This window comes from Trachurus japonicus, unplaced genomic scaffold, assembly GCF_045865225.1.
Source record: "Trachurus japonicus isolate A0001 unplaced genomic scaffold, Traja_1.0 AP030635.1".
Classification (NCBI taxonomy): Eukaryota; Metazoa; Chordata; class Actinopteri; order Carangiformes; family Carangidae; genus Trachurus; species Trachurus japonicus.
In genome coordinates this window covers 38,450-110,538 of record NW_028220768.1, presented here as the reverse complement: position 1 = coordinate 110,538, position 72,089 = coordinate 38,450, and the positions used below count along the sequence as shown (strand labels likewise).

General features: G+C 42.3%; 3 protein-coding genes across 3 annotated transcripts in view; 2 read left to right on the top strand and 1 right to left on the bottom strand.

Annotated features, from left to right (window-relative positions):
• The window catches only part of LOC146960178 (cleavage and polyadenylation specificity factor subunit 3-like), a 32,425-nt gene extending 10,580 nt beyond the window's left edge, over nucleotides 1-21,845 (top strand). The window contains exons 7-15 of the mRNA XM_085772558.1: nucleotides 751-897; nucleotides 1,852-2,004; nucleotides 2,120-2,228; nucleotides 11,310-11,408; nucleotides 14,715-14,809; nucleotides 15,337-15,424; nucleotides 15,524-15,590; nucleotides 15,789-15,885; nucleotides 21,696-21,845. Coding sequence (XP_085628684.1) covers nucleotides 751-897; nucleotides 1,852-2,004; nucleotides 2,120-2,228; nucleotides 11,310-11,408; nucleotides 14,715-14,809; nucleotides 15,337-15,424; nucleotides 15,524-15,590; nucleotides 15,789-15,885; nucleotides 21,696-21,845 — 1,005 coding nt within the window. The remainder of the gene's footprint in view (nucleotides 1-750; nucleotides 898-1,851; nucleotides 2,005-2,119; nucleotides 2,229-11,309; nucleotides 11,409-14,714; nucleotides 14,810-15,336; nucleotides 15,425-15,523; nucleotides 15,591-15,788; nucleotides 15,886-21,695) is intronic.
• A 3,745-nt stretch (nucleotides 21,846-25,590) lies between these two features.
• LOC146960177 (disintegrin and metalloproteinase domain-containing protein 17-like) lies at nucleotides 25,591-34,740 on the bottom strand. The gene is made up of 3 exons (XM_085772557.1): nucleotides 34,579-34,740; nucleotides 34,210-34,266; nucleotides 25,591-26,064 (listed from the first exon to the last, which is right to left on the bottom strand). The coding sequence occupies exons 1-3, from the start codon at nucleotides 34,735-34,737 to the stop codon at nucleotides 25,591-25,593; spliced, it is 690 nt and encodes a 229-aa protein (XP_085628683.1). The 5' UTR covers nucleotides 34,738-34,740.
• Nucleotides 34,741-36,123: 1,383 nt separating this feature from the next.
• LOC146960176 (cleavage and polyadenylation specificity factor subunit 3-like) lies at nucleotides 36,124-62,843 on the top strand (the record flags this gene model as incomplete). The annotated part of the gene is made up of 13 exons (XM_085772556.1): nucleotides 36,124-36,309; nucleotides 42,076-42,165; nucleotides 42,326-42,476; nucleotides 52,021-52,196; nucleotides 53,278-53,436; nucleotides 54,225-54,371; nucleotides 55,366-55,518; nucleotides 55,620-55,728; nucleotides 58,807-58,901; nucleotides 60,006-60,093; nucleotides 60,216-60,282; nucleotides 60,470-60,566; nucleotides 62,697-62,843. Coding segments are annotated over 13 exons (1,665 nt in total), but the record flags the coding sequence as incomplete, so codon positions are not given.
• Between the last annotated feature and the right edge of the window lie 9,246 nt (nucleotides 62,844-72,089).

The window sequence follows — 72,089 nt, the reverse complement described above, 5'->3', positions numbered from 1 at the left end:
GAGGAAAAACTCCATGGAAAACCCTTTTAACAGGGAAAAGTCGGAGAAACCTCAGGGTGAGCAACAGAGGAGGGATCCCTCACCCAGGACGGACAGACGTGCAATAGATGTTGTTACAGACAAGAAAACAGTTTACAGTTTGTCACAGAATGTGCGAAATATGGAAATGTTAGCAGAGAGAGTGAAATAAAATAAACAATCACAGCAATAAATAAAAATAGACAATAACAGCTGTAAAATTAGTTTGTCTGCCCCAAATGCATCTTTCTTTATTCATAACTTCTCCTTTAATCGGTATCTTACAGTTTGGTGATAATAACTGCGATGGCAAGAACAACAACACAAATAACTCTGACTGAGAACAGTGTAATTGCTGAAACAAAATCTTTTACAGTGTGTGTATCTGAATAAAATAAGACTCTTATTTAAATTATATTATTGATCGGCATCAATAGATATTCCCAGTATTGGATCAGTCCGGTCAGTTTTATTGATAATGTTGAGTTTAATGTGGCTACGTAACAAGAATCTGAATCTGTGACAGACTCCTGTGTTAACGACGTAGGATCGATCAGAAGAGTGTGTCGTGTTGCGTTCAAGTGCCGCTGGGATTTAATGAACTTTTAATAATATTTTTATATTATTTTAAATGATGAAACTTTTCACACAGGTTATTTAATGTACTGTGTGTGTGTGTGTGTGTGTGTGTGTGTGTGTGTGTGTGTGTGTGTGTGTGTGTGTGTGTTGCAGCACATCATGACGGAGCCTGATGAGATCGCCACCATGTCGGGACAGAAGCTTCCTCTCAAGATGTCGGTCGACTACATCTCCTTCTCCGCTCACACCGACTACCAGCAGACCAGCGAGTTCATCCGGGCGCTCAAACCGCCGCACGTGGTAAAAACATCACACACACACACACACACACACTATTTAAATCCACACTATTTAATTAAATCCACAAACCTTTGGGTTTAATGCGACACACTAACAGGCAAAAACACTGTTTTTTCATGCACTGATCAATTTTGAGATTTTGGGATATTTTTCTCTCAGAAAAGTGGAAAGAAATGGTAGAAAATCCACATTAAGGTTTTTTATTTTACTTCATTTTGTCTCTTTCATCAGTAGATTTCTCCTAAATTCACCAAAAGTTATGTCAGGTATCACTGTAAAGCTCCCTCTCTCTCCTGAACAATTATGTGGATCCAAAAACTGTCGTTTCCTCCGTATCCGCAACCAATCGTAAAAGTGCGATTCACATTAATGATCTATGGAATTTTACAGTACAAATCTTTAAAGGCCGTTTTCTCAAAATGAGTTTTTCCTCAGACTCTTGAGCTAACCTTCCAGTTTTATTCCTGTCTATATTCTGAAGGTTTTGACAGAGGGGATTGTTGATATATCATTCACAGCCTGATTTATACAACATTTTATTCCTAAAAACATGGAGAAATTTGAGTTTTTAGGGCTGGTGACAGTATTTTCTCATTTACAGAGTGATAAAAAGACATATCCAAAATCCTCCTCTGTAAAAACTTCTGACTCTAATATGTCAACAGAATAAAACAAGAATTTTGAAAGGTTCTTTATCCATTGTTCAGATTTCGGTTCTGGAAATGTATGCAAATTAGCGCATATTTCATTAGATATTGCCTCATTTACATATTTAAACATAAAACTTGACAAAACTTGTAATACAAAAAATATTTGTCTTAATGTGAGTGATAAACTTGGGAAGTTTCATGGTGATGTCTGTTAGTTTAAATTTCTACCCTATTCACCTGTAGTGTCCCACCTTAATGCAGTTTGTGTGTGTCTGTGTGTGTGTGTGTGTGTGTGCGTGTGCAGATCCTGGTGCACGGCGAGCAGAACGAGATGGCCCGGCTGAAGGCGGCTCTGATCCGAGAGTACGAAGACAACGACGAGGTTCACATCGAAGTCCACAACCCGCGAAACACTGAAGCCGTGACGCTGAACTTCAGAGGAGAGAAACTGGCCAAGGTGTGTGTGTCTGTGTGTGTGTGTGTGTGTGTGTGTGTTGTTGTTGTGTTGTTGTATTGGTGTGGGCCGTGTTGTTAACTCCCAGCATGCTTTGCTCCGCTGTGCTGTGCTGCAGGTGATGGGCGTGCTGGCGGATGAGAAGTGCTCTCAGGGTCAGAGAGTCTCCGGGATCCTGGTGAAGAGAAACTTCAGTTACCACATCCTGACGCCGTCCGACCTCTCCAGTCAGTCTGCGTGTGTGTGTGTGTGTGTGTGAGGTTGTGTGTGTGTGTGTGTGTGTGTGTGTGTGTGTATTGTCAAACACTTATTATAATTGATGAATGTTTAATGTTTTTGATCCGTCATCAAATGTTTCAAGCTGCTTCTGTCACAGAAAGTAAACCTCAACATCTGGACTGATTGGTTGGTTGGTTGGTTGATAGAAAGAAAGAAAGAAAGAAAGAAAGAAAGAAAGAAAGAAAGAAAGAAAGAAAGAAAGAAAGAAAGAAAGAAAGAAAGAAAGAAAGAAAGAAAGAAAGAAAGAAAGAAAGAAGTAAGGAAGGAAAGAAAGAAAGAGTGAAGGAAAGAAAGAAAGAGTGAAGGAAAGAAAGAAAAAGAGAGAAAGAGGTGGAAAGAAAGACAATAGCTGGGTTTCCATCCAAGTCGTATCGAATTTAAAAGAGGATTTTGTGAAAATGCGCAAAAAGCAAAGCGAATTTATGCCCGTTTCCATTCATTAGTGTTTTGCGATTAGGAGGAGTGCACCGTGAGATTACGTCATAAGAGAGCGTGAATGTATCCAACAGTTGACACTCAGCTGACACTCAACATCATGGACAATTTACGTACTTTCCGGACTATAGACGCACCTGTATAATCCGCACCAGCTACATTTTAAAAGAAAATACATATATAGGCCGCACTTGAATATAAGCTGCAGGTTTTCATGTTGTAACATGAGATATTTACACAGAAAGACAGTAGGAACTGTGACAGTCCGCTCGCTTTTCCGCTGTTTTGGTTATGCTCCTCTCCTCCATGTGCATCTGTTTACATACGAAGCCGGTGAAAAATCAATAAGTTACATAACGATGTTACGGCGTGTGTTTGTGTCGTCTTAACCGTCATAAACAAAAGATTATGGGTTACGGAGCGCGTTTGTGTTGCGGTGCAGAGAGGAGAGCTGGGAGACCAAAAACTCGCATTTCCTTTATTTGATACGTTGACAAATCCCCCCCCCCCCTCCACGCGTATAAACTTTTATGCGCATTTACTGCCTTTATTCGAATTTCTGGCGTTTCCATTCAAGTATTTATGCGCATTTTCACAAAATGCGCATAAGAAAAGGTGGATGGAAACCCAACTAATGAAAGATTGAAAGAAAATGCAAGAAAGGAAGACCAAGAAAATAATAATCAGAAGGAAAGAAACGAAGAAAAAAGAAAGAGGGAAGAGAAAGAAAGAGAGAAAGAAAAGAAACAGGAAAAAAGGAAGATCAAGAAAGAAATAATCAAAAGGAAAGAAAATAGAGAGAAAGAAAAGAAACAAAAAGGGCAAAGAAAGAAAAAGATAGTAGGAAGAAAAAAGAAAGAAGAAATACTTAAGAAAAAAAGAGGGAAGGAAATGAAGAAAAAGAGAGAAAGAGGAGGAAAGAAAGACAATGAAAGATTGAAAGAAAACACAAGAAAAATAATCAGAAGGAAAGAAACAAAGAAAAAAGAGAGAAAGAAAAAAAACAAAAAAGGCAAAGAAAGAAAAACATAGTAGGAAGAAAAAAGACGAGCAGAAAGAGAGAAGAAATACTTAGAAATACAGAAGAGAGAGAAGTGACAAAAAAGTAAAGAAAAAGAAAGACAGAGTGAAGAAAAGGATGAAGACAGAAAGAGAAGTAGAGACATGAACGATGGAGTGACTAACAGAGTTCAAGGTCAAGGTCAAGTTTATTTATATAGCACCTTGAACCAAAGTGCTTTACAGTTAAAACAATTTCAATTACAGTTTAAACATCAGATAAAAACACAATAATAAAAGCACAATAAATAAAATAAACATTGGATAAAACATTGGATAAAAGCACAACATACAATAAAACTGTAATGATAAAACAATCGGTCAAGGGTTAAAAGCCCGGGAGAAGAGGTGGGTTTTCAATAGAGATTTAAAATGTACTAAGTTTGGAGCTGTTCTGATTGGGAATGGCAGGCTATTCCAGAGTTTAGGAGCGGCGACTGCAAAAGCTCGATCGCCTCTTGTTTTTAATCTTGACTTTGGTGTGCTGAGGAGGAATTGGTCAGCTGACCGTGATGTTCTGCTTAGAGTGTGGGGAACAAGCAGGTCACTTAAATAAAGGGGAGCCAAGCCATTCATGGCTTTAAAGGTCAACAATAAAATTTTAAAATTTATCCTCTGGCAAACAGGAAGCCAGTGGAGAGACCTCAACACTGGGGTTATATGCTCGGTTTTCCTAGTACTTGTTAAAAGGCGAGCGGCCGCATTTTGGACTAGCTGGAGACGCTGGATAGAGGACTGGTCTAGGCCCACATACAGAGCATTGCAGTAGTCCAGCCGGTTGGTAATAAAAGCATGCACCACTTTTTCTAAGTCGCCCGGGGAATGTAGGCTTTTATTTTGCTTATTAATCTCAATTGAAAGAAGCTTGAGCTGACCACAGATGAAATTTGTTTTCTAAATTTAAAAGAGTTATCGAGGTGCACTCCAAGACTTTTCACAGAGTTACGTGTATTTGAGGAGATTGGCCCGAGGATGGGTTCATCCCCCAATGACAGCGGGGAGCCAAACACAATGAATTCAGTCTTGCTCTCATTTAGTTTTAAAAAGTTTGATGACAGCCACAACTTGACTTCATTCAGACAATCAAGCAGAGGTTGCAATGCACCTTTGCTTTTAATTTTAACGGGCATGTATATCTGAACATCATCAGCAAAGCAATGGAACGAGACATTATGCTTTTTAAATATAGAACCTAGGGGCAACATATATAATGAAAATAGGGTGGGGCCCAGAACCGAACCCTGGGGGACACCACATACGAGCGGGGCATGTCCAGATGAGTAATCTCCCAGGCGAATTGAAAAAGTCCTGTCCGTCAGGTAGGAGTTGAACCATTTCAGAGCAGAGCCCCTGATCCCAACATAACTCTCCAGGCGGGACAGGAGGATATTGTGGTCGACTGTGTCGAAAGCAGCCGTTAAGTCGAGAAGAACAAGGACTGCCGAGTGACCAGAGTCGACTGCTAAGATCAGGTCATTAAAAATCTTTAAAAGAGCTGTCTCAGTACTATGAAGCTGTTTAAAACCAGATTGAAATTTTTCATGGATACCATGTTGATCTAAAAAATCTTGAAGCTGTGATAAAACAACTTTCTCTAGGACTTTGGACAGAAAGGGCAGTTTGGAAATGGGCCTAAAGTTAGAGAGTACAGTGGGATTGAGATTTTTGTTTTTTAACAGTGGTTCTACAACAGCATGTTTAAAGTGAGCAGGAACACAACCAGATACAAGACACGTATTTATCAATGAGAGGATTGATGTCCCCACTGTGTCGAAAACCTCCTTCAACAGGCGAGAGGGAATGTTATCAGAAGGGCAGTTAGTAGGGCGGAGATGGTGGACAACTTCTTGTAGAGCTGCCAGTGAGATTGGCTCAAAATGATCCAACACTGCTGGGCACATAGATACAATATGAGGGTCAAGATACTTTACTTTACTTACTTTATTTGTTTATTTGACTGGGACATCGCACATCAATGTACATATAAGAAACATGTAAATGTGCCGGATTATAGCATCGATGCTAATTTCCATCCGGAGTCCCAGGACATAAATACAATACAGTAACAGGGGAACACAGTTACACAACATGACAAGTAGACAACAAAGTAAAAAGCAGGTCAGATACTCAAGCCAGTAATGGAACCTGGACAGTTTGGGGAATAAAGTGCAAAGTGCTGGGCCAAAGTGACAGGTGCTAAAGTGCAGGAGTACATGGGTACCAAGTTGTATTGCACGGTGCCCTAAAGTGCACTCAGTTTAAAGTGCCAGGTGTATTGCATAGTATAGCGCATCGGATTAAAGTAAAAAGTAAAAGAGAGAATTAGAGAATGACATGGTATATATACATATACATTCGCACATAATAACTATACCTCTATTAATTCAGACATGCCGGTCACAAACATTCGCACATAAGATCTACAATGCTGTACCATTGCACACGCAACGGCCATAGCCATACAACTGCAAACATGTTTAACTCGAGTTACACATGTTTACAGGTGCTCACAAGTTTGTTTGTCTAATATCCAGTCTGTGAGTTGTGCTTTAAAGGTCCTAAAAGTCGGACACTCTCTAATATTGATGGGTAACTTGTTCCATTCTAAACATCCTTGGACTGATAACACGTTTTGAGAGAATGTTGTGCGTCTGAATTGTACCTCACAGTCCCCTCTTGTGGTAGCTCTGGTTCCTATATTCCTTTCTGGTTGTTTTTTTATATACTCATTTAGGGGCGGTGGGTACAGGCCGTTTAGAGATTTGTAGATCGCACATACATGTTTAAAGAATTTAAGATTGTTGAAACTAAAAAAATTATATTTTGTCAGGATGTTGCAGTGATGATACGAATGTGTTCTTTTGTCGAGTACCTTAAGGGCTCTCTTGTACACTTGTTCGATTGGTCTAAGAGTCGTGGCTCCTGCGAAAGACCAATTTGTGAAACAATAGTTAATATGGGAAAATATCATACAATGTAGGTAGGCTTTAGCAGCACCAGTTGTTAGGAAAGGTCTAATTTGTTTGTAATTTTGGAGGTTGAATTTAATGGTGTTTACAACCTTTTTAATGTGAGTTTTAAATGTAAGGGTTGGGTCCAATGTCACCCCGAGGTACTTAAACTGTTGTACGAGTTCAAGCTCCTCACTCCCTAAGAACACATTCGATCTCTCTGCATTGACTGGTTTCTTGGAAAAGAACATACACACTGTCTTTTTGGTGTTCACAAGCAGACATGAATCCTGCAACCAGCCTTGGATCCTGGTTAATACAGTTGACAATACTTGTGCAGCCTCTTTTGGAGTTTTACCGTGAGTTATAATAACAACATCGTCTGCATACATCTGTGAATATACAGTACCACACACATCTGGCAGGTCATTTATGTAGAGGGAGAACAACAGCGGCGCTAAAGTGGACCCTTGTGGTATTCCGACATGGCAATTACGACAGGCAGATTTAACACCAGCAACACTCACACACTGTTTCCTGTCCTGCAGGTAAGATTTAAACCACTGCAGAGTTGCGGGTGAGAAATTAAAATGACTTAGTTTGGACAGGAGGACTTGGTGACTGACCGTGTCAAACGCCTTTCTTAGATCTAAGAAGACTGCGGCAACACAAGAACTCCTGTCCAACACACTCTTTACCCTCTCAATAAAAAAACAGTTAGCCGACTCTGTAGAGTGACGAGCACGGAACCCGAACTGCATTGGATGCAGGGGGGTGTGGCTTTTGTCTAGATATTTGATGGTTAAGTCAGCTATCCATTTTTCTGCCACTTTTGAGATCACAGGCAGAATGCTGATTGGCCTGTAATTGGTCATGTCAGATCTAGAGCCGGATTTAAAAACTGGTGTCACTGTTGCCATTTTCCATGCTGATGGGACTGTGCTTTGTTCTATTGACATGTTTACCAGATGTGTGATAGGTTCGACTATAGATTGTAAGTTAGTTTTTAAAAAGTTTGTATCCAGTCCAAACACATCCTTGGCTTTGGAGCTTTTTAACGCTCTGATAATTCTTGCTACATCAGCCTCTGTGATTTTTTCTAGTTTAAAAATGGGCTGTGTATTATTAATAAAATTAGTTAAACATTTAGGTTTAAAGGATTTTGTTAATTCGTATACTGAGTTTATAAAAAAATCATTCAGTTTACTGGCTAGGGTAAAGGGGTCCTTCACCAGTGTTCCATCAATTTTTAATTCCAGCTCTTTATCATTTTTGTTGCTTTGTTTTCCCATTAGTTTATTCATGTATTGCCAAACTTTCTTGCCATTTCCTTTTGCATTTTCAATTATTTTAATAAAGAAATTTGCTTTGGCCTTCCTTAGTTCGTATGTAACCTTATTTCTAATGTGCGTGAATTTCTGTCTGTCTGTTGTTAGACCAGAGTTTATTGAATGTTTCAGTAACTGATCTCTTTGTTTCATTAGTTTTCTACATGTATTATCAATCCAGGGTAGTGAAACTCCTTTCCTTTTCTTGTAAGTCCCTCTAGTGGCAAAGGAGTTCACTACCTCATTTATTTTTGTTTGAAATAAGTCACAGCTAGTCTCAAGGTCCCTGCATTGCGTGATGTTGCTCCAGTCGACCCTTTTTAGGGTTTCGACAAAGTTCTGTTCCTGATTTTTAGGTATGGTAGATATACATGTTTTGGGCCTGGGAGGTTTACCGAGACGCTGTTTTGTTAATTTTCTGGTAAAGAATATCATGTTGTGGTCTGATATCCCAGTTAGGAAGTTGTAGGTTTTGATAACTCTTTCAACTTTATTCGTAAACAGCAGATCTATTCTAGTTTTAGAATGATTTGTGATTCTGGTGGCCTCTTGTACAATCTGGGAGAGATTATATTGGTCTGTTAATTGTTTAAGGTTTTTTCTACATTTTTTGTCATCCCAGTTAATATTCAGGTCCCCAAAAACAATGACTTCTTTGTTAAAATTACAGACGTTAAAAACCAATTTTAGCTGATCATAAAAATCGATCTTAGCCGACGGATGGCGATACAGACAGATCAGGATAAAGGACATCTCAGATGATAATGTAACCTTTACCCCCACACACTCTAGTTGTACTTCCTCTGGCCATTTAATCTGTTCACATTGCAAGGTGTCTCTGATATACAGTAGGGCCCCCCCACCCTTACCTTTGACTCTGTCCTGCCTGAAGACATTATAGCCTGGCATTTTTACCAGGGCTTCTGGGGAGGAGTGTTTGAGCCAAGTCTCTGTTAGTCCCAAGCAGTCAATGTTTGAGTTAATTAGGAGGTTTTCTAACTGTTCGCGTTTGTTGGCCATACTTCTAATGTTTAAATGACCGCAGAGCAGTCCTCTTACTTTGTGTTGCGGGTCCCACACTATTTTGGCTTGGTTGAGGGTCTGGAAACATTTGGTGGAGCGATGCCTTTTGAACACAGGGTTTCTGTGTCGGGGTGACTGCCGACTGTGAGCTGCTGGGCAAAAAGCCTTCGGCGCGGCTCCGCTGACAGCCGGGGTCCGGTCGCTCTGTTTGGAGGCGATCGGGCCCACTGTGCGGGCGACGGCCTCCGTGGCGATGGTGTTGCTCCAGGGCGGTTGCTGGCCACAGGCCGCCAGGCGCTGCACCATCGGCGCGGGATCGCCGGTGGTCGAGGTCCGGTCGCTGTGCTTGGAGGCCCCCTGCCTGGAGGTGGGCTGGTTGGTCGCTGATGAGGGCACTGGTGTTGCCTGCTCTCCGGCCGGTACCGGTGCTGTTGTTGTTATTCGTCCGGCTGGCGTTGTTGGACCCACTCCTGTTGGTGCTGGGCCCCCGGTGAGCGCTGGCGGCGGCCTCACAGCTGCTAGGCTAGGAGCCGTCGGCGCGACCCCGCTGGAGACCGCCGCTGGGGCCGGTTCCGTGGCCTGCGTCGGTAATGAAGTTGCTGCTGCTACCGGTGCTAGCCGTCCGGCTAGCGTTGTTGGTGCTGATCCCCAGGTGAGCGCTGGCGGCGGCCTCACAGCTGCTAGGCTGGGGGCCGTCAGCGCGACCCCGCTGGAGGCCGCCGCTGGGCCCGGCTCCCCGGTCCACGTCGGTGTTGCCACTCCCAGCGCTCGCCCCCCGGCCAGCGCTGTTGGTCCCGCTCCCGGCGTTCTCCCTCTGGCTAGTGCTGTTGGTGCTGGGCCCGGTTTCCCGGCCCGCGTCGATATTGGTGTTGCTGCTGCTCCCAGAGCTAGCCGTCCGGCTAGCTCTGTTGGTGCTGGTCCCCAGGTGAGCGCTGGCGGCGGCCTCACAGCTGCTAGGCTGGGGGCCGTCAGCGCGACCCCGCTGGAGGCCGCCGCTGGGCCCGGCTCCCTGGCCCGCGTCGGTGTTGCCGCTGCTCCCGGTGCTAGCCGTCCGGCTAACGCTGTTGATGCTGAGCCCCAGGTGAGCGCTGACGTCGGCCTCCCAGCTCCGGCGGCGAAAGATGTGGAAGCCGGAGCCATGCTGAGGACCCGTCGAAACACCGGGGGGGGCAGGTGAAGTAGGTCCACCAGAGCTTTTGCATTTGGTTGCGTTAGCTGCATTGACGCTAGCTGGAATGCTAGGTTCGCTAGCACGCTGGTAGCTTCACTGGCATGCGGGGCTAGCTGATGTTGTGTGGATGTTGTGAGGCTAGTGTTGTTGTCCGTGTTGGCGGACAGCCAGGAATGCGGCCCCGGGTTCAGTTCGATGTCTCCGGCCAGCAGCAACATTACTGCTAGTTGGACGAGCCCCTGGTTGGTTGGGTGTCTCTTGCCTTTGTCTGACGAGGAGGAGGAGGAAGTGCTGGCGTACCCGTTAGTCAGCATCTTTGAGTAGAGCAGGTGTTGGCTTCTTGCTGCGGGGATATATAGACTGTCCACCGCTCCCGCTGATATTACTGCATGACGTGTTTGCATAATAATCACCAAAGTTGCGATTATTGCCGCAGTTACCAGCCTTCCAATCGACTGTATTGTAGATGGAGGTGGTGCGGTGGGCCCCGAAGACTTACTAGATTTCTGTTTAAGCAGCAGACACTCACGCCGTGGCAGCTGCGTGGCGGCCATCTTGTTCTCCAGTGAGATCACTGGAACTGGTCAACAAAGATCTGAGGACAGATATTTTCTCAGCAAAAAATCTTAAAAATCTATCACAGAGGATGGGCGAAGGTGTGACTATGACTGCGTCGCACGGATTGGCCAAAGAATTAAAGGCACTGAACAATACCTGTGGCCTATGACAGTTTTTTGAGATTAATTGAGATTAATTGAGACTCCTCCTCTCCTTCCTCCTCCTCCTCCCTCCTCTTCCTCCCTCCTCCTCCTCCTCTTCCTCCTCCTCCTCCTCTCCTTCCTCCCCCTTCCTCTTCCTCCCTCCTCCTCTCCTCCTCCTCCTCCTCCCTCCTCCTCCCCCTTCCTCTTCCTCCCTCCTCCTCTCCTCCTCCTCCTCCTCCTCCTCCTCCTCCTCCTCCTCCTCCTCCTCCTCTCCTCCTCCTCCTCCTCCTCCTCCTCCTCCTCCCCCTTCCTCCTCCTCCTCTTCCTCCTCCTCCTCTTCCTCCTCCTCCTCCCTCCTCAGACTACACCGACCTCGCCATGGGAACGGTGAAACAGACTCAGGCGATCCCGTTCACTGGACCGATCTCTCTGCTCGTCACGCAGCTGCGCAGCCTCGCGGGTGAGTTGGCTCCGCCCCCTTCGTCCTCTAACTCCTCCTCCTCCTCTTCCTCCTCTTCCTCTTCCTCCTTCCTCCTCCTCCTCCTCCTCCTCCTCCTGCAGTAGCATAGATATACAGTATATATACTGACTAGATGCCGCGTTCTGCTTCTCAGCGTACGTCAACACGGCCGCCATCTTGGTCCGGGGTTCTGACCATAGACATAATATACGTCTGACCAGCAGTCAGACCGGTCAGACCCTTGTAGAACTAAGTTCAGTGTGTTTATGCATGTGGGTGTGTGTCTGAGTATGTAAGTTGAAGAGTTCCAGTCCTTGAACTCGCGTGTTCGTTTGATGAAGTACGCAGGAGACGTTCAGTTACAACATTTTAGATATTTATTTATAAAAGAATCAACTAGGAAAAGAGATTGTGTACAGAGCTCCGGACCAGACTAAGTTTCCCTGACCAACATGCCGCAGCAGCATCAGTTCACGAAGTCTGATGCTGTCTACTGTCCCTGTCCGGTTTTATAGTTACTGATTACACAAATGCAAGATATGATGTAATTGATGTAATGTGCATCCTCATTGGCTGGAGTCCGTACGCCATGACCTCGTGTCTGACCCCAATCTCATGCTTGGTGCTGATTAGGGATGGGAATCGAAAACCGGTTCCTCTTCGGAACCGGTTCCAACTTGGATCAATTCCTGGAATCGTGTGCGTGTCTGCTTTAACGATTCCCTTATCGATTCCGTTTGGTTCAGAAACTCGCGCATTAATTGATTAATGACGTTACGTGACGTTCCGTTAAAATCAATCTTCATTATAAATGAGGGTGCTTAGTGTTTATATCCACGTGTCACCGTTTGTTCTCCCAAAATAAAGTTAGTGGCGTGTCTGTGTGGAGCGGAGCTGCTGACAGATGCAGCTGACAGTGACGTTTCTTCATCACTAACCTGTGAGCCAGAGCCACCCTCCGGTCCTCCCTCCCTCACGCCGTGAGGACAGGTCAACGTCTCCTGAACAGGCTACATGTCTATTCTTTCTGTTTTTCTCTCTTCATTCTAATCACTTCCTTTCAGGTTTTGCTCGTAGCCAGGTGAAACGGTAGCTGCGCCCTGTGTCTTTTCTCTTGCGCGCTCTCTCTTTCGCTCGCTCACTCGCTCCGCATAAAAACGAACGTTATGAAAACAATAACTAGTGAGAAGATACAGATGCATAAAAACTATGTAATGGAAACATTGTTAAATTCCTCCTGTGAGCACAGCTGCCCCACAGCCACAGTGGTCTAGTGTTAACCTGTCCAGGCAGGTCGGTCCTGTCAACTTTTTTAATGTCAGAGCCATTAATGCAGTGTTTTCAACCTTGGGGTTGGGACCCCATGTGGGGTCGCCTGGAATTCAAATGGGATCGCCTTAAATGTCTAGTAATTGATTAAAAATAAATAAATAAATAAATAAACTAATTATTTTTCACAATCTTAAACAACTATATTCTTGATAATTATAGATTATTGTGATGTTATATATCAAAGTGCCCATAAATCAGACCTTGCCTCACTCAACATAGCCTATAACAGACTCTGTAGATTTGTCCTTGGATGTCCTTTTCTTACTCATCACTGCACAATGTACACTAGACTCAACTGGCCAACATTGAACATGAGAAGACACATGCACTGGTTACAGCTGATATACAAATGTATTTATTTTAATTACCCATCCTATCTACAGCAGTATCTTATACCATATACAACAAGTTATCATATCAGACATTCATCGCAGCCCTTTTTTTCTGTTCCCAATGTCATTAAATCATTTGGTAGAAGAGCTTTTATGTTTAAAGCACCTGCAGATTGGAACAACCTTCCTGCTAATATCAGATCCAGTTCCTCTCTTGGTATTTTCAAGCATGCTTTGTCTTCTCATCTCATGGTGACCTGTTCCTGTTCTCACTGAAGACGCATTTCTGATTTGTTGATCTGTTACTTATCATTATATACTGTCTTTTTAGTCCCAGTGTTGACCTTTGTGGCCCTACTATGGTTGTTTTGTTTTGTCCCAATGTAGTTACAATAACTGTGGTTTGTCCTTGTTTGTACTATTGTTCTTGTCTTTTGGTTTGCTTGTTTTGTTTGTTTATTTGTCTGTTTGTTTTTCTATATTGTTGAGAACATGTTTGTCTGTTGAATCTATGTTTGTCTATATGTTTGGACCCCCTCGAAAACGAGATGATACATCTCAAGGGGTTTTATCCAAATAAACAAATTTCAATATATTCACTTTCTTGAATAAATCAAGATAAAATAAAATGCAGCATATACAAATATCTGAGCTTGCTCATCTTGAATGAGGGTCACCAGAAATTTGTGATGTCAAAAGGGGTCATGAGCCAAAAAAGGTTGGGAACCACTGCATTAATGCAAACAAACCCATTTCTCTTTTATTCCCTCACCCAATGAGAATCGATAAGAGAATCGATAAGGAATCGAATCGATAAGCAATATCGATAATGGAATCGGAATCGCTAAATTCTTATCAATACCCATCCCTAGTGCTGATCAGCTGTTGATAGCTCCTATTAAACAAGGGACAAGAGAAAGAGAAAAGGACAAGACACGCAACCCCCTGCATTTGTCAGCCTTCCCCTGTGTCAGCTGACTATCACAGTTACACTAGGTACGAAGACCAGATATCCCAATTGTTTATCAAACAACCAGTACACTCAGTCCCTGTGTGTAACTGCTACTTCCCCTGTCATGTGTAGGCTATGTCATTCTCTGGGCTGTAAGAGCAAAACACAGTAATTACACCAATTATAGAAAAGTTGATTACATGCTTCATTATTAAACTGATTGTCACAAGCTTATCATATGTCTAAGGCAAATGTCAATATCCCAAACATAATAGCAATATACGATTTTGGGGTAAATATCACAACAAAGTGTATGTTTAATACATAAAAAAAAAATTATAAAGATTTTTTGTTGTTGTTGTATCATAAACATATGTCTGACATTTATAATAAACCAAACGGCTTGAAAATCGGTTGAATATTTGGTGAGTTATGGCGATTTTAATGGTTGATAGACGTCTGCCTCTGTTGACTAGTGCAGGAAGTAGACACGGCTTCCCCCTGACCAAGATGGCCGCCGCGTTGACGCATTCCACTCAATAGAGTTGCCTAGGAACGCGGCATCTAGTCAGTATATATATATATATATATGCTGCAGTAGAAGCTGTAACTTCCTGTTTCCTCTGTGTGTGTGTGTGTGTGTGTGTGTGTGTGTGTGTGTGTGTGTGTGTGTGTGTGTGTGTGTTTCAGGCGACGTGGAGCAGGTCGAGGGGACGGAGAAAATCACGGTGAAGATCTTTAAGAGCATCACGCTGGTTCACGAGGCCGGGATGGTCGTACTGGAGGTCGGACACTCGAACGCAACACGACACTTTTTACACTCATCATCCACCACATGTCGCCTGAAGTGGCTAAAACTCACCTGTTTATCAAAACTTTATTAACTCTGAGCACACGAACACGTCCGTTTTTATTTAAACCAGTTTAGAAACATTAAATATACAGTTTATGACATGGTTATGTAGCTGCAGTCAGGTTTTTATTAAAGCTCAGTATTTGTTCTACATGTTTATTTCAAACTATTTTGTATATTTTATCATTTTATTTATGTTTTTAGACACAGATCTCACTCAGACCTGGTTACAGATACATTATTAGCCAGTTAATACATTCATTATACAGATATATACAATAATTATGACAATTTTTTATTTTTATCACACTTTTTCAAACACTTCAAAAATCTCAACACCAATAAACTCAAAGAGAAAAATGTAAAAACAACAGACAATTGAAGTAAAAAAACTCTATGAACTAATTGATGCAGCAATATAAATCAATAATGATAATAATGAAAATGTTCTCGTCTCAGTGGGTCGCCAACCCGCTCAACGACATGTACGCAGACGCCGTCACCACGGTGATCCTGGAGGTCCAGTCCAACCCCACCGCCCAGAAATGTCAGTGAACACATCACGAGGGAATTTATTTTAATTTCACTGATGAACAGAAACTTTACTGACGTTTGTTTGTTTGTTTTTTTTGTTTGTTTGTTTCAGTCCACGAGGGCAGGAAGGAAACGTTCGACATGGAGCTGTTCGTCGAGCGACTGGAGCTGATGCTGCAGTGAGTCTGAACACCTGTAGCTACACCTCGAAAATGGTTTTAATGGTTAAAATATCGGACAAAACTGTAGAATCTGACACTTTTTAAGTTAAAATTAAACCTAATTGATCCAAATATAAGAGAATAAAACTTTTAAATGAAGGTAGAGATTAAATATTTTCTGTTTTCACCTGGTAAAATGTTTTTTTTCTGTTTCAGCGACATGTTCGGGGACGACTGCGTGAATTTCAAAGACAGTAAAAGCCTGAGTGTGACGGTGGACGGAGTCACGGCGTGCATCGACCCAGAGACCAGAGTGAGTCCAGCTTCTGACATCTATTCTATACACAAACATTAAAGGGATAGTTCAATATTTTGGCAAATTCGCCTACAGTATAGGGTTGTCACGATACCAGAATTTCAGTAGTCGATAACCAATATCTGTGAATTTCCACGATTCTCGATACTAATTCGATACCACGATTAAAAAAACAAAAACAAAACAGAACCCATGTACTTTTAAATTCACTACTTTATTGAAAACTGTTTCAACATCTTTTTGCACAGAATTTAATAGGGCTGCCCCCAAATAGTCGACCAAGCACTGGTTGACTAGAGCACTGGAAAAGAGAGTAACGACACCACCATTGACTCCCGTGGTAAGGGGTTTTGCGCCCCGAGTGGCAGGATATGGGTATTGCAAAAGCGCCCAGAAAACTCATTCACTCCAATGTATGTGTGTTGCCTATGTGTTAATATTTATCTGTAAAGGGTCCTCAATGATGCTATTAACGTGGGTGATCTATAAATGTCCTTAAATTATTGAAAATACCACACTTACTCATTCACCAACAATGCAGAGATGTCAGTTCTTGGGCGCTTTTGCAACACCCATATTCCGCCATCAGGAGGTGCTTCCATTGGACCAATGCGTGTCGTTACTCTCTTTTCCAGTGCTCTATGGTTGACCAAAAAAATCATTAGCCAACCAAAATTTCAATGGTCGATTGGTCGCAGGAAAAAAAACAAAAACATTTGGAGCCGTGTCTTGTCAAAAGTTATCATTGAGTCAGTCCACAGGTTCACTTGGCTCTTTTTCATGTCAAGATGTGTAATGACATAGTTACTAAGTCTAGCACCAATGAGCGCGCCCAGTAACTCAAGTCTGGGTAATGTAACTTTTTTAAGGGGAGCTACTCTTGTTTTAGAAGTAATAAGTGTTACAAGGCACTCACCATCTTCTGGGATGATGCGGAGATAGGCAGCTGCACAATAAGCACTTTCACTAGCGTCACTGAAGACGTGCACTTCTAGAGTGACAGGTGCATCCTGCTTCACAAGCGCTGCATGGTAACATCTGGCGATCTTAATATTCGTGATGTCAGGCAGTTCGTCACACCACTGATGCCACAGATGTGACAGATCTTCAGGCAGCTCATTGTCCCATTCAAGTCCACGTTCCCACATTTTTTGGAAAAGACATTTCACTCTGATGGTAAAAGGGGAAAGAAATCCCACAGGATCAAATATGCGGGACGCAGCTTGTAACACTCCTCTTTTTGTATCACTCTTATCCTTTAAAAAGTCAATTCAGTTTAAGATAATTGCCTTAACAGAAACTTGGTTGACAAAAGAGAAAGTATCCCAGTTTAACATCCAGGGCTATAATCATATTCCTTGTCACAGACATGACAGGATTGGTGGTGGTGTATCTTTGTTTCTGCAGGAGGAACTTAAATTCTCTCTTCGCCCTGACCTTACAATTCCCCTTGAAAAGGAAGCTGAAGCCATATTTATTGAACTTACTGTGCACAAGAACAAGGTTATTATTGGCTGCATTTATAGGCCTCCAGATTCCAACCATAATTCATTTATTCATTGTTTAACTGTTTCGTTGAGTAAAATATTATCAGAGAAGAAATTATGTTATTTGTTGGGTGATTTTAATATAAATCTGATGCAACCCCAATCCTGTACTTTTGTTGACCATTTGAATACCTCTGCTTTTTATCCTCTCATTACCAAACCTACAAGAATTACAGCTACAAATAGAACTCTTATTGATAACATACTAACTAATTCAGTTGAGGGCCCGGGGATATCCGGTGTTCTCCTTGCTGATCTTTCTGACCACCTCCCCCTATTCCACTTAACACACACTGTTGCTCCTTTCAAAAAAGGCAAGCCAGCAACCTCTCATAGAAACTTCTGTCAGGCTAACATAGCTAAGTTCATTCTGTCCCTCTATGAAAATTCATGGCATTCGGTGGAGATGGAAGACGATGCCCAGAAAGCATATGATATATTTTTTAAATTATTTTCTAAATTATTTGATATTGCTTTCCCCTACCAGAATACAAAAAGGTGCCCCCAAAAATCTAAATCTTGGCTCACCAAGGGTCTAAAGAAATCAATAAGAAAAAAGCATAAACTTTATAAAACATACCTAACCAGCCCATCTCCACTGAATTTTAAGTCTTATTCCTCTTATAGGAACAAACTTCATCATCTCCTCCGAATTGCTAAGAGACAACATTATGAAACTAAATTTACTGAGTCTGGTAATAATATGAAGTCAACTTGGTCAATTATCAATGAGATCATGAAAAAGACTCCTCCCAATAAAATATCATGTGACGAATTTCAAGTGGGACTGGAAAGTAAGTTAGTAACTGACCCTGTAGAAATTGCTGATGGATTTAATGATTTTTTTGTTAACATTGGACCCTCACTTGCTGCCAGTATACCTCATAGTTCTATAACACTTCCTGAAATACAGGCTCCTCCTAAACCTTTCAGGTTCAGGATGATTGGGAAGGCTGAGCTTGAGGACATTGTGACCAAACTCAAACCTAAAGGAGCTGGTCATGATGGACTGAAGCCTAGTCTTCTCAAGAAATGCTTGCCTGCCATTACAAAACCTCTTCTTCACATATTGAATTGCTCACTTGCTACAGGTCGTTGTCCTGACCAGTTCAAATGGGCCAGAGTCATCCCAGTACACAAATCTGATGAAAAGTATAAGTACTCAAATTATAGACCAATATCCATTTTGCCCTGTTTGGCCAAAGTACTTGAAAGAATGGTGTACAATAGACTAATAGAGTATTTAAATGAATCCAATCTCCTCTATTCTCATCAATATGGATTTAGAGAAAAACACTCCACTGCGATGGCTCTGGTTCAACTAATTGATAGATTTTCATCGGCATTGGATAATAATGAATTTACTATTGGGGTTTTTATAGACCTGTCCAAAGCCTTCGATACCGTTGATCATAGTCTTCTGGTTAAAAAATTGCAGATGTATGGTATTGGGGAAGTTGAGCTTCAATGGTTCTGTGACTATCTGAACAACCGTAAACAGTTTGTTTCTTGGAATGGTTTTGATTCTAGCTATAGGAAGTTAACATGTGGTTTGCCGCAAGGATCCATTCTTGGTCCTTTGCTTTTTATTATTTATGTAAATGATTTATATCTGGTTTCAAAAAGCATGTTTTTTGTCAATTTTGCTGATGATACGAATATGTTTATGTCGAATCGAAGTTATGAAGACCTAATTACTCAAACAAATGTTGAACTTACAAAAGTTAATCTTTGGTTCCAAAAAAATAAATGATCTCTAAATATTAAAAAAACTTCATACATGTTAGTCATACCAAAAAATAAGAAAAAGATTCCTTATGATAAAGATGTCTACATATTCAATCATTCTCTTATTAGAGTGCAATATGCCAAGTTTCTGGGTATTTATATTGATGAAAAATTAAATTGGAAAAAACATGTATCATTCATCTGTAACAAAGTTGCCAAGAATATTGGTGTCATCAGCAGGATAAGACATGTTTTACCCAGAAAAATCCTTATATCACTTTATTATACTTTAATATATCCTTTTCTCACTTATTGCAATCTTGTATGGGCAAGCACTTACAAAACAAACCTCAAACACCTTGTTACTTTACAGAAACGATTTGTTAGAATGGTTACATACTCTGAGCCGCTTGCAAGTTCAGGTCCACTGTTTCAAGAACTTAATTTCATGAATGTTTATGATATCAATGTGTATCAGATTTGTTTATTTGTGTTTCAGCATAGAATGAATATTTTACCTTGTAGTTTCTCTCACATATTTATGTCCAACAACCAAATCCATAGCTACCAGACACGAAACTCTTCCAACCTCCACACTGCCTTCTTTAGAACTGCTCTTGGTCAATTTTCAATTCGTTATCAAGGTCCACGTCTCTGGAATCAACTACCTGACTATCTGAAAAAAATTATTAACTTAACATCATTTAAAAAGGCTCTCAAAAAGTACCTCATCAGTCAAACCATGTATCATCAAACATAAGATAATTATTGTTGTGTTTTTCCTCTCTCTCTCTCTCTCTCTCTCTCTCTCGCCCCTCTCTCTCTCTCTCTCCTTATGAGCTTATTCATTATTTTTGTTTTGTATTATTCATTTATGTACGTATTCTTATTTTTTTTTTTCCTTATATTTTACTGTTTAATCTCTACACTTTTCTACTTATTTTTCATTATTGTTCAATTATTTTCCTATGTTGTTTTTAAACTGTAACAAATTTGATATTTGAATATGTTGGGTGAGGTTTTCATATAAGCCCTCTTGGGTTTCATACCTCCCCTTTGCACATCCCAGTAATGTTGATTGTTCATGTTGTTTATTTATATGATATTGTTTGTGCTAAATAAATAAAAAAAAAAAAAAAAAAAAGTCAAAATCAATATAACTGAACTATATATAAAGGCTATAGGGCTTTTAATTTGAAGGGCCAGATACAGGAAGTCGTGACATGATGAGTCGACTAATGACGACTATTGGTCGACCAAGGGAATTATGGTGATAGGAGAATTTGCCAAAATGTTGAACTATCCCTTTAACGTCTGGTTCATCATAATGGTATTTACAGGGTTCCTACGCAAGTATGGAAAGTATGGGAAAGTATGGAATTTGATTTTATACATTTCCAGGTCTGGAAAAGTATGGAAAATGGAAATTATTGTATGGAAATGATCTGGCTTAATACTTAATACTTATCTGGGTTTGGTCTTATTATAAAAGTTATCTGGGTTAATTATTTTTGTATGTGCTACCTATAGCTACAATCTCCTGGAAATTATTTGGTAACATAATGGCATACACATTCAGAATAATGAAAACAAATGATTAATTGCATGATTTGTTTATATAATGCACAACTATGGTGCGTTCATTACAACTCGGAAGTCGGAAAAAAAAACAAGTTCCTCTTCTGAAAAACTCTGACATGTCAAACTTTAGGATGTGTTAGGGACTAATTCATCTGTCTAACCATCAGAACTATTGACACTTGAAACGGTAAACACAGCTGATCCATCGAAAAAAAAATCACCGCTGGAGTTAATTTATTTTCCGTGATTGAAAGCAGGTTCTTGAATGTAACTCGGTCAAAGTCAGATGTATCCTCACAATGTTTTGCTGTTCTGTCAGGTCATGCATGATAAATGCTGACAAAGTTAGACTGTCAGACTTCCTTGATTTTAAACTTTGGCGGCTCTGCCTCTTCGTCTTTTTGCCACTCCGTGAGTGTTCTGCAGTGACTTCTGAGTACCGTGACTTTGACGGTCCTACTGCTCACCTCCGCTCATTTGAGAAAAAAAAAAAAAAAAAAACCTCCGCTCATTTGATTGTGCAACTGCAGTGGGTGATTTATTAATACGTAGTAAGAAGCTAAGACTACCGTTTAAACGCACACATCATTTTGAACTCTTTATTAACAGAAAGTGTGCAGCTTTTGTATCAAAATAGTCTTTTTATAACGAAAAAAGACATTCTATGTAGGCTAACAATTTATGCTCAGCAGCCGTGGGCACCCCCATATAGTCAGAATGGTATGGTCTTGGTTAGATTCGACTACGAGGTTCATAGTCGAATCAGACCCCTCCGAATCGAATCGTCGAATAGTCGACTTTTGGAGGTCAGCCCTACCGAGAAGTCTGGAAATTAGGGTCTGGAAAAAGTATGGAATTTGGAGATTTCAAATGTGTAGGAACCCTGGGTATAAATCAATACTCAATAATCAGCTGATAACACCATGATGACCTCTGACCTCTGACCCTCAGGCCGTGACCTGCGCGGACGACGACTCTCTGAGGGAGATGGTGGAAGTGGCCGTCCACCGTCTCTACGACGCCCTGAGCCCCGCCTTCACGCCACGCCCCCTCTGTGATGTCATCAGCAGCAGCAGCAGCGCGTTGCCGTCGGTGATGTAGCGGTGGACGATGAACTGACGTTTCTCTGTCACACTCTCTTCAGTCCTCGTAGTATCGATCGATCGGCAATAATCGGTCGATAACGGACCGATGCAGATGTTCGTTCGTTCATTTCTTTGACTCGAGGACTTTTGAGTTTTTCCAGCTTCTTCGTTGGAAACTTGGTTCCAAAGGAATCGGCTTCAGGAGACGGACCACCAATACCTTTATTGATTGATTGTTTTTGTACTTGATTTGTCTATAAAACAAAAGTTTGAGTTCTTCACAAGGAAAATAAACATTTGTCCAGAGAGAGAGAGAGAGAGAGAGGGTCACTGAGTTTTTGTCCTCGAAGATAAAAAGTGAGTTAGATTTAATGTGAGTGAAACAACAATGACATCATCAATACTGCAGATAATTTATCAATCATCTTGTTTTCTATGAAACAAAATTAAGGTTAAAATCATCAAAAATGTACGTATTGTTAAATAAAAGCAGAAAATTGTTGCATTTTAGAAACTGGAGGCAGAATTTTTTTTTTTTTTTTTCATTAATTTAGATTTTCTACAAGAATTTATCTGCAAAATATTTTAATTATTGATAAATAATTTAGAGTATTTTCTTTTTTACACTAACTTTAATATTTTTTGGCTACAGGTTTTATGTTTTTATGATGCAAGTCGATCTCATCTTGGTCTGAATATTGATATTTTTAGATTAAAATATAAAAATAAAATCACCAGAGATTAAAATAGTCAATAAATTACATTAAAGCAGAATATTTAAAAATGTTCTCCTACACTCAGGAAGAAACGTGAGTTGATAAAATATCAGAATATCAATAAAAACTCTTTATCGATCAGCACTTTAAATCAGACAGTAGAACGTTTTATTGTGAAAGGGCAGACTGAGCGGACGCCTCAGTCCGACGACGACACAGTGACGTTAACAACATGACTCTCAACCGACCTTTAATTGGATCAATACAGACGATCGTCAGCATGTACATAACACACAGACACACACATCACAGTGTACAGGACTCAACACACACACACACACAGATACAAACAATATTAAAAATACTGACAAGTGCATTTGAATACCACAGGAGAAGAGAAGGCACGTTGAGCTCTGACATGTCAAAAATAAACATTTAAAACGATAATATGGCTTCAATCAATCAACAAAAAAACAAAAAAAAACACAAAACTTACCACAAAATAAATCTGACACAGTAAAAACATGTGATGAGAATAAACTCTGGTACCAAACAGCTCGAGTGACACAAACCAAACAGCTGAAAACACTCTGAAGTTTAACATCTGTGTCTTTATCCCCCCCCCCCAAAAAAAACAGACAGTCACAAAAATAAAAGCAACAAAAGCAACAACACAACGATATTTTATACAAAGATATATATATATACACACAGTAATAATAATAACCTGCCCTCGTACAGTAAGAAACAAACAGGTGAAATGTTCAGATAACTGACCTCAAACCAGGATAAAATAAAATAACAGGGAGGTGTTTTAAAACTGTTTAGGTTAGGACAATTTTATACTGAAGTTTTAAGTTTTTCCTTTATTTTTGTGAAGTGATTTAACATTTTGTCTATAAAAATTTACAAAATAGTAAAAAAAAAAATGCCCAATGTAACTTAAAATGTATCAAAAGTCCCTTCAATCAAATATTCAATTTATTATTAAAAAAAACAAAACAGTTGAGCTATCCATTTATCAATCACAATTATTGACTGAAAAACGACTTAAATTATTTGTTTCATTGCTGATCAACATTCAATCAATTAATCAGCTTATTGTTGCAGATGTGATACACAGTAAATAAAATTGATTGACAGGTTTTAGTGGTTTTAAGGAGATGATGAACATTTATGTGATATAAAATACGGTGTCATGTAGCTCAGTGGGTCGAGTTGAAGGCACTTAACACTGTCAAGTTCAAGGGTTCGATTCCCACTGAGTCTTAAAACAGAAACACTTTTTAACCCTTTAAACTCTCCAAACCTATTTTAACCCTATTTGTACTTTATTAATATCATTTATAGAATATAAAAACATTTTGATCCTTAAAAATAAAACTTTGACCTCTGTGTTTTTGACTTTTACTGTTTTTTTATTTGGCAGCTGCACGTGTCATTGACTCTCAGTGCACTTTGACCTTTTGAAGCTGCAACTAATAATCATTTTGACTATTAATTAATCAATTAGTCTATCACACAGTAAAAAAAAAACAATTGATTCTGATGTAAAGACAAAAAAAAAACATCAAATAACCACAAATTAGAAGTTGACAACGTCAAATCTTTGGCATTTTTTGTGCTGTTGTGATAAAATATATAATATTTCTAAAGCTTTTAACAACATTATCCATTATTACAACATGTTGTGTTGATGCTGTTTCTATAAAATGCTGGTGACAAACACTTTGTCTCAATAGCGTCAGTTAGAAATAAATGTTTTTCTCTCATTAGACAGAAACTCGTGCACATAAATGATTGTCACATTGAAGTTGAACCTTTTTAAAACATTAAGTTCAACTCAGCAACAGTTTGACTGATGACTGAGCTACAACAAGCGTTACATTTGGCCTTTAGGGAACTAAAACGAGAGCCGGGCTTCAGCTATAAAAGTGAACGACGACTTTATGTAACAGAAATAAACGTGTAACATTCAGGAGCAAAAAAAAATCTTTGGTGGGACGTTCAAGAACTAAAAACGGACGTAGGAGCGTACAGTTGCTGGTCGTATCGTGTAGTGTGTCATCAGAAGACGAGTTGGTCTGAGTTTGTACGGTGGCTGGCGGGGACCAATCGGAGCTTTAGCGACATTTTATTGGACGAATAAAAGTATTGAACAGATGATCGATCACCACAGTTAAACACAGTTTGATTGTGGAAGCAACATCTGATCTGAGCACCGTTCAATCAGCACCAACGACGGTTTGATACCTGGAGAAGGTTCGATACCCAGCAGCGGCCCCTCGCTGCCACAGCTTCAACAGGACAATATGTTAGTTCGAGTCACTAAAGGACGTTAAAGAGACGCGGAGAGGACGGACGGAGCAGCGATTTGAAACCACGGTCTGACCACACAGGACGACGACTGGAAGGAGACGTTTTGTTTCTTTTTCTTTTTCTTATTATAATTAGGGATCAACTGATATGGTTTTATCAGGGTCGATACTGATACCGATTATTAGTAATCAAGGAAACCGATATTTAACCGATATTCATTTGCAGTAAAAATGAAAACTTTGGTGTCAGAATTTAAAAATAACACACCAGGGATCAGACTGAATACAGTCAACAGTTTGTTTCTGTTTTGTTCACTGTGAAAACCTTTGGGACATTGTTAAACAGCCAAGAGAGACGGCTTCGTTAGAGCCAAAGGAGTGCGTTTATGCGTTTAAAAATACATTTATTTTATTGGTTATCGGTGAAAAAAAACGGCCGATATCGATTATCAAAAAAAAAAAGGGAAATATCGGTCGATAATCGGTTGAACTCTGATTGTAATTAAATTCATTAAGAACGTTTTTCTGATTGAATGTGTCTCGATGTGACCAGACTGAGATCTGCTGCAGCAACAAAGCGTCAGTGCGGCGGCTTCAGGACGGAGCCGCTTTAAGAAAATAAAAAATAAAAAAAGTCGTAAAAGTTTGTGAAACCAGCACAGGAGGAGGACGTGAGCGGGACAAACCGGGCACCGTCCGTCCCGTCCGTCCCGTCCCGTCCCGTCCCTCAGCACTGCGTCTCCTTGGTGTCGATCTGGTGTTGCCTCTGCAGCCGGAACATCAGCGCCTTCTCGCTGCGACTCACCGCGCTCGTCTCCGTCAGGTCCTCGAAGGAGCGCCGCCGCTGCTCCGAGCGCTGCGCCGGGCGGCCGAACGCCTCCTGCAGCGCCTCCTCGTCCAGGTGGGAGTCGAAGCTCGGGTCCTCCTGGATGGTGGCCATGCGGGGGGAGTCCAGAGGAGGAGGAGGAGGGGGAGGAGGGGGAGGAGGGGCCGCCACCGCAGGAGGAGGAGGAGGATGGTGAGGAGGAAGAGGAGGATGACAGCAGGAGTCTGGACCGGGGCCGAAGCCGAAGCCGGAGACCGGCGGCGTGCTGGTCTGCTGCGGACCGGACGGCTGGAAGCGCAGGTTGGTGGTCGGGAAGGTCGGAGGCTTGAAGATCCGGACGGACGCGGACTCCAGGCTGCTCAGGAGCTCGGCATTCTGGGAAAATGAACAGAGTCAGTTGAGTTTGATGTAGGGATGTCACGATTATAAATTTTCTTGGATAAATAATCACGGTAGTACGATTACCACGATTATTATGCATTAATTAATTTCACAACACTATATATGAATGTGTAAAATCAAATATAGTCAAAATATAACTACATTATTGATAATATACACAAAATATTTTAAGTATCTATTAATATAGGACCAATTATTACTCCCCCAGAGGAAGTATTTGAAATATTGAATTCATTAATTGTCATCTATACCAAATGTTTGAGTTTATTTTAATAATTTTTTACATTTTATTATTACAAATGGCACACCGACATTTAAATTCCTACCAATTTAATGTTACGTGAGGTAAATGGACCAGTTTCTGTGCATTTACCTTTACTTTGGCGCTACATCTGCCGATACGGTTCCGACAATCTTTTTTGGAGAGTGACAGTATTTAGAAATCTTTACGATTTGTGGCAGGTGGCACCGAGTAGGGAAGGGGAGGTGCAGGAAGTTAAGCCGCGGTATACAAATAAGCCTACCTGTAGAGGGAACGAGAGTCTGTTGTTGTTTCCGGCCGGAGGAGTGAGGCAGGTGCACACCTCACTCCATGCGGGCATGCAGGGAAACCCAGGGAGAACTGGTAGGCTGAGGCCCTGTTTTGAGGGTTTATATCATTATGTTATTGTTTGATATGAACTGTGTTTTTTATATTTTTCAGACTTGTTGCCCTGCTGGGGTTGCGAGTAGCTGGTAGCCGGTGAATGGGCAAAGTTCGGCAGACCAGGTATTTTAAAGTTGCGATATATGCCGTAAACTCTTAAATATTTTTATGAATGTAATAAAGTATTGAAGGTTTGTATTTGTGTCTCTGCAGAGAATCGGCAGCCTATTAGCTGTTTCTTGCCGTTGTTTTGTTTATTAGTTTGGGTTTATTATTTTGTCTAGTCCGCCTGGCAAGTGAGCCGGTAACGGGCAAAAAGAGCTGGGTATTGCCCTTGGGCGGACTAGTTTCTTTTTTTCTTTTCTTTTTGTTTGTTTGTTTGTTTATTTGTTTGTTTATTTTCTGCGGCAAACCTCCCACTTGTTTTCAGTCTCAGGTGAAGTCTCAGTCAAGCCATCAAGGCAGGCATAAGGTGTGATGTGGTAATGTTTGCAGTGAAGTTGTGTGCAAACCTTAAGTGTGTTAATTCACCCAGTGTGTAAAACCTTTTGCAGTGTTAAGAGTGGTTTGTAAAACGTAATCCTGGCCTTGCTAGTGATATTGATGACGTAAACTGAAGAGATACAAGTGGGCCTATAACCTGTCAAGCAGAACCCTGTAATAAAACTGTTTAACTTTATTCCCTGGACTGTTCTCATTTGCTAATTACTTACCTGTAGTGGGAGTTACATTTTGGCGTTGTCGGCAGGATTAGCAGAACATTAATGATTTATTTTGGGGGTAAAATGCAGTTTTAGTTCTGTTTTGTTTTTTTGTTTTGTACAACGGCAAGAACAGCTAGTGGGTCAGGACCACGTGGTTGAGAGCATCCAAGGTTTTGTCTTCTCAGCTCCATCAGGTCATGGACGCGGCACAGAGGGAAGCAATGGAACAGCGCATGCAGGAGCTGGAGCAGCAGCTGCAAAGACTCTCTTCTTCCACTTCCCCACCTGGATCTTCGAGTAGCACTATGGACAATGTTGAATCAACTGCTGCTGAGACTGAGGGGGGGACACGGGTGGTTTACATTCAGCAGAGTGAGAAGGTACCAAAGTTTTCTGGTGATGTGGAGAAGGTTGACTCTCCTACTCTGGAAGAATGGATTGAAATGATTGAGAATCATATACAGTTAAAATCTTCTGAAAAAGAAAAAGCTCTGTGTGTGTATAATCATTTAGAAGGGGCTGCCCGCATAGAAGTTAAATATCTGCCTAAACAGGAGAGGGAGACGGTTAATGGTATACTTAAAGTTTTGAGAGAAGTATATGGATGCTCACACTCATTAATCTCCCTCCAGCGCAGGTTTTTTTAACCGTAAACAACGTGAGCGAGAGTCATTGCTAGACTATTCCCATGCCCTCATGTCTTTAATGGATCAAATTGTGGAATCAGACGAGCAAGCTAAACCTAATGCTGAAAGAGAGCTACGTGATCAATTTTGTGAGGGTGTCAGGGATCAGAATCTGGGCATAAGATTAAGAGACAAAGTTCGTGTGCACCCCCGGTGGACAATCCGAGATGTACGCAGGGAGGCTGTTGAGTGGACAATGCAGTGTGAAGGGCAGTCATTTAAGCAAAAAGATAGTCATTCTTCTTTGCTCTCTAATGAAGTCCAGGCACAGGCATCCTGTGAAGCAATTGATAATAAATCAAGTTATTCTGAACTGAAAGCCCTTATTGAAGCCCAACAGAAGCAATTAGATCTACTTTTAAAAGCACTCACACCCTCAAACCAGCAGGTTGCATCACAACCTCAATCTAAAAGTAAGAGACAGTCTGATGGAAGGCCAAGGTGTTTTCGCTGTGATCAAAGGGGCCACATAGCACGTTATTGTACTGCAACTTTCCCCAAAACTACTCAGCCTGACAGAAGAGCACCCCAGGTCAAAGAAGAGGAGCCTGCCACTGAACAGAGCCATACACACCTAGAGACAAACCTTGGCGTAAAACCAGATCCAGCAGTTATGTCTACATTGGTGGGAAAGTGCCCAGTAGTGGAAGTTAAAATGGGGGGAATTGTGGTTCCATCATTGTTAGATACTGGGTCTATGGTTACAACAATCACTGAGAGTTTTTTTAAGAAACATTTTGGTCATCTTACAGATTCTCAACTACATGATTGTGCATGGTTAGACCTTAGAGCAGGAAATGGCCTAGAGCTGCCATACTGTGGCTATTTGGAGTTGGACATCACTATACTGGGAAAATGTGTTGCACACAGGGGGGTCCTGGTAGTGAAAGATCCAGATGATCCACATATGCAGTATAAGAAAATGCAGATCCCAGGATTACTGGGAATGAATGTCATAAAGGGTTTTTACTATGAGTTGTTTGTGCAGTATGGCCCCAGCCTCTTTGAGGATCCCACTGTAGCAGAGGCCCCAGAATGGAGACGTGCCCTGAGACACTGCCAAGTGGAGGAGACGATAGCCAACTCCCCTGAGCCTTTCAAAGTACGTGTGAAAGGTAAGAGTCCACTTTGTGTAGCAGCAGGCACATTAAATATGGTTCCGGTGACATGTCCCAAGGTCCCCTCACAGTGGAACATGGAGTTTCTTGTAGCGCCCTTACAACCAGAAGAGGGCGCACTTCCAGAGGGTCTGTTAGTCTCATCAGCATTAGTGGCATCTGAAAGAGGAGAGATGCATGTACCAGTTACTAATGTTGGCAATTCTGATGTTTGGCTGATTCCTCGCAGAGTTATAGCTACAGTGAGCATGGCAACTATACTATCTGAACATACCTCTCAAGTTGAGTTCTGTGGAGGTGTCAGTAGCAACGAATGTGCAGCATCTGTATCTCACCGGGGAGCTGAGGCTAGGGGAGGGGGCAGTTGGGAGGTGCCTCTTTTTGAAGGGCTGGATGGAGTTGAGCAACAACAAGCGGCAGCCTTGCTTAATAAATATCACTGTTTGTTTGCAAAGGACGAGTCTGATTTAGGTTGCACTAATCTCATTCAACACGAGATCCCCTTATTAGATGAAAGTCCTGTACGCCAACCATATCGCCGCATCCTCCCTTCCCAGTATGATATGGTGAGAGCCCATATAAAACAACTCTTGGACAGTCAAATCATCAAAGAAAGTAACAGTCCATATGCATCTCCCATCGTATTGGTGCAAAAGAAGGATGGGGGAATTAGATTGTGTGTCGACTATCGCCGCCTGAATGCTAAAACCAGGAAAGATGCTTTCCCTTTGCCACGGATTGAAGAGTCACTGGATGGACTGGTGGGAGCCAAGTGGTTTTCTACATTGGATTTAGCCAGTGGCTACAATCAAGTTGAAATGGCTGAAAAAGATAGGGCAAAAACAGCATTTTGTACGCCATTTGGATTATTTGAGTTTAACAGAATGCCATTTGGGCTGTGCAACGCCCCCAGTACGTTTCAGCGCCTCATGGAACGCATGTTTGGAGACTGTCGTTATCAGTCTGTTCTGTTGTACCTTGATGATGTTGTTGTGTTTTCTACCTCGATCCAACAGCACCTGGAAAGACTGGAGGAAGTGTTCTCCCGGCTACAAGAGCAAGGGCTCAAAGTTAAATTCTCTAAGTGCCATTTCTTTCAGAGACAAGTGAAATACCTGGGACATGTAGTGTCAGCTGAAGGTGTGGCAACAGATCCGGACAAGGTGGCAGTGGTGAGAGACTGGAAGACCCCCACTAACCTGGCTGAGCTCAGATCTTTCCTGGGGTTTGCCAGTTATTATAGGCGCTTCATAGCAGGGTTTGCAAAGATGGCTGCGCCTTTGCACCATGTGGTGGCACAACTGAGCCCAGGTGTTAAAAAGGGTAAGACCCCCGGAGGGCTCTAGGCCCAGTCTGGACCGCAGAGTGTGAAGAGAAGTTCTGCCAGCTGAAGAAAGCGTTAGTCTCTGCACCTGTCCTGGCGTATGCAGATTTTCAAAGACCCTTTGTGTTAGAGATAGATGCGAGCCATGCAGGTCTAGGGGCGGTTCTGTCACAGGAACATGGAGGGAAGCTTAGGCCAATTGCATACGCTAGCCGGGCGCTCAGGCCCACTGAAAGAAACATGCAGAACTATAGTTCTATGAAACTAGAATTCCTGGCGCTTAAGTGGGCAGTATCAGAAAAGTTCAGAGAATATTTGCTGGGGGGCGCCTGCACTGTATATACTGATAATAATCCACTCCGCCACTTAGATACAGCCAAGCTTGGTGCAGTGGAGCAACGATGGGCAGCCCAGTTAGCACCCTTTAATCTTACCTTAAAGTATCGTCCAGGGGCTCGAAATGGGAATGCTGACGCCTTGTCTCGCCAATATAGAGAGGCTGAAGAAGAAAAGGAGTGTGAAGGGGGGGCTCTGTGTATTCAATCTGATATCTCTGTCCTCCCAGGTTGCTCCAAGGAGAATCTAGCCACATTACAAGAACAAGACCCAGTTATTGGGCCATTTCTGGAGTACTGGAGAAAAGCTACGCCACCTGGTTCAAGGGAGAGGGAGAGGTTTGGCCCAGGGACCAAGGAGCTTGCCCGTCAGTGGGGACGTTTGAGGGAGGAGGAAAAGGTACTCTACCGGAGCTTTAATTCTCCAGATGGGGGTAGGGAGACCTATCAGCCTGTATTGCCTCAGTGTCTGCAGAAAGATGTTCTCACCCATTTGCATGACAATCATGGGCATCAGGGGGTGGAGCGTACTTTGCAATTGGTGCGTTCTCGTTGCTACTGGCCCAATATGTACAGAGATGTAGAGAAATGGTGTCAACAGTGTGGAAGATGTGTTTTGGCTAAAGCTATACAGCCCAAAGTTAAGCCTTTTATGGGCAGTCTGCAGGCTTCACGGCCTCATGAGATCCTGGCAATAGATTTCACTGTCTTGGAGCCTGCCTCAAATGGAAGAGAGAATGTATTGGTCTTAACAGATGTGTTTTCTAAATACACCCAGGCTATTCCCACCAAGGATCAACGAGCCAGTACAGTTGCAGATGTTCTGGTGAAGCATTGGTTCCAGTTGTTTGGCCCACCTGACCGTATCCATTCAGATCAGGGGAGGAATTTTGAGAGTAATTTGATCCGGCAGTTATGCAAGGTCTATAAGATCCGGAAAAGTCGTACTACTCCATATCATCCTCAGGGGAACGGTCAGTGTGAGCGGTTTAACCGTACGTTACATGATCTACTTCGCACGTTGCCCCGGATCAAAAGAGATACTGGCCACAACATCTCCCTCAGGTAACCTATGCATATAACACCACCGTACATCAGTCCACAGGCATGACTCCCTATTTTATCATGTTTGGGCGAGAGCCCCGTTTGCCGGTGGATTTTTTGCTAGGGGCCGAGTTGGACGAGACGGAGGAGGGGCAGGAGGAAGACTGGGTACAGAGGCATCAGGAGTTGCTGGAGGAGGCTTACAGCCATGTTCGTCAGCGGTTGGATGCAAGGAGGCAGCATCGAGACCAGAAGCAGGAGGCTCAAGTGAGAGATCCATCTTTAAGTGAGGGAGACCTGGTGTATGTCCGAAATCATGGAGTGAAAGGCCGTAATAAGATACAGGATGTGTGGGACCCAACCCCCTATCGGGTGGTGCACTGCCCCCCAGATCGTGGTGTTGTTTACTCTGTCACCCCTGCAGTCCAAGGTGGGCCTGTGCGTCAGGTGCACCGGACCGAGCTGAGAGGTATGCCTGAGGGTGGCCTGAGGACGGATACAGACCAGGAGACAGGAGATGAACAGGTGGATGCTGGAGACATGGAAGAGACAGATTTCAATCCCCCAGGAGTGCTGGCCGGGGACGTAATGTCAGAATCTGACTTTTGCCCAGAGGAAATGGGAGAAGAGGAGGACGTGGAATTAGAAGAGGCCGCAGGGGTCGTTGAGGGCCTCCGTAGGTCCACTAGAAGTACTGCAGGCAAACACACAAATCCTCACCATCTGCCACAAACCATAAGGTCAAAATGAGATCCATCAGTGTAGTTAAGTATCACTGTATGCTCAAGGGGTACTGGGTTGCTTATTTGTTATTCAGTACATCGTCGGGGCGCCGATGCATTTTGAAGGGGTGATATGTGGCAGGTGGCACCGAGTAGGGAAGGGGAGGTGCAGGAAGTTAAGCCGCGGTATAGAAATAAGCCTACCTGTAGGGAACGAGAGTCTGTTGTTGTTTCCGGCCGGAGGAGTGAGGCAGGTGCACACCTCACTCCATGCGGGCATGCAGGGAAACCCAGGGAGAACTGGTAGGCTGAGGCCCTGTTTTGAGGGTTTATATCATTATGTTATTGTTTGATATGAACTGTGTTTTTTATATTTTTCAGACTTGTTGCCCTGCTGGGGTTGCGAGTAGCTGGTAGCCGGTGAATGGGCAAAGTTCGGCAGACCAGGTATTTTAAAGTTGCGATATATGCCGTAAACTCTTAAATATTTTTATGAATGTAATAAAGTATTGAAGGTTTGTATTTGTGTCTCTGCAGAGAATCGGCAGCCTATTAGCTGTTTCTTGCCGTTGTTTTGTTTATTAGTTTGGGTTTATTATTTTGTCTAGTCCGCCTGGCAAGTGAGCCGGTAACGGGCAAAAAGAGCTGGGTATTGCCCTTGGGCGGACTAGTTTCTTTTTTTCTTTTCTTTTTGTTTGTTTGTTTGTTTATTTGTTTGTTTATTTTCTGCGGCAAACCTCCCACTTGTTTTCAGTCTCAGGTGAAGTCTCAGTCAAGCCATCAAGGCAGGCATAAGGTGTGATGTGGTAATGTTTGCAGTGAAGTTGTGTGCAAACCTTAAGTGTGTTAATTCACCCAGTGTGTAAAACCTTTTGCAGTGTTAAGAGTGGTTTGTAAAACGTAATCCTGGCCTTGCTAGTGATATTGATGACGTAAACTGAAGAGATACAAGTGGGCCTATAACCTGTCAAGCAGAACCCTGTAATAAAACTGTTTAACTTTATTCCCTGGACTGTTCTCATTTGCTAATTACTTACCTGTAGTGGGAGTTACAGATTGATTAATTGTAGCGTTTAATACCACGATTAATTGTGACAATAAGTAATCGTGACATCCCTAGTTTGATGGTTAAAGATGAACTCTCTGTGTCTCTAACCTCCTCTCCTCCATGTGCGTTTGTTTTCAACAACGAAGCCGGTGAGAAATCAATCCATGGAGCGGTGGATAACGTTATTTATCATCTACCATGTTACCATGTGTATATCTGTGTAGTCTTATCTGTCATAAACAAGAGATTACGGGTTACGTTTGTGTGGCGGTGCCGCAGAGACGAGAGCTGGGACACCGGGTCGGAGGCTCTGATCTTACAAGGTTGGTTTTCAGCCAAGAGACGCTATAGGTGGAAGGCAGAGAGCCTCCATTCTCCCAGGTAATGATTCGTATCAGACATATTTCCTCCTTTTGCTGCAATTTCATTACATTAATTGTGAAAAACAAGTAATTGTGACATCCCTAAAATACACACAATCAGATACTCACACTGGGGAAGAACAGAGACTTTGTGGTTTGCTCGTATTGTTTATCCAGCTTCTTGTCCTGAGAGAAGAAGATAAAGAAACTTTATTAATCCTGAAGGAGGTTGTTCACAGAAGAAAAGACAAAAGACAAGAGTAAACTAAACTAATCTCTGCACATCTTATAAAATATATATTTAAATGACTGTCCACCTGACCTATACAGAATAAAGACAGGAAAGACTTTATCATCTTCAGATTCTGTCTGTAGCACCTTAATCCCTTAATACTCATGAAAATACAGTGGTAATACGTCTCTGTAACGCGTCAGTCAGACAGTGTGACTGACAGTGTGTAGTTTAGTTCCTGACAGAGACAGAACGGAGCGACTCACCACACAGTGGACCAGGATGCTGATAGGAACCCAGAAGAGCAGAGAGAACGCCACCACCGACCCCACGATGTTGTCGGCCAGAAACTTCCCAAACGTGTTGATGTCCAGTTTGTCGATGAAGTCCCACAGACGCTCCACCACGTCCTGCACCTGCTTCATGCACTTCCCCTGCAGGAGACACACACACACACACACACACATTGACACATCCTGCTCGTCTTCACTCACTGGGTCTCATTCATGAAACGTGAGTAAATCTGTGTGTAGATTTGCACATAAAAGCTCACTCTACTAAAACTCTACTCCGGATTCATGAACGGTGCCGGAAACTCAGATTTGATCGTAAACACGTGTGTAAGTTCATGAATGCCAACCCATCATAAACTAACAACACACCCCCGGTGATCAGCAATTAGCATGGATCTCCAGACATGAATAGCCATATAAGGAGATCCTGACCACCATATTAGGAGGTAGGTGCATCCTGCTCACCTGCGGCCATGACGCAAACGAGGAAAGAGGGAGAGAGAGAAAAAAAGAGAGATCACGGATCAAAGTCATTTTGGGTGAAGTGGAGTCCAGAAAAAATATGTAATTATTTTCTGTTAGTAGTGGTGTGACTGGGACAGGTCAAAGGCTGGAGGGAAGAAACAGATGTAGTGAATTAAGTAGGCCTATCCTTGGTTGATTAAAGAACCGTTTAAGAAGTAAGGCCAGAATAGTTCGATATGAAACATGAAAAAAAATAAAAATAAAAATACACACAACTCCAGAGCTACAGCAGCGATGGGAGGAGGAGGCTCTTCACAGCCTCAGCTGTAGAGGAGCATGGTTGGATCAACACATGAAGTTATATAGGCAGGTTATATTGTTACAGAAGCACCAGCCGTCTGTCACAGCTCCATCCAAACCGGTGCCGACTGCGCTGCTGCGCAGGGTGAAGTGTGCGTCCACCGAGCGTATTGTAGCAACACAAATACGTTTTTTCCGGTTTTATATCAGATTATTTTCATCATAAAATGGAGCCTTGCCGTGTTTGTGCGTGTCCGATCCCTAAAACGTCTTTCTCTCCAAATATTTGTAATTGTTTGTCATGTTTAAATTACGTGTTTCAAAGGCATCGGCGTATTTTGAACATGAGAGAGAGTAATACGGATTAAAATTGTAATTTTCAACAGTGACAAGCAGTATTTATTTGCATTCCTACATTTACACAAGCGCTACACACAGTCCGGAGCAGGTGTAGATTTTGTGAGTAGCTACGAAAAAATCAGCACTACTAAAAGATTGATGAATGCGGAAATCCACGTAAATTTGCGCTGCTCAGGGTAGGTGCTGTTCCATTCATGTTTATAGTATCTGGACCCTCACAGACTCTCACACTCAGTCACTTTACAGCTGACAAAGAGAGAGGGAGTGATGCTGCCTGTCGCTCAGGTGGAGCTGTGACGGAGCTGTGTGTTGATGCTGTGTGTGTGTGTGTGTGTGTGTGTTGTGTGTGTGTGTGTGTGTGTGTGTGTGTGTGTGTGTGTGTGTGTGTGTGTGTGTGACAGTAACATCTCGGCAGACGACATGCTCTACACGGAGACGGACCTGGAGGACAGCATGGAGAAGATCGAGACCATCAACTTCCACGAGGTGAAGGAAGTGGCCGGCATCAAGTTCTGGTGTTACCACGCCGGACACGTGCTGGGCGCCGCCATGTTCATGATCGAGATCGCCGGCGTCAAGGTAACGGACGCTCACCGCCACTCACATGACTCAGCTGTTCAACCCTCTGTTGGTGTTTTGTTTTTTGCTTTTTTACTTTATTTTGCAAATAAATCGATGTACAAACCAATAAGGCAAATAGTAAACTTGTAAATATAAATAAATACAAAACATAAGATATAAGAGCATGAAATAAAATAAACAAACATCAAATAAACAAGACAAAGAAAAGAAAGTATGTACAGTAAAGTAAATAAATTAGAAAAATTAAACATTTCAATCAATAATCGATGTGACCAGATCAATAAACTGAGTCTGACAAACAGGAAATCAGAAGTAAGGCTTCTAAAACATGCAGCATCCCTTCAAAATAAAAGCATGGAAATACAAATCCTTTTAAAAAAAGAAACTGTTTTTAACACCGTGTTGTCCTGCACTTTATCGTCATCATGTCTAAATGGAAGCGCATATTGATAAGTAATTTCATCAACTCACAAAAAATATTTCCCAGAATGCACCTCTTCACCTAAACTTCATTATCACATAATATCACATTATGCAAATTATAAACATATGAATCGCAGTGATTCACTCTCTCTGCTGCGACAAAGAACAGATGTTATTATGATTTATTTATCTTAGTTGGAGCAGAAACAGTGAAGATTAAAACGCAGCTGTGTTTTGATTAAAAAGTGATTGATTGAAAATCCTAATCAATAATCACAGACTTCAGGCTCCAGAGTCAATTTCTCTTCATTTGATGAGCAAAATAAACTGTTTAAAGACGTCGCCTCGGGCTTTAAGTTGAAGGATGGTTTTATAATTTTAACATTTTGTTGAATAATCCAATTAATAATAAACAAATGTATACTTTTAGATCATTTTATTCATTTGTATGTTGTGTTAATCCTATATATGCTGGTGTTGATGTATAATTAATTCAAATATCATGACAAGGAGAGTTTGAAGGTGATCCGTGACTAAATCTGAAGTTAATTCCCATCTACTGATTACCTTGTTTTAACCAGTCAACAGGCCTCCTGAGGTGTGTGTATATTAACCTACACCTGAAATACACAGCATCATAAAATATGCATGCACTTAAACTTTTATATGAAATAACAGGGTATCCACGGGGTCTTAAAAAGTCTAAAATTTGAAAATCTAAATTTTAGGCCTTAAAATGTCTTAAATTTGTTGAATTATTGTGTTCAAGTCTTAAATAATTTTAGACAGGTCTTAAATTTTCTTATGCCCACCATGGACGAGCATTTCACTCGCATTTGCCCCTAAAAAAAAATACATGTGTGAACCAGGAAAATCACAAAAAGAAAGAGCACAACCTGCGATTGGTCAAAAACTACAAATCCCACAATTCTCTGGCCTCAACAATAACAGTAGTTAGTGTAAGTAAGGGAGAGTGGAGCTGTCGGTGAAAAGAGGAAACAACGCCACGTCTGGTCCTGTTCTATGTTGTTCGTTCACACCGTCACCGTTTATTCGTTACGTCCGCGGTGTAAAAGGCCGTGACGCAAAGACGCGATTAGGCGCGAGACGCGATTAGGCGCGCGACGCGGTAGACGCGACTTTTTTTTTTTGCGACGCAATACACCCGATTTGTTTTGTGCGACGGGACCTTCGCGTCTTCGTCTATTTCATCGTGTTTGGTGGGAAGACCCACAAGGGGCTTCCCACCAAACACGAGGAACGCTTTTTTTTCGCTCGAGTTGTGACGCGCGACCAAACGCGAGATACGCGGTTTGACGCTCTTTTTGACTCGTGTCAAAAAAAAATTCACGAGCCCGCCAACAACTTTTTTTTTTTTTCAAAGCAGGTTCAACTGGACTTAGTTATTTGTCTAGGAAGACGTTTCACCTCTCATCCAAGAGGCTTCATCAGTTCATGTAGCATCTGACCAGGCTGGGACTGGTCCAACTAACTGGTCTGGAGACTCAGTAGAAGTCCAGTTGCTTTCGATTTAACCTCCTTTGAAATACTATGACCTGGACAAATGAGAATATGCACAGGCCTACAACAACATTTCTGCTCTCATCGACCATGGTTGAGGTCACAACGCTGCTCTGTAGCTGCTCTGGAAGTCCGAGACACTGAGGCCAAACGCCGCCGTCGCTTCTGATCCATGTCGGCGAGTTCCGGGCTGATGAGCTACAGAGACTTTAGAGTCAAAGGAGCAGTGCGTCGCTGTGTCGGACTGTTTGGATTTAATGAAGAAGCTGCACAGAGTCAGGTGAGCAGAAGCTGCCCCCCCCCCCCTCACCGTGGAGCCGCTGCTGTCTCACAGCCGCCACCGACCCCTAGAATAAAACACCACCGACCCCTAGCGTGACGCACAGTATACTGTTATGAGACACATTATGCATCCCAACTGTCTTTTTTTTTAGAGCATTTTTTTTTTTTAACCAAGAATGCGAAAAATCATGATCCAGGGGCCAAAATTCGAAACAAATATATTTTTAATCATAATTCTCATTATTCTCCTGATGTCGGTTTAATGTAAACAGATTGAGCTGATACGCGAGAGTAATGTGACAGCGGGGCAGTGCTGCAGCTGCTGTGCTGTGATGGACCTGATCAGACTGGTGGTGGTCCACAGTGAATCAGTCCCAGATCCTCCACCGTCAGCAGATCCCCCGAAAGCCCCCGCAAATAATACATCGACAAGAAGTTAAGTGGCAAGTTGCACCTTTTCGTCGGCTTATTATTTGCGGATTTTTTTTTTTATAGCCTATATAACGTCACTGCAACATGCGGCTCTCAGTGCTTGTCGGTGTTGTGTCTATAAATTGTGAAATAACTTTTCCTCAATAGAAATATGAGACGTGGTCGATAGGTTTCATTCATCCATGTTTTGGCAGACAATACAAATAACCAATGATAATGAGATTTCCACCGCGTCGAACCAATCATGTGGCTGGAATAGAGCCAGTCAACAGTAACATGTGCATTTGTTTGGGTTGCTGCAGATGTGCACATCAGCTGACACCGCCAGAGAGAGACACATAACAGCCGCTTCAAGGAGACTAGCGGACTTTTTTTTTTTTTTAATAGCCTCTTCATTCATCTTGGGCGGGGGGCGGTGCGCCGTCTTATAATGTTACAGAAAACCCTGCATTATGTTTTTTACAACTCGTGTTCCTACACTATAGAGACAACTTGCTGTTGGCTCTATATTTCAAGAAACTTGTTTTCTGTTTAAAAGGCACAATTCACCCATCTTTTAACCGGGTAGTTACGTCTCCAGTCTGTCGAGCGGGCGAGCGCACAGCTGATGTGCTTCCATGACAACAGACGCACGGATTCAGTGTGGACAGAGAGCGTCAGATGTGACGCGATTGTCGGACGCTCGTTCGCGTCGCATCCAGTTAGGACACGGTGTGAGCAGCCACATCCACTGCGCTCTGGATCAGCTGATCGGTGCTCAGGTGACGTTAGATCTTCACTTTTTTAAACTCATACAAAGTGCAGCCAAACAGCAGGCTGAAGAGAGAGGACCAGCAGCAGCAGCAGCAGCTCTGACAGCTCCTCTGTGGCGCTGCAGACAGGCTGCAGGTGAGCTGGCCTGAGAGCAGAGTGCCGTCTCTTTTTTTTTTTTTTTTTTTTAGCAGCCTTTGTTACAGATAGGCTACATGTCCATGTGCATGTGCATGAGAACTGATTTTGAATCGAAGAGACACCCAAATATTCACATCCTTCAGTCCAGGCTTTTGAAAAGAGAGTAGCCTATAAAATCAGCTTCATGTAGCAGTTTACTTTAAAATGGTTCGAATATATTGCTGCTGAATAAATCTGAAACATGTGATGTGCATTTTTTGGGGGAAATATGGCTTCTGATATAATAGTCTGTAGACATCATCATCATTCAACGTTTTCACATGGTCTGGTGTTAATAAAGCAAACTAAAAATCGCAAAAAGAAAATCAAGAATCGGTTGAATCGAAAATCGATTTTGAATCGAATCGTGACCCTAAAAGTCGGAATCGAATCGTGAGCCACCCAAAGATTCACATCCCTAGTACAGAGACCTGCCACAGTGTCATGGTGCATTAATATAAACTTCAACCTCAGAGCTGTCAGTCCTCAGACTGTCCTGACTGTCCCTGAACATCACACAGGGATGCAAACAGCGCGCCGAAAAGCGAAACTCGCTTTTTTCATGACCAATTGACCCTTCGCCAACTCCTCCCACAAACGGCTATTGTCCAATCCTACGTTAGCAACCGTAACTATAGGCCTGGCAAGCTTTCCGCAGTGAGTCATTACGTTTGCTTTTGTGGACACATTTTGAGACTAGGACGAAAAACATTTGTTTGTAGAGAAGGATGTTGTTGCTGCTGCTGCTACTACGGCGGCGGCGGCGGCGGCAGAAGCAATATAGAGATGTTCAGATATGAGCGGACTTTTTTTTTCGACTTGAGCAAGTGTAGATATGGGGAAAACCATATGTTCACCTCCGAAATGACAGCTGTACTTTTAGGGCTTTTACCTGGGCTTTTAGGGCTTTTACCTGGGCTTTTAGGGCTTTTACCTGGGCTTTTAGGCGAGGGATCCTCCAGGCAGGGACTGCTTTCACTGACTGATACAGCGGTGGGAGAAAACAAAACAGCAGCGAAAACTGTATGTGGTTCACAATCGCCCAAAAACTTAGAGTTTGACAACGTTTCATGACCAGTGAGATGACCTAAGTCTTGGTGGGTTGATAGACGGTAAAATTACCGGTCCTTACTGCTGCTCTGTACATTGTCCAGTCGTGTCGTTGAACAGATGTTTTATCCTCCTGCGCGAGTCACGTCACTGAAAACTATGAATGCTCTTTGTGATTTCTTCTCTCTATTATCTCAGAACAGTTTATCCAGAAATTTGCTGATATTTCCTTTGAAATCGATACCAAATACTGCCAGGAGCATGGCTGGGAGTGAAAGCTTGCCCGGCGTAGCAACAGTAACCAAGGGGGCGGGGCTTACGCGAAGGGTCAATTAGGTGACTTGTGTGAATCGTTCAGATCCGAAGAGTTTTTGTTTTGAGGGGGGGGGGGGTCTCAGCGTCTCAGCTGGGGTCAGTAAAATGTTTTTCTAACAGGCTGACAGTGACAATCACGTGAGGCGAACTCATTCATGGTCTCTGATTATACTGATAACAGCCGTCCTCCAATGTAGACGCGCGACATGCACCCACGTTACCCAAAGCGGTGACGCCGTTTTTTCCCCCCGTGCACGTCCGCGGCGCACAGCTCCACGGACGTGCACGGTTCCCTACGTTGCTGTGTCAGGCAGGTGTTTCCATGGAGCTCTGCCCCGTTTCAGAGGTGAAGGAAGCCCTGAGTGGAAAGACGTCGCCTCCGCCATGTAGAATGTGTTCAATTAAAGTGAAACTAACACATTATATAGGCCTATATGTCCATTACACACTGAATGAAACATCCCATGTCTTTATTTATTCAGTTTATTTTAATAGTAATAATTATGACTAACATTCAGTGAAGACCTAAAAATCAGTATCTCCAAAATTGAAATATTGCAATGGTTTTTATTTTTTTAAAGCATTTTTAATATAGAAATGTTGGCCTTCTGAAAACTGTCCATCTATATGCACTCAATACTTGGTTGGGGTTGAACTACTGGAAATTGACTTTTCTGTGATATTGTTAATGGTGAGCCCCCCCCCCCCCCCCGCCAGACAATACCTCTCTTTTTTGGTCCTGACCCGTTTGCATCCCTGTGTGTGTGTGTGTGTGTGTGTGTGTGTGTGTGTGTGTGTGTGTGTGTGTAGTTGTTGTACACAGGAGACTTCTCCCGTCAGGAGGACAGACACTTGATGGCGGCGGAGATCCCCAGCGTCAAACCAGACATCCTCATCACCGTGAGTGGAAGCATTCAAACCGTTCAATCTTTATTTAAACACAGAGCACAGACACTTAACATTGAACCTGTGTGTGTTTGTTGTGTGTGTGTGTGTGTGTTTGTTGTGTGTGTGTGTGTGTGTGTGTGTGTGTGTGTGTGTGTGTGTGTGTGTGTGTCAGGAGTCGACCTACGGGACTCACATCCACGAGAAGCGGGAGGAGCGAGAGGCTCGGTTCTGCAACACGGTCCACGACATCGTCAACAGAGAAGGTCGATGTCTGATCCCCGTGTTCGCTCTGGGCCGAGCGCAGGAGCTGCTGCTCATCCTCGGTGAGACCACGGCAACAACGACGCCATGACGACGCACGGCGACCTAAGAGTGGCGCTTTCCCTTCAGCTGAGGGAAAAATAAATTCAGGCTTCAAGTTTTATTTACAAGATTAAACTAAGGGACGTGTTTCTGTCTATGGATCACACCGAAACATTTTCATTCACCATACACACTCGTTAAAGCCCCAGTGTGTAACTTATTTGGCTTTTTAGTAGCAAAAATCTAATATTGCTTTCATAAATACGTATTTCACTGAAGTCGAATCACACCCGCATACAAATGAAAGCTTTCTCGTACCTTAGAATGAGTTGTTACAAGTCGTTACAAACACATAAGTGGGCGACGCACCGAACCGAGGCGGCCATGTTGCATCGTGACCGTAGGTAACCACGGAAACTCAGCAGAGCTGTCGGCTCGGCCTGTTAAAACTGTCACCACTGTGCAGGGCTGTTGCTAGGAATTCTGGGCCCCCTTAAAGAATACTAAAGTGGGCCCCTCCCCCTAACTTTTCCAGTTTTTTTTCTTAGACTATGTATGTATTATCATTTTTTATTTAGCCTAGTAGCCTACCTTGTTTTGATGCTAATGCAACATTACACTGCAAAAACCCAAGTATCTTACCAAGAATATTTGTCTTATTTCTAGTCAAAATGTAATTTCTAGTCAAAACAAATATCATTATACCTAAAATAAGACTCAGAATATTAAAAGTAGCTTGTTTTTAGACACTTTTTACTTCTTTCAAGCATATTGTTACGGTCCCTCGGCATTCAAGACACATAGGCTGGAGCTCGACTGGTGCACAACTTTTATTTCCTCTTTGGCACCGTGAAACTAAAAACACATGAAAAGATTTAATTACATGATTGCCAATATTAAAAACATACTGCACAATAAATTTAATACACACTCCCGCTCCTCATCCTTATTCATACGGTTTAACAACACTTCATTCATAAAAACAATTCATTGTAGCCGTCAACCCATATAAACAAATAAACAAACAAACATTTACCTCATTTCGCCTACCAAGGGCGTAAACTCTTTGCTTCAAAACGTATCCGCTCCACACACATCTCTTCTGGCAGTGGCTAAACCAACACCACAGTCAAAGTTGCATCTACGCACACAATCGCATGAAAACGATGTCACATCAACATACTGTATTTAAATTACATACCATGTCCTTTATTTCTTTGATTTCCCCAACCACGGCGGCTACTCGGGTAAAGCTTGGCGTGCGTGTGTAACACAGAAAGTGGCGTGTGACGACACTCATAACCCCTATACCGTTTCCGGAGCACCAAGACAACAGCATAGAATCCCACCAGCAGCGAGAACCCCCCTGGTGGTCGCTTACACTCCCACCAAATCATGTTAAAATGAACACACACATTATTAAACATGATTTCAAAATACAAGTTGCCACAACCTCAACCATTTACCAATCAACACAGTAATTAATCAACATTCATATCCAATAAATTTACCCCTTTTACATGATACATTAGCCACCTTCCAGTAAGAGTACCAGTTTTTGAATGGGCCGTTCAATGACTGATGGTTTTAAAGGAAAACCTTGTTTTAACGCTGCCTTGCGCTCTCCGACTTGAACCTTGACACGGCGCACCAGCCCATCTGATCCTTCAGTAGTTTGAATAACTCGTCCCATGCGCCACTCATTCCTTGGGAGGATTTCCTCTTTAATAATGACCACATCGTTCACCCTTAAGTTACGTCGAGGAGCATGCCATTTTTGTCTCAAGGAGAGGTTCAGGAGATATTCCCTTCTCCATCTACTCCAGAATTGCTCCGCCAAGTACTGGACTCTTCGCCATCTTTTTGCTGCATACAAGTCTGCTTTCACAAAGTTTCCGGGAGGTGGTAGAGCAACCTTGGCCTTCATTAAAAGAAGATGATTTGGAGTAATAGGCTCTGGCGACCTTGGGTCGTTGATCCCATCCACACTGAGAGGACGACTGTTCACAATTGACATTGCCTCATAGAACAAAGTTCGAAGCGATGCGTCATCGAGTCTTCCAGGACACTGTGCAATGGTGACATTAAGTACACTTCGAATGGTTCGTATCTGACGCTCCCAGACTCCACCTGCATGACTAGCTGAGGGAGCATTGAACACAAACTCACACTGCTTGTCAGCCAGGAAAGCTTTGAGCGCTTCGCTGTCACATTGTTTGAGGGCTTCTTTGAGCTCATTACTGGCTCCAACAAAATTTGTGCCTTGGTCACAGCGAAGATGGGAAACAGCTCCTCGTAAACTTATGAAGCACCTCAAAGCATTTATGAATGAGTCTGTGGACAGGTCGTCCAGCATTTCGATGTGAACTGCTCTGGAAGATAGACAGGTAATAATTAACCCATATCTCTTGATCTCCTTACGGCCGTTCCTGACAGCAAAAGGGCCAAAACAATCCATTCCACAAAATGTAAACGGTGCTGAGATCTCACAGCGCTCCTCAGGGAGATCGGCCATTTTTTGCTCTTCAGGAGGTCTCCTTTGTCTACGGCACTGCACGCATTTATGCACAAATCTTCCAATTGTTTTACTCCCACCTATTATCCAAAACCCCTGGGCCCTGAGCTCCATCAAGGTTTGATTTCGCCCTTGATGACAAACATGACTGTGAAAGTGGGACAGAATGAGCTTGGTGACATGGCCATCCTTTGGGAGAATTACCGGGTGCCTTTGTTCCACACTGAGAGTTGGACCTCTAAGTCTCCCTCCAACACGCAGAAGACCTCCCTCCAGTCTCGGGTTGAGCTTAAAAAGAGGACTTGACCTTGAAAGACTTGCTCCCTGGAGGTTTTTCCGAAGGGCGTTTAGCTCCTCAGGGAAGGTTTGCTGTTGCACTAACTTTAACACTTCATCAGCTGCTCTTTTACGTTCTGCCACTGTTACAATGTTGTCATGTTTAAGCCTTGCCCCGAGTCTTTTAATCCTTGCGACCACTTTGAGGAGTGTGGTCCAGGTTGAAAACCTCTCCAGACGCCTCAAAACATCCGTTTGGGTGCTGACTTGAGTTGCAAACACATGCACAGATTTGACCTCAGGGTCACCAACCAACAGCTCTGAAGAGGGTTTTAACATTGGAAGCAACTCTTGTTCCCAGAGAAGTTTAGGACCCGATAACCAGCCTGATGACGCAATATCTACGGCACGAAGACCCCTGGAGGCGAAGTCAGCAGGATTTTGTGTTGTATCAATGTAATGCCAGTCATTTGGATCTGTTTTTTCTCTGATGAGCTGAACTCTATTTGCAACGAACACGTGAAATCTTCTTGATTCATTATTTATGTATGACAACACAACCTGAGAGTCTGTCCAGAAATACACTTTATCAATTTCCATCTGAAGTTCTTCCTTTAACAAGGTACTCATTCTGGCTGAGGTCACTGCAGCTGAGAGTTCCAAACGTGGGATGCTCATTATCTTTGTAGGTGCAACCCGTGCCTTCGCCATCACCAGACTGCAATGGATCTCGTTCTGAGTGTTTTTATATCTCAAATAAGCGCACGAACCATATCCAGTGGTACTGGCATCAGAAAACAAATGCAATTCGATGCTTATGATCTTTCCAAAATTTTCAGGATGGTAACATCGAGGAATGGTGATGTCTTTTAATGCTTGAAGGCCATTCTTCCACTCCTCCCACCGTGAATGCAACTTCTCAGGAACTGGATCGTCCCATCCTATGCCTTTATGGCACAGCTCCTGGAGAATCTGCTTTCCACTTAGGGTGAAGGGGGCCATAAACCCAAGTGGATCATACAGGGAGGCTACAACAGACAAGAGGCCCCGGCGGGTTGGAGAATGGTCCTTTGCTTTAACGTTGAAGCTAAAGGAGTCACTCACCATTGACCACTGGATACCAAGTATGTGCCCTTCCGACGTTGCCTCTGGACTTAACTTGAGAGGATCTGTTGTTTCTGCTCTTTCTGACGGGGCGATACAGGAGAGAACATCTGTGTGGTTAGAGTTGAACTTATGTAATTTTAACCCTCCGTGTCTACACAGTTGCTGCGCCTCCTCAATTAGTTCTTTGGCCTTTTGCACAGTTGAAACACTGGTTAACCCATCGTCGACATAGAAGTCATTTTCAATGAAAGCAGATGCTGCGGGAGAGATGGTCTTATACTGTTGGGCTAGGTACTTAAGACCAAAGTTAGCACACCCCGGTGAGGAGGCAGCCCCGAATAGATGGACAGTCATTCTGTATTCTCGTGGTTCATTTCCCAGTTTACCACCCTCCCACCAAAGGAACCTCAGAAAGTTACGAGCTGATGGGAAAACATGAAATTGATGGAACATTTTTTGAATATCGCAGACCACAGCAATTCTTTCTCTTCTGAAGCGACACAGAACTCCCACCAATGAATTAATTAAATCTGGGCCAGTGAGCAAAGTGTCATTCAAAGAAATACCGTTAAACTTTGCTGAACAATCGAAGACCACTCTCAGTTTGCCTGGCTTCTTTGGATGGAACACCCCATGGTGGGGAATGTACCAGACAGTTTCGTCGTCGGCAGCTGGAGGGGCAAGCTCGGCATCACCTTTACTTATTGTTTCCTCCATGAAGAGAGTATACTGCTCGTGATATTGTTTATTGGCCATTAACTTTCTTTTCAGATGTTGAAGCCGAGCAGTAGCGAGTTTTTTGTTGTTTGGCAGTGATGGGGGCTGTTATTTTTGAAGGGGAGGGGCATCTGATAATGTCCATCTTCCTCCTGCTTTATATTATCACTCAAAAGCTGTATAAAGCAAACGTCGTCCTGAGACACAAACTTGTCCTCGTAGCTCCTCTCATTAAAGTCTGCCTCCAAAACTTTCAAAACGTCAGTAACAGCAGACACAGGCAACTCTTTCACTGCAACACGATGCACAAAACTATGGTTACTCTGCCTGTCCAGATGAGGGTTAGCAGAACCTATAATACTCCATCCAAGAGAAGTTCGTTGAGCAAAGGGTTCATTTTCATCTCCAACAACGACCTCTAGGGGGGCTAATGCTGAAGGGCAGTCATAACCGATGAGAAGTCCCACCTCACAATCTTGTAGTGGTGCCATCTTGTTGGCCAGATGGCTTAAGTGCGGCCACTGAAGTGCCGTAGCTTTTGTTGGAATGTGAGACTTGTCGACTGGGATGAAGTTACGTGTGTAAGCCTGCTTAATTTGTATGTGTGATTCAGCCTGAAGACTACGAACTTGAAGACCACTGGCTATTTTGCTGTTTATGTTCGTATTAACAGAGGTCATAGTGCTCAACTTCAGCTGAATTGGACGAGTACTTACATTTAACTCAGAAATTAAATTTTCCAGAATGAAAGTGGAGTCACTTTGTGTGTCGAGAAGAGCGTAGGTAAGTATTTCTCTGTGAGGCTCCGTTGCTGAGGACACCAAGACTGGAACAATGCTGGATGTGGCAGAGACATTTTGGGTCAAAGCATGAGACATGGCAATGTGGACCTCATTATTACCATAATCTCCTGAAGCAGCAGGTCGTGTGTTTTCTTTATGCAAGCAGGTGGGATGACGCCGACCACAGGTGTTACAGATGTGTCGCTTTCTACAGTCCTTACTGGCATGGCCTTTCCTTAGGCATCCAAAGCACAGGTGATGTTCAAATACAAAGGCTCTTTTCTCCTCCATTGGCTTTGCTGCAAAGGTTGAACATTTAGCAACTCCATGATCTTCATTTTTGCAAAATAAACAAGGTGACTTTGACTTTTCTTGTGTCATTGAGTTGGAGTCTTCTAACTGAGTGTGTGTATTCAATGCTTTAGCTCGCTTTGGAAATGTATCCTCTGTTTTCACATTAATCAAAAAAGGGGAAGTGATGGGATTACACACTATTCTGGCTTCTCTTTGCATGAACTCAGTGAAGCGTAAAAAGCCAGGATAATTACCAGATTGGTCCAGCTCCTCAGCAACAATCCGACTCCATCTACGCACCATCCACTCAGGCAGCTTCTTCAGGAGTTTTTGATTTTCTTCACAGTCGTTGAGAATTGACAGACCTTTAATATGGGGCATAGCTTCTGCACAGCCTTGGAGGAAATCTGCAAACTCTCTCAGTGATTTGGAATCATTAGCTGTTATTTTGGGCCATTTCGTCAGTCTCTCTCTGAAGGCTCTTTGAACAATGAATGGACTTCCATACCTGTCGTTCAAAACATCCCAAGCACCATGATATGCATCCTCCGAGTTCCGATAGAAAAACCCATCCACTGCCTTACGTGCATCTCCTGCCAGATAACTTTTCAAATAAAACATTTTCTCACTTACTGGAAGAGGCTTCTGATCAATCAAAGCCTTAAAGGACACCTTCCAATCGATGAACTGTAAGGGGTCACCTGTGAAAGTTGTTGGTTCTGGAACAGGTAAACGACTTAGGGTGAATGAGCTTGTTATTGCTTGAGCCAAGCTGGCCTGAGAAATGCTGGCCTCTTCCTGAGTTGACCTTTGAGGCGCCACATGTCGAGGTTGAAAGGGTGTAGCTTGTGGGTTTAGCATAAGTTGATATTCTGTAGCTGGGCTTTCAAGAGCAACTTTACCAACCTCATTTACACAATTTCCAGGCATGTCAAAACTGTTATATGCTTCCACACGGGCCTTTGCCACCTTCACTTCACTGTCTGCTTGCAGCTGCTTTAACCTTGATTTACCTTCTTCCAGCTTTAATTTTGTTTCAGTCTCCCTTTGTTTGATTTCTGCAAGCATTTTAGTTTCTTCAAGCTTCCACTTAATCTCTATTTTATCCAATTCTGCTTGTTGATCCTGTAGCATTTGAGTGGCCTTTGCTTGCTCCACCTTTGCTGCCAGGTCTGCCTCTGCATCGGCTCGATTACTAGAGGACCTGGAAAAGTTGCTATCTTGATCATCATCACATCTGTCGAGCTGTGAGACAACTGTTTCAGTGTTGCTTCTTCCAAAGACAGATCCATATTCCCTTTTGCTCAACTGCATCCTCACTCTATCCTTTTCAAGACGATCATTAAAGGTTTCATTGATGGTCTCCATTCTTTTATTTACAATATCAGCAATCTCAAACGACAAGACGCTACATGCATCCATTTTCTTTACGACCTCTGGAGAAATCATACGGTTACCTTTAGTCAGTTCATAATGTTGGCACACGTTATCATATTTTTTCTTAATATCTCTTTGGATCTCTTCAAGGTCCTCTGGTGAACATAAAGTCTTTAGTTTAGCTCTTATGCCTTTGGCTGTTGATTTCCAAATTTCATAGGCCTTGCCAAATGCCTTTTCCTTCTTCATTGCTTCCTGATTTTGCAGCTCTTGGCCCTTTTGAGTTAAGGTTCTCTCCCGTGAGCTGGACCTTGTTTGTTGAGCCCCTAGGGTGCTCTTTATTTCTTCAGCAGGTGCCAACATATTACCTTTATGACTGTTCATTAGCAAAAGGGTGCCCTTAAGTGTTTTACAAAACTCAAATTTAAAGGCTGTGATTTTCGCTTATATTTAAATTTTTTATACCATCATTTATGTTAGGCATTTACACCTCTTGCACATCAAAATTCATAAACAGTCCCACAATATCCAAAAACCTGCATAAAATATACCATCAGAAAATCATCTGTAAAGGCTTTAGTCTCTAGGATTATTGTTTGTTCAAAAACCCCAGTTCAAGCATTTAACCAGGAAACCATCACACATTCACGAATAACCTTTTTATGAATTAATTGAGCCTTGAGCATTTAAACAGTAAGTGTCCATTAAATTCATTACTGGCAGAGACAGTTCAGACTGTGTGACTTTACCCCTCTTCAACCAGAGTTTCTCGCTGTAGCCATAGCGCGACGAGGCCACTGCTGAATGATGTTGTCCGTTTCGAGATCTCAGTTCAATGTCCGATGTCACTTTCTCCCGTGCGCGATCAACTTGCGTCGCTCCGATGCAGCGTCGCGGCTCACTGTCTCCATAAGCGGTGAGTTTCACTGTTACGGTCCCTCGGCATTCAAGACACATAGGCTGGAGCTCGACTGGTGCACAACTTTTATTTCCTCTTTGGCACCGTGAAACTAAAAACACATGAAAAGATTTAATTACATGATTGCCAATATTAAAAACATACTGCACAATAAATTTAATACACACTCCCGCTCCTCATCCTTATTCATACGGTTTAACAACACTTCATTCATAAAAACAATTCATTGTAGCCGTCAACCCATATAAACAAATAAACAAACAAACATTTACCTCATTTCGCCTACCAAGGGCGTAAACTCTTTGCTTCAAAACGTATCCGCTCCACACACATCTCTTCTGGCAGTGGCTAAACCAACACCACAGTCAAAGTTGCATCTACGCACACAATCGCATGAAAACGATGTCACATCAACATACTGTATTTAAATTACATACCATGTCCTTTATTTCTTTGATTTCCCCAACCACGGCGGCTACTCGGGTAAAGCTTGGCGTGCGTGTGTAACACAGAAAGTGGCGTGTGACGACACTCATAACCCCTATACCGTTTCCGGAGCACCAAGACAACAGCATAGAATCCCACCAGCAGCGAGAACCCCCCTGGTGGTCGCTTACACATATTTTCACTTGGAATAAGTAGAAAAAATATAATAGTGGAACAAGTTTTTCTTCCTTATTACAAGCACAAAAAACTTGCTTTCACTGGCAGATTTTTCTACTTATTTCAAGTGAAAATTAGTTTGAAACAAGTGAAAATTATCTAAAAATAAGTAAATCTTTAGGTGATGAGTCTTATTTAAAGTGGAAAGAGATTAGTTTTGACTAGAAATTAGACATTTTGACAAGAAATAAGACAAATATTCTTGGAAGGATGTTGAGTTTTTACAGTGTACTATGAGTATAGTCAGGGTCTTACACAGAATAAATCAGTCATACAAAGATTAGACTACTGGGGTTTTTTATGGGCCCCACTGGGCGCTGGGCCCCTAGAATTATCATCACCTTTCTCCCCTATACAACGGCCCTGCCACTGTGTAGTGTGAGGAAGGACGGACGCACTGGTGTTGCATTCAGGTGCAGTCAGGCAGACGGCCGTCGGCAAACCTACCGGATGTCATTTTACTCGACGAGAGAAAGACGGTAAAACGTGGGTCGGGTAAACAATACCACATCACCATGACAACATATTGTCACGGCTGTATTGTTTTGCCTCGTGCTGGCGGACCACTTGTTTACATAGACGCTTGTTTATCCTGATACATGCAGCGTCTGTTGTCTGTCTGACGTCTGCCCGATTTCACGTGAATGCAACATCAAGAATACGTTCAGATATGCAACCGCACCTCTAGATGGGGGGAATTCCTACATACTATACCTTTAAAGAGGAACTATGCAAGATTTTTACCTTAAAGGGATAGTTCAACATTTTGGCAAATTGGTCCATTGCCATAATCCCTATAGTCATAGCAGTAGGTTTGTTAACTTTATTTGTGTGTGTGTGTGTGTGTGTGTGTGTGTGTGTGTGTGTGTGTGTGTGTGTGTGTGTGTGTGTGTGTGTGTGTGTGTGTGGACCAGACGAGTACTGGCAGAACCACCCGGAGCTCCACGACATCCCGATCTTCTACGCTTCGTCTCTGGCCAGGAAGTGCATGGCCGTGTACCAGACCTACATCAACGCCATGAACGACAAGATCCGCAAGGCCATCAACATCAACAACCCCTTCGTCTTCAAGCACATCAGCAACCTGAAGGTTTGTTTTGTTTTGTTTTTGTTTTTACTTTTCTGTCCTGTTTTATTGTGTCGTCAGGTTTGTTCTGTCCTTTGTTTTCTGTTTTGTCTGTTTTGGTCAGTGTATTGTCAGTGTATACGTTGTGTATGCTCAGGGTTGCAAAGGGGCGGAAAATGTCCAGTTTTTTATTCCAAATTGGAAAATATCCATGGGAATTATGGGAAATTATGGGAAATTATGGGGATTAACTGGAAATTTGGGGTAATTTAAACCAACACTAAGGAACTTTCAACCTTCATAAAATATTTTCATAACTTTTGTGATGATACATCGACTTACAACGAGTTGAATGACACCTCTGTCATGGCCTGAGGGGGTCTGTATCTCTTTCTCTGGCACTATTGCAGCTTTGAGGAGCATGGTAGGAACCCTGCTCTCACTTAAGTTTCACTTTCACTTTTGCGAGTCACAACAAGGAGGGAGCAGGCAAAACGGCACTTTAGCAATGGATTATGTTTGTGTTTTCACTTTGAAATGATCCACTGGAAACAGAAACTTAGTTTTGATGTCTTCTGTTAATTTTAATGCAGGATATTTACAGGGCTTCACGCTAGTGTTCATGGGAAATGGAGTCTTCCTTCAGGCAAAACACTACCGCTTTGGTCCACAGGCGCCGCCAAACTCAACCAAAACTGAAAGTTCTTTAGTACTGCTTTAAACAAACTGTATCATATCCAAACATAAATGTAAATATTTTGTTTCGTCATAAGCAGACATCCATGCAAAATAACAATACAATTAAAAAACATGACATTTCCACAGATTTATTTGTGAGTAGAACTTTATTCTTGTATGAACAATCAGCTATTTTACTGAACAACAAAAACATGAATGTTGAGGAAAATATTACTAATTGCTTATTAAGGGCCAACCTTCAATTTTGTAAATTTTGGATTTATTCCCGTTTATTCCCATAGAAAGTTTCCGATATTACCCGATACCCGATATTTTGCAACCCTATGTATGCTATTGCCTGTTTCCATTGTCGTTGTCGTTTGTTTTCTGACGTGTGTGTGTGTGTGTGTGTGTGTGTGTGTGTCAGAGCATGGACCACTTCGACGACATCGGGCCCAGCGTGGTGATGGCGTCGCCCGGCATGATGCAGAGCGGTTTGTCCCGGGAGCTGTTTGAGAGCTGGTGCACGGACAAGAGGAACGGCGTCATCATCGCCGGCTACTGCGTGGAGGGGACGCTCGCCAAGGTGGGAATCGAACCTGCGACACCTCGGGTCCCTTCTGCAGTTTTTTTTAAATTTTTATTATCACAGGAAGTGAAACGTTTCCTCCACTGGTTTTAGAAATGTCAGGTCTGTGCTCACTTTTGGAGACAAGTTAAGAACAACAGAGAGTGAGAGAGTGAAATAAAATAAACAATCACAGCAATAAATAAAAATAGACAATAACAGCTGTAAAATTAGTTTGTCTGCCCCAAATGCATCTTTCTTTATTCATAACTTCTCCTTTAATCGGTATCTTATAGTTTGGAGATAATAACTGCGATGGCAAGAACAACAACACAAATAACTCTGACTGAGAACAGTGTAATTGCTGAAACAAGATCTTTTACAGTGTGTGTGTATCTGAATAAAAACCAGAAATAAGACTCTTATTTAAATTATATTATTGATCGGCATCAATAGATATTCCCAGTATTGGATCAGTCCGGTCAGTTTTATTGATAATGTTGAGTTTAATGTGGCTACGTAACAAGAATCTGAATCTGTGACAGACTCCTGTGTTAACGACGTAGGATCGATCAGAAGAGTGTGTCGTGTTGCGTTCAAGTGCCGCTGGGATTTAATGAACTTTTAATAATATTTTTATATTATTTTAAATGATGATGCTGTGTGTGTGTGTGTGTGTGTGTGTGTGTGTGTGTGTGTGTGTGTGTGTGTGTGTGTGTGTGTGTGTGTGTGTGTGTGTGTGTGTGTGTGTGTGTGTGTGTGTGTGTGTGTGTGTGTGTGTGTGTGTGTGTGTATGTGTGTTGCAGCACATCATGACGGAGCCTGATGAGATCGCCACCATGTCGGGACAGAAGCTTCCTCTCAAGATGTCGGTCGACTACATCTCCTTCTCCGCTCACACCGACTACCAGCAGACCAGCGAGTTCATCCGGGCGCTCAAACCGCCGCACGTGGTAAAAACAACACACACAGACACACACAGACACACACTATTTAAATCCACACTATTTAATTAAATCCACAAACCTTTGGGTTTAATGCGACACACTAACAGGCAAAAACACAGTTTTTTCATGCACTGATCAATTTTGAGATTTTGGGATATTTTTCTCTCAGAAAAGTGGAAAGAAATGGTAGAAAATCCACATTAAGGTTTTTTATTTTACTTCATTTTGTCTCTTTCATCAGTAGATTTCTCCTAAATTCACCAAAAGTTATGTCAGGTATCACTGTAAAGCTCCCTCTCTCTCCTGAACAATTATGTGGATCCAAAAATTGTCGTTTCCTCCGTATCCGCAGTCAATCGTAAAAGTGCGATTCACATTAATGATCTATGGAATTTTACAGTACAAATCTTTAAAGGCCGTTTTCTCAAAATGAGTTTTTCCTCAGACTCTGGACCCGAAATCTCCACTTCAGCAGCACTTAAAGACACCAAACCTTCCAGTTTTATTCCTGTCTATATTCTGAAGGTTTTTACAGAGGGGATTGTTGATATATCATTCACAGCCTGATTTATACAACATTTTATTCCTAAAAACATGGAGAAATTTGAGTTTTTAGGGCTGGTGACAGTATTTTCTCATTTACAGAGTGATAAAGAGAGATATCCAAAATCCTCCTCTGTAAAAACTTCTGACTCTAATATGTCAACAGAATAAAACAAGAATTTTGAAAGGTTCTTTATCCATTGTTCAGATTTCGGTTCTGGAAATGTATGCAAATTAGCGCATATTTCATTAGATATTGCCTCATTTACATATTTAAACATAAAACTTGACAAAACTTGTAATACAAAAAATATTTGTCTTAATGTGAGTGATAAACTTGGGAAGTTTCATGGTGATATCTGTTAGTTTAAATTTCTACCCTATTCACCTGTAGTGTCCCACCTTAATGCAGTTTGTGTGTGTGTGTGTGTGTGTGTGTGTGTGTGTGTGTGTGCAGATCCTGGTGCACGGCGAGCAGAACGAGATGGCCCGGCTGAAGGCGGCTCTGATCCGAGAGTACGAAGACAACGACGAGGTTCACATCGAAGTCCACAACCCGCGAAACACTGAAGCCGTGACGCTGAACTTCAGAGGAGAGAAACTGGCCAAGGTGTGTGTGTGTCTGTGTGTGTGTTGTTGTTGTGTTGTTGTATTGGTGTGGGCCGTGTTGTTAACTCCCAGCATGCTTTGCTCTGCTCCGCTGTGCTGCAGGTGATGGGCGTGCTGGCGGATGAGAAGTGCTCTCAGGGTCAGAGAGTCTCCGGGATCCTGGTGAAGAGAAACTTCAGTTACCACATCCTGACGCCGTCCGACCTCTCCAGTCAGTCTGCGTGTGTGTGTGTGTCTGTGAGACTGTGTGTGTGTGTGTGTGTGTGTGTGTGTGTGTGTGTGTGTGTGTGTGTGTGTGTGTGTGTGTGTGTGGTCAAACACTTACTATAATTGATGAATGTTTAATGTTTTTGATCTGTCAACAAATGTTTCAAGCTGCTTCTGTCACAGAAAGTAAACCTCAACATCTGGACTGATTGGTTGGTTGGTTGATAGAAAGAAAGAAAGAAAGAAAGAAAGAAAGAAAGAAAGAAAGAAAGAAAGAAAGAAAGAAAGAAAGAAAGAAAGAAAGAAGTAAGGAAGGAAAGAAAGAAAGAGTGAAGGAAATAAAGAAAGAGTGAAGGAAAGAAAGAAAAAGAGAGAAAGAGGTGGAAAGAAAGACAATAGCTGGGTTTCCATCCAAGTCGTATCGAATTTAAAAGAGGATTTTGTGAAAATGCGCAAAAAGCAAAGCGAATTTATGACCGTTTCCATTCATTAGTGTTTTGCGATTAGGAGGAGTGCACCGTGAGATTACGTCATAAGAGAGCGTGAATGTATCCAACAGTTGACACTCAGCTGACACTCAACATCATGGACAATTTACGTACTTTCCGGACTATAGACGCACCTGTATAATCCGCACCAGCTACATTTTAAAAGAAAATACATATATAGGCCGCACTTTAGGTTTTCATGTTGTAACATGAGATATTTACACAGAAAGACAGTAGGAACTGTGACAGTCCGCTCGCTTTTCCGCTGTTTTGGTTATGCTCCTCTCCTCCATGTGCATCTGTTTACATACGAAGCCGGTGAAAAATAAATAAGTTACATAACGATGTTACGGCGTGTGTTTGTGTCGTCTTAACCGTCATAAACAAAAGATTATGGGTGACGGAGCGCGTTTGTGTTGCGGTGCAGAGAGGAGAGCTGGGAGACCGGGGCGTCGCTGGGTGAAGTCCAGCAGCTTCACCCACAAACTCTGCCTCAATTCGCATAATCTGTTTCCATCACAAAAACTCGCATTTCCTTTATTCGATACGCTGACAAATCCCCCCCCTCCACGCGTGTAAACTTTTATGCGCATTTACTGCCTTTATTCGAATTTCTGGCGTTTCCATTCAAGTATTTATGCGCATTTTCACAAAATGCGCATAAGAAAAGGTGGATGGAAACCCAACTAATGAAAGATTGAAAGAAAATGCAAGAAAGGAAGACCAAGAAAATAATAATCAGAAGGAAAGAAACGAAGAAAAAAGAAAGAGGGAAGATAAAGAAAGAGAGAAAGAAAAGAAACAGGAAAAAAGGAAGATCAAGAAAGAAATAATCAAAAGGAAAGAAAATAGAGAGAAAGAAAAGAAACAAAAAGGGCAAAGAAAGAAAAAGATAGTAGGAAGAAAAAAGAAAGAAGAAATACTTAAGAAAAAAAGAGGGAAGGAAATGAAGAAAAAGAGAGAAAGAGGAGGAAAGAAAGACAATGAAAGATTGAAAGAAAACACAAGAAAAATAATCAGAAGGAAAGAAACAAAGAAAAAAGAGAGAAAGAAAAAAAACAAAAAAGGCAAAGAAAGAAAAACATAGTAGGAAGAAAAAAGACGAGCAGAAAGAGAGAAGAAATACTTAGAAATACAGAAGAGAGAGAAGTGACAAAAAAGTAAAGAAAAAGAAAGACAGAGTGAAGAAAAGGATGAAGACAGAAAGAGAAGTAGAGACATGAACGATGGAGTGACTAACAGAGTTGACTCCTCTCCTCCTCTTCCTCCTCTTCCTCCTCTCCTTCCTCCTCCTCCCCCTCCTCCTCTTCCTCTCCTCCTCCTCCTCCTCCTCTCCTCCTCCCCCTCCTCCTCCTCCTCTTCCTCCTCCTCCTCCCCCTCCTCTTCCTCCTCCTCCTCCTCCTCTTCCTCCCTCCTCCTCCTCCTCCTCTTCTTCTTCTTCCTCCTCTTCCTCCCTCCTCCTCCTCCTCCTCTCTTCTTCCTCCTCCTCCTCCTCTTCCTCCTCCTCCTCCTGCAGTAGCATAGATATACAGTATATATACTGACTAGATGCCGCGTTCTGCTTCTCAGCGTACGTCAACACGGCCGCCATCTTGGTCCGGGGGTTCTGACCATAGACATAATAAACGTCTGACCAGCAGTCAGACCCGGTCGGACCAAGGGGGCAGTTGTGGGTCTGAGAAGTGAAGCTCACTTCCGCGTTCAAAAAACTGCAATCCCCTCTTCTTCCTCTGGGGGCTGGTGTCAGAAGGGAGCATTCCCCATAGACCCCCATGTTAAAATCGCCGACTTTACATCCTCAATAAACATGTTAAAAGCCTGGTGTCAGGACGTTTTTTGGTCTCAATCGATAGTTTCTATCCCAGCACACACTCTGAGGGGGGTGAATTTTTTTTTAACTCTACCGTTTTACTGTTATTAGATTAAAACTCTGGCCAATTAGGGCGCGGAAACGTTGAGTGACAGGTCCGAGCAGCTCCGTGGACAGCTGCTTCGAGGCCAGTGGGCGGGTTCTCGGCCGGCCAATCCAACATGGCGCTGTTCAGGCCGCCATGTTGGAGTCACAAAAACGACTCCCCAAAACCAATGGGTGACGTCACGGACGCTACGTCCATTCTTTTTACAGTCTATGGGTCGGACCCTTGTAGAACTAATTTCAGTGTGTTTATGCATGTGGGTGTGTGTGTCTGAGTATGTAAGTGTATGTTTAATACATAAAAAAAAAATTATAAAAATTTTTCAAAGATTTTTTGTTGTTGTTGTATCATAAACATATGTCTGACATTTATAATAAACCAAACGGCTTGAAAATCGGTTGAATATTCAGTGAGTTATGGCGATTTTAATGGTTGATAGACGTCTGCCTCTGTTGATTGATGCATTAAGTAGACACGGCTTCCCCCTGACCAAGATGGCCGCCGTGTTAACGCATTCCACTCAATAGAGTTGCCTAGGAACGCGGCATCTAGTCAGTACATATATATATATATCTATGCTGCAGTAGAAGCTGTAACTTCCTGTTTCCTCTGTGTGTGTGTGTGTGTGTGTGTGTGTGTGTGTGTGTGTGTGTGTGTGTGTGTGTGTGTGTGTTTCAGGCGACGTGGAGCAGGTCGAGGGGACGGAGAAAATCACGGTGAAGATCTTTAAGAGCATCACGCTGGTTCACGAGGCCGGGATGGTCGTACTGGAGGTTGGACACTCGAACGCAACACGACACTTTTTACACTCATCATCCACCACATGTCGCCTGAAGTGGCTAAAACTCACCTGTTTATCAAAACTTTATTAACTCTGAGCACACGAACACGTCCGTTTTTATTTAAACCAGTTTATAAACATTAAAGCAGATATCAGTGGAATGTTTTTGTTAATATAAGTCCTAAATAGTCCTATTTTCCGTCAGCAATCACTTACATGAAGTATTTCAGCCTAAACACGAGTCTCTCCGTCACTCTGCTCTGCTGTAACCCGAGGAGAAAATTTTCCTTGTGGGATACAAGTGTTATCCAATGAGGGGAGAGAACGGCATGAAGGGCTGTGTGTGCAGCCAAGGGATGCGCGTGAATGTGGTGACGTAGCACGAGGACCAATTGATGCCTGACAAGGGCGGGGGCTGCTAACTCATGGTGCGTTCAAGGAAACTCGTACTTTGTGTTTTTCCTTCCTGTGAAGTCATACCAGTTCGATCTGGTACGAGTTCACGGGTCGGAAGTTACGAGTGGCCGTTATAGGGAACTTTCACAGACAACAGGACGGTAAAAACACGAGCTACGGGTTACCTGGAACGCTACCAAGTCGTAGTTGTGACTTGAAGCTGTAACTTACGGTTTCAAAAGCCTGCCTTGAACACAGCATTAGCCGAAACGGCCCTTCCACTGATATCTGCTTTAAATATACAGTTTATGACATGGTGATGTAGCTGCAGTCAGGTTTTATTGCTCAGTATTTGTTCTACATGTTTATTTCAAACTATTTTGTATATTTTATAATTTTATTTATGTTTTTAGACACAGATCTCACTCAGACCTGGTTACAGATACATTATTAGCCAGTTATTACATGTTAATACATTCATTATACAGATACTATATACAATAATTATGACAATTTTTTATTTTATCACACTTTTTCAAACACTACAAAAATCTCAACACAAATAAAACAGAGAAGAATGTAAAAACAACAGACAATTGAAGTAAAAAAACTCTATGAACTAATTGATGCAGCAATAAAATTTATAAATCAATAAATAACTGAAATAAAATTATTAATAATGAAAATGTTCTCGTCTCAGTGGGTCGCCAACCCGCTCAACGACATGTACGCAGACGCCGTCACCACGGTGATCCTGGAGGTCCAGTCCAACCCCACCGCCCAGAAATGTCAGTGAACGCATCACGAGGGAATTTATTTTAATTTCACTGATGAACAGAAACTTTACTGACGCTTGTTTGTTTGTTTGTTTGTTTGTTTGTTTGTTTGTTTGTTTGTTTGTTTGTTTCAGTCCACGAGGGCAGGAAGGAAACGTTCGACATGGAGCTGTTCGTCGAGCGACTGGAGCTGATGCTGCAGTGAGTCTGAACACCTGCAAAATGGTTTTAATGGTTAAAATATCGGACGAAACTGTAGAATCTGACACTTTTTAAGTTAAAATTAAACCTAATTGATCCAAATATAAGAGAATAAAACTTTTAAATGAAGATAAAGATTAAATATTTTCTGTTTTCACCTGGTAAAATGTTTTTTTTTCTGTTTCAGCGACATGTTCGGGGACGACTGCGTGAATTTCAAAGACAGTAAAAGCCTGAGTGTGACGGTGGACGGAGTCACGGCGTGCATCGACCCAGAGACCAGAGTGAGTCCAGCGTCCCTGACATCTATTCTATACACGAACATTAAAGGGATAGTTCAATATTTTGGCAAATTCGCCTACAGTATAGGGTTGTCACGATACCAGAATTTCAGTAGTCGATAATCAATATCTGTGAATTTCCACGATTCTCGATACTAATTCGATACCACGATTAAAAAAACAAAAACAAAACAGAACCCATGTACTTTTAAATTCACTACTTTATTGAAAACTGTTTCAACATCTTTTTGCACAGAATTTAATAGGGCTGCCCCCAAATAGTCGACCAAGCACTGGTTGACTAGAGCACTGGAAAAGAGAGTAACGACACCACCATTGACTCCCGTGGTAAGGGTTTTGCGCCCCGAGTGGCAGGATATGGGTCTTGCAAAAGCGCCCAGAAAACTCATTCACTCCAATGTATGTGTGTTGCCTATGTGTTAATATTTATCTGTAAAGGGTCCTCAATGATGCTATTAACGTGGGTGATCTATAAATGTCCTTAAATTATTGAAAATACCACACTTGCTCATTCACCAACAATGCAGTTGTCAGTTCTTGGGCGCTTTTGCAAAACCCATATTCCGCCATCAGGAGGCGCTTCCATTGGACCAATGCGTGTCGTTACTCTCTTTTCCAGTGCTCTATGGTTGACCAAAAAAATCATTAGCCAACCAAAATTTCAATGGTCGATTGGTCGCAGGAAAAAAAAAAAAAAACATTTGGAGCCCTGTCTTGTCAAAATTAAGTCAAAATCAATATAACTGAACTATATATAAAGGCTATAGGGCTTTTAATTTGAAGGGCCAGATACAGGAAGTCGTGACATGATGAGTCGACTAATGACGACTATTGGTCGACCAAGGGAATTATGGTGATAGGAGAATTTGCCAAAATGTTGAACTATCCCTTTAACGTCTGGTTCATCATAATGGTATTTACAGGGTTCCTACGCAAGTATGGAAAGTATGGGAAAGTATGGAATTTGATTTTATACATTTCCAGGTCTGGAAAAGTATGGAAAATGGAAATTATTGTATGGAAATGATCTGGCTTAATACTTAATACTTATCTGGGTTTGGTCTTATTATAAAAGTTATCTGGGTTAATTATTTTTGTATGTGCTACCTATAGCTACAATCTCCTGGAAATTATTTGGTAACATAATGGCATACACATTCAGAATAATGAAAACAAATGATTAATTGCATGATTTGTTTATATAATGCACAACTATGGTGCGTTCATTACAACTCGGAAGTCGGAAAAAAAACAAGTTCCTCTTCTGAAAAACTCTGACATGTCAAACTTTAGGATGTGTTAGGGACTAATTCATCTGTCTAACCATCAGAACTATTGACACTTGAAACGGTAAACACAGCTGATCCATCGAAAAAAAAATCACCGCTGGAGTTAATTTATTTTCCGTGATTGAAAGCAGGTTCTTGAATGTAACTCGGTCAAAGTCAGATGTATCCTCACAATGTTTTGCTGTTCTGTCAGGTCATGCATGATAAATGCTGACAAAGTTAGACTGTCAGACTTCCTTGATTTTAAACTTTGGCGGCTCTGCCTCTTCGTCTTTTTGCCACTCCGTGAGTGTTCTGCAGTGACTTCTGAGTACCGTGACTTTGACGGTCCTACTGCTCACCTCCGCTCATTTGAAAAAAAAAAAAAAAAAAACCTCCGCTCATTTGATTGTGCAACTGCAGTGGGTGATTTATTAATACGTAGTAAGAAGCTAAGACTACCGTTTAAACGCACACATCATTTTGAACTCTTTATTAACAGAAAGTGTGCAGCTTTTGTATCAAAATAGTCTTTTTATAACGAAAAAAGACATTCTATGTAGGCTAACAATTTATGCTCAGCAGCCGTGGGCACCCCCATATAGTCAGAATGGTATGGTCTTGGTTAGATTCGACTACGAGGTTCATAGTCGAATCAGACCCCTCCGAATCGAATCGTCGAATAGTCGACTTTTGGAGGTCAGCCCTACCGAGAAGTCTGGAAATTAGGGTCTGGAAAAAGTATGGAATTTGGAGATTTCAAATGTGTAGGAACCCTGGGTATAAATCAATACTCAATAATCAGCTGATAACACCATGATGACCTCTGACCTCTGACCCTCAGGCCGTGACCTGCGCGGACGACGACTCTCTGAGGGAGATGGTCGAAGTGGCCGTCCACCGTCTCTACGACGCCCTAAGCCCCGCCTTCACGCCACGCCCCCTCTGTGATGTCATCAGCAGCAGCAGCGCGTTGCCGTCGGTGATGTAGCGGTGGACGATGAACTGACGTTTCTCTGTCACACTCTCTTCAGTCCTCGTAGTATCGATCGATCGGCAATAATCGGTCGATAACGGACCGATGCAGATGTTCGTTCGTTCATTTCTTTGACTCGAGGACTTTTGAGTTTTTCCAGCTTCTTCGTTGGAAACTTGGTTCCAAAGGAATCGGCTTCAGGAGACGGACCACCAATACCTTTATTGATTGATTGTTTTTGTACTTGATTTGTCTATAAAACAAAAGTTTGAGTTCTTCTGTAATGGGAAATTTTGGTATAGCATGTTATTCAGGTGTGTGCTTTAAGACTGGGGCACAAACATGTTATTCAGGTGAACATTCTTATGCTGACAATTTATGTGGCCTTATCAGGGGAAGCAATATCCACACAGAGCAGGCCCGAGGTCAGGACTCTTTGACACAGTGCCTGTGGGGATTTACCACTCTCACTATCAGGGGGTAAAGCCAGGCATGGCGCCATATATTTTGTCTGTTCAAAGCTTTGTTGAACTATAAGATAGCGTGTCTCTAAACTTCTTCAGCTCACTCACTCACTGACTGTACTCCTGTTAGGTTGTTTGTGTGTGACTCCATTCATGAATGCCTTTTATTAAAACTCAAGAAAGACAGCTGACGTGTCCACTCATCCTTTTTTAATATTTTGGTGAAGGAACAACATTTTTTGCCACCACAATTTGGCGACCACGAAGGGACCCCATCTGTGAGCGGATTTTTCGTTTCTGGACCGAAGGTGATTAAAGTGCACACCTCGGACTCCCCCGTCAAGGAAGGTTGAGAAGAGGGCCTGACGTCCAGAGGACTGGGAGTCCCCTCACCGGTCGGGGTCCAACGAACTCGGTGGCTACAGAAAACACCTCGCTGTCTTTTTCTGGTGAGTTTTGAGAAAAGAAAGGGCCAAAGTCCCGTCTCTACCTACTGAGTTCGCAGTAGTGGCGGCAGACGTGCCGGACAACTCGGCTTCCTATTCGGGGGGGGCCAAGTGTCAGGGAGCGGTAGACTTCCCTCAAGTCGAGGACTTGGGGCTTCAGGTTCTGGGAACCTGCAGTAAGCCAGACCCGGGAGTCTGAGGCACTTAGGGGCTACAACACTAAGACAGGCGGAGTAAGGAGAAGAAACAATTTTGACTGTCTGGAGAACTACAATTTAATTTTGAGAAAATAATTAAAGTCGGAATCCGGTTAAAGTTAAAGAGTAAATTTAAAATTAAAATTTAGCAGTGCTACTCTTCTTCTCTTTTCTTTAAAACAGAAAATAATCTAAATTGCGGTTATTCTGAAATTAAATCTAAATTTATTATGCTTAAAGATTTTAAAGATTCAAATTTTAACGGTGAGTAAGTAAGATAATCTAAATCTGAGTGGCCCACTGTTTTTTCTTTTGTGAAAATTAAACTTGCAAACCTCTGAGAGAATACAATCATGGGAACGAAACAAAGCAAACCCTCTGGATGTCTATCTATCCGAGGGACCAGATTACGAAGCCCCAAATATAAAGTACATGACAGATAACTATGGAGAGGAAGCCATAGCCCAATTAGATCTGTGGGTCAGAGAATTTAAATTTCCAAAAATGGGCAGCCTGAGCGTTGAAGAGTTAAAGGCTTTAAATGCGAGACTGCTGCGTCGGAATAATAAAAGCAAGAAGGGAATTAGGATAAATTGGAAAGCTTTTGACATGTGGATGTGTGAAGCAGAGTGTAGGCAGGGCTCCAACAGGACCGTGCCCCGGTGTCTGAAGCTGGATCCAGACCTGGACTCGACTGCACCGTGCCATCCACCTCCACCCCCACCTTCATCGTCACTTCAGGATGTTTCTCCTCATCATCATCATCATCAGCAGCAGCAGCTCCCACCCTGCCTGGCGCTCCCCAAGCCCGGGGAAAAAGAACAATGTGAGCAGCCCGTGTCCATGCCATGGACAGTGGCTGGTAAACATGCTGTCTGTGCACAGTCGCCACTGGTATACTGTGTAAGCCTGGACGAAGTCAAGGCTTATGCCATTGAAGCTGTCTTGGCTGCAGAACTGATAAAGAACATGGACAGTGGTGACGGAGGGGGCAGCTGTGGCCGCGACCGCCAACTCCACCCGCGACGCAGGTCTCAGAACCGAGGCCGGGACCATGCCGGCTGCGGACGCGGAGCAGCAGGTCGCGGCAACGAAAGGGGGGGCCGATGCTTTCGGTGTGGCAAGATAGGACACTGGGCACGGTACTGCCCCAATGAGAGGAGAGAGAGGGTGAATTGGGACAGACTATATGGTGGAAGTGCAGGCCGGGACGGGTCTGGTGGAGACACTGGGCCGGCAGCTGGGAGCGCATTGGAAACACGTGAGAACACCTACACTAACACACACACTGATACACAGACACATGCTGCACGCCGTAACACTGATACTGACACTGAGCTCATGCTAGAAACAGTTCAGAGCCTCGAAGCAGAACTACAACACAACTAGAACCTAGGTACACAATGATGATAGACATGTTGAAATATCTGGATCGGGTCGAATCCGGGGCCACTGATTCTAGTTAAGCAGCTGTGAATTTGATAATAAATAGCTTAAACTCAGCACCACGTATCAGTAGACAGTTGGTGTGGGAGGGAAGTTTTTAGCTCCACTAAAATGCATTTGATCCTAATTTGGGAAACATTTCAAACATTCATTGCTCATGACAGAAGTCCAGTTTTAAATTGATGAAAAATGATTTATTTGTTTGTTAGGTTTATCTTTGATTTGTACACTAGACGGGGTTGAGTGAGATAAGGGTAGAAAACTATCAATGTTTTTCCACCACCCCGACACACAAATCATGCTGGGGGAAAGTACCCTCCCCCTGCTCTGTTGTGCTGCAGCTCTGAGCACACACACACATTGACGTCACATGCCTGCGCTGCAGTACACACATACACTCCTATTATAACAGTAAGAGTATCACTGATGAAATAATGCTAGGCGGGGATTGTTTGAATACAAATAGGTTATTTTGAAATAATGTTAAATGTATTGCCTCTACAATCTGAACCACACATCTCACTGGTGAATCCTGCATGTACAAACTTGGATAATTGAGTACAGAAGCTAAAAGCTTCCTCAAACTAGACGGCTACAGCTGATCCTCAGGTGCACTTTAAAGAAGTCCTGAGGGCAAATTGCACATTGTTGAATAATGATGTTGAAGTTGGGGATAAGATCATATTTTTCTTTGACTATCCCAATTTTCACATAGACAAGAAACTGTTTAAATCTGTTGAAGAGATCTCGGAATTAAAAGATATTCTCAGTCATCTCTGGGCTAAAAGTAAGCATGACGTTTCTGATTAAAAACAATTATAAGCCTGTTGTTATAACGATTAGCCTAAATCACACTGTTTTGTCCCTGTTGTAACTACTATCCTCTCAGACATGATGCAAGTGAAGGCATTAGGCCTGTGTATGATGCTTTGTTGAAAGCTGGTGTGATTGTGCCATGTGCTGGTTCTCCAGTGAGAACCCCCATTTTTTCTGGTGCATAAGATTCGACCTGAGGGCGAGCCTGTGGAGTGGAGATTTGTGCAAGACCTGCAGGCTGTAAAAGTTGCTGTGCAGGCCAGGGCGCCGATGGTACAGAATCCGTACACGATTTTGTTTAGAATTCCAACAAATAGTAAATGGTTTTTTTTGTTGTTGATCTTTTTAAACGCTTTCATGTAAGTTTGACAGTCAATTTTGGTTTTGCTTTTTGGTTTGGTGGGAAGGTGTATGCGTTTTGCTCGGTTGTGTCAGGGTTGGTGTAAATCTTCAACGATTTATTGCTTTACTCTGGGGGACAGCCTGGAGCCTCTGGTGTTGCCAGAGAAACGTGCTTTGTTGCAGAATGGTGATGGTATCTTGATTGCAAGTGAGACCAGAGAGAGATGCGTTAAAGCTGCTCTGGCTCTTTTGACCCATCTGGGTAAACAGGGGCACTAGGCCAGCCTGTCCAACATGTAGTTTGTTGCCACAGAGGTCACATCTTGGGTCACATGATCTTAACAGAGGGAGGATCCCCCTCATAAAAAAATAAAAAAATAAATTTCAATTCTGTAAATTCATTAAAGTGATATAATTTTTGGCCATGAGAAGCTAGCAGACAATGGGTCGCTCGTTGTGCAGTAATTTAGGCACCATTCGCAGCAATTGCTTATGGACAAGGCCTAAAGCTCAGACCCTGTCACTTAGGTTTGACACTGACGACTGTGGAGGCTGACAAAGTGTTGTAGTGACTTTAAAGTAGTTTTACAAAGCACCTCCAGTACTTGGACTGACTGACTGCTCATGACCTTTGACCAGGACTGTTGACGAGAAGGAGGGATTCTGACTTCTGTCATGTACTGTTTTAACCCTGTTACTCTCCTTCCAACAGCTGAGGACAGAAAGCCACATGACCATGTGGCCATCATAATGTATGTTTTTCTCCCACAGGCCAGAGTTAAAGGATACTCTACTCAGTATTTTTTTTTGAAGAGTGTTAATTTTCAGGATGTTGGACATATTTGGGTGAATGGAGACGACTTCAACAGGAAAACCTAAATGATCAGCATTAATTGATATTTCTTTTTGGTTGAACTGCTGGTACCGACATAACAAATTGCTGTGCGAAAGTTCACGTAAACAACATTGACATTTTCTCTCTAGGTGATACCAGGACAGATGCAGCTGCAGTCGCAGCTTCAAGGCTACTTTTGTCTCACGAAGTATGTGTCCGTTGTTTTTCTCTAACACCCCCGTTCCATCCCCACAGTTGTGGCTACCGCTGAGATAGCCAACTTGTTGATATGAGCCTCTCTGGCAAGAGAGGGCCGTGTGGAAAACCAGAGAACAGCAGTCTCTGCTGTTTCCCTTGTTTATGTTTTCTCCACAGTGTGTGAAGTTGACACATGGGTTGAACCATGTGTCAAAAAGGGGGAAGGATGAATGATTGAAGTATGTATGAAATCACTGGCCAGTGTGTGGATGAATGATGTGGTATTGTGCATTCTCGTTGTTGTCTGTTTGTTTTTTCCTGTTGTTTGTTTTTCGTATAAATTTTACCAACAGGTGGAGGTTGCCCTACAGGGCCAGCAGAGACAGAGCTGTGTGACCGCAGGTCAGGCGACTACATCGTGGTGAACGACCATGACATCCCTGTAAGCAGCTCGGGTGCGGCCTAAGGGTGGCGACCAGTTTCCTGCTGGTTATCTCCATCACCGCGTGGCTGTCGGTGCTGTTACTGAAGGAGATCTACAACCGCAGGACGAGCAACAACGTCATGACAGATTCACCTCACCCAGACCACAAATCTACACCACATGCTTTGCACTCTGGTGAAGACATCTGCTGTTACTGTGAGTAACACAACATCGAGCTTGAGGACAACGTTGGATGCAGGGCAGTGATGAGAGCTGCAAGGGTGCTGACCAACGCAAGCTGCCGTGCTTGCGCTGCCCTGTCACATGAGAAAGGTAACTCTGTGCCGTTGAACACCTCTTCCTAAAATTCTGGGGGCAATGATTGCTTTTACCCAGAAAGAAATGGCCCTGCACTCGTAGCTCACAACCCGACAGAGGAACGGCTGAGGATTCAACGCAACTGTTGTGAGTTACGAGGGGCTGAAGGTTTGTTCCTGGAGTGTTTCCATAGTTGTTTTGAGAACAACTCCACTTTTCCCAAAGGACCACAAATCCTACTACTCAGAGAAGCGCAGTTTGTTCACTGTTACACCCAGAGAGCAGTCTCTGGGTACATCAGCACGTGGATAACCTGTGATGGCGACAGGTAATGTGGGACGACAACTTGGACATCTTCAGATGTGACCTGATATGGTTGCAGGTTTCAATTCTCATAAACATTGACTTTAGGATCACTCTCACTCTCACAAGAACTACAGAGTTGCAGGATGAGCTCCTTTAAGTTTCCATATTCAGTGTTGATAATTTTTCACATTGAGTGATGTAACCAATAAAGTTGTTTTTTTTATTATGTTTTCAGTTTAGGATAATCACAAAACACCATGTTTGGTTTTCATGCATTGCTATATGTGTGGGTTTGATGTTTTTGCTTATCTTTAACAGTAGTATTTTATCATTGCTTGTGATTTTGTTTCTACTGCTGGACATGACGGTGATTACTGAAAGTCTGAATTTCACAAACACAGTTTTGATATCTCTGATTGTTTCATGTTTTTGGTTATTCGTACCATTGGTGACATCAGTGGTGGACTGGAATGTAGAGTGGGTTTCCCCCCCTTCTGGGGAGGACGATGAGTTGCTTTAACTTTGTATTTTGCCTTAATCATTCCTCACTGATGTGCAACTTTTGCAAGTTTTTTTTTTATTATTAGTCTAATTACGCTTGTGTAATCAATGTTAGTGATTTCTACTTATAGTTGAACAACGATCATGGTTTTTGGAGATGTTTGATTTATCAGCTTACACCGTGTTATGATTTTAATCTTTTTCCTTACGTTTTTTAGTCTCACAGTTTGACTTGATTTGTTTTGTGTTATTCTGGGTCTTCTGCATATTATTTGAAATAGATTACTTTAGTATTGATTATGGGATTTTTTCCTCATCATATTCGAGGTTTTTCCCCTTTTTATCTTAAGTTAAGAGCAGCTAGACGGATGAGTCTTTTACCCTCCTCTTGTAAAGTGAGGGGAGGGGTTTTGGCTCTTCTGTGCCTGTGACCTGGGGTCCTCTGCCTGGGGTCTGTAAACTCCCGAGTTGGAGACTGGGGGTGCTGGCGTTTGGCTGGTGCGGGGCAGGGCACCAAAGGTCATGGGGTAGTTCAGTACAAAAATTTCCTGTTTCTTGTTTGGTTTAGCATAAAAATGCTAAAAAGGGTGGAATGTAATGGGAAATTTTGGCATAGCATGTTATATGCTTTAAGACTAGGGCACAAACATGTTATTCGAGTGAACATTCCTGTGCTGACAATTTATGTGGCTTTATCAGGGGAAGCAATATCCACACAGAGCAGGCCCGAGGTCAGGACTCTTTGACACAGTGCCTGTGGAGATTTACCACTCTCACTATCAGGGGGTGAAGCCAGGCATGGCGCCATATATTTTGTCTGTTCAAAGCTTTGTTGAACTATAAGATAGCGTGTCTCTAAACTTCTTCAGCTCACTCACTCACTGACTGTACTTCTGTTCGGTTGTGTTGTGTGACTCCATTCATGAATGCCTTTTATTAAAACTCAAGAAAGACAGCTGACGTGTCCAGTCATCCTTTTTTAATATTTTGGTGAAGGAACAACATTTTTTGCCACCACAAAACGTGAGTTGATAAAATATCAGAATATCAATAAAAACTCTTTATCGATCAGCACTTTAAATCAGACAGTAGAACAACGACACAGTGACGTTAACAACATGACTCGCAACCGACCTTTAATTGGATCAATACAGACGATCGTCAGCATGTACATAACACACAGACACACACATCACAGTGTACAGGACTCAACACACACACACACACAGTATCAGATAGACACAATATTAAAAATACTGACAAGTGCATTTGAATACCACAGGAGAAGAGAAGGCACGTTGAGCTCTGACATGTCAAAAATAAACATTTAAAACGATAATATGGCTTCAATCAATCAACAAAAAAACAAAAAAAAACACAAAACTTACCACAAAATAAATCTTACACAGTAAAAACATGTGATGAGAATAAACTCTGGTACCAAACAGCTCGAGTGACACAAACCAAACAGCTGAAAACACTCTGAAGTTTAACATCTGTGTCTTTATCCCCCCCCCCCACAAAAAAAACAGACACAGTCACAAAAATAAAAGCAACAAAAGCAACAACACAACGATATTTTATACAAAGATATATATATACACACAGTAATAATAATAACCTGCCCTCGTACAGTAAGAAACAAACAGGTGAAATGTTCAGATAACTGACCTCAAACCAGGATAAAATAAAATAACAGGGAGGTGTTTTAAAACTGTTTAGGACAATTTTATACTGAAGTTTTAAGTTTTTCCTTTATTTTTATTAAGTGATTTAACATTTTGTCTATAAAAATTTACAAAATAGTAAAAAAAAAAAATGCCCAATGTAACTTAAAATGTATCAAAAGTCCCTTCAATCAAATATTCAATTTATTATAAAAAAAAAACAGTTGAGCCATCCATTTATCAATCACAATTTTTTTTAAAGCAATTATTGACTGAAAAACGACTTAAATTATTTGTTTCATTGCTGATCAACATTCAATCAATTAATCAGCTTATTGTTGCAGATGTGATACACAGTAAATAAAATTGATTGACAGGTTTTAGTGGTTTTAAGGAGATGATGAACATTTATGTGATATAAAATACAGTCTCATGTAGCTCAGTGGGTCGATTTGAAGGCACTTAACACTGTCACGTTCAAGGGTTCGATTCCCACTGAGTCTTAAAACAGAAACACTTTTTAACCCTTTAAACTCTCCAAACCTATTTTAACCCTATTTGTACTTTATTAATATCATTTATAGAATATAAAAACATTTTGAGCCTTAAAAATAAAACTTTGACCTCTGTGTTTTTGACTTTTACTGTTTTTTTATCTGGCAGCTGCACGTGTCATTGACTCTCAGTGCACTTTGACCTTTTGAAGCTGCAACTAATAATCATTTTGACTATTAATTAATCAATTAGTCTATCACACAGTAAAAAAAAACCAATTGATTCTGATGTAAAGACAAAAAAAAAACATCAAATAACCACAAATTAGAAGTTGACAACGTCAAATCTTTGGCATTTTTTGTGCTGTTGTGATAAAATATATAATATTTCTAAAGCTTTTAACAACATTATCCATTATTACAACATGTTGTGTTGATGCTGTTTCTATAAAATGCTGGTGACAAACACTTTGTCTCAATAGCGTCAGTTAGAAATAAATGTTTTTCTCTCATTAGACAGAAACTCGTGCACATAAACGATTGTCACATTGAAGTTGAACCTTTTTAAAACATTAAGTTCAACTCAGCAACAGTTTGACTGATGACTGAGCTACAACAAGCGTTACATTTGGCCTTTAGGGAACTAAAACGAGAGCCGGGCTTCAGCTATAAAAGTGAACGACGACTTTATGTAACAGAAATAAACGTGTAACATTCAGGAGCAAAAAAAAATCTTTGGTGGGACGTTCAAGAACTAAAAACGGACGTAGGAGCGTACAGTTGCTGGTCGTATCGTGTAGTGTGTCA

What these genes read in the sequence shown, in the direction of transcription:
- LOC146960177 (XM_085772557.1), bottom strand. Translation starts at nt 34,737, where the DNA reads ATGAAGCAGGTGCAGGACGTGGTGGAGCGTCTGTGGGACTTCATCGAC. An exon ending in GCATCCTGGTCCACTGTGTG is followed by an intron (nt 34,267 to 34,578) that starts GTGAGTCGCTCC and finishes TTCTTCTCTCAG; the next exon opens with GACAAGAAGCTGGATAAACA. An exon ending in AGTCTCTGTTCTTCCCCAGT is followed by an intron (nt 26,065 to 34,209) that starts GTGAGTATCTGA and finishes TCATTTTCCCAG; the next exon opens with AATGCCGAGCTCCTGAGCAG.